Source organism: Ornithorhynchus anatinus, unplaced genomic scaffold, assembly GCF_004115215.2.
Source record: "Ornithorhynchus anatinus isolate Pmale09 unplaced genomic scaffold, mOrnAna1.pri.v4 scaffold_88_arrow_ctg1, whole genome shotgun sequence".
Taxonomy (NCBI): domain Eukaryota; kingdom Metazoa; phylum Chordata; class Mammalia; order Monotremata; family Ornithorhynchidae; genus Ornithorhynchus; species Ornithorhynchus anatinus.
In genome coordinates, this window is record NW_024396941.1 from 21,388 (window position 1) to 90,637 (window position 69,250).

At 58.3% G+C, this 69,250-nt stretch overlaps 1 protein-coding gene across 5 annotated transcripts; it reads left to right on the forward strand.

Annotated features, from left to right (window-relative positions):
* The first annotated feature begins 2,287 nt into the window (after window positions 1–2,287).
* On the forward strand, window positions 2,288–54,795 carry ARHGAP44 (Rho GTPase activating protein 44). Of its 5 annotated transcripts, XM_029057312.2 has the most exons (20): window positions 2,288–2,334; window positions 3,003–3,107; window positions 8,237–8,313; window positions 13,229–13,340; window positions 13,646–13,722; window positions 19,468–19,588; window positions 19,991–20,059; window positions 20,616–20,697; window positions 21,241–21,368; window positions 24,588–24,699; window positions 25,628–25,709; window positions 26,718–26,798; window positions 31,913–32,026; window positions 32,197–32,288; window positions 39,474–39,654; window positions 42,110–42,127; window positions 42,652–42,873; window positions 47,623–47,768; window positions 48,530–48,922; window positions 52,974–54,795. In XM_029057312.2, the coding sequence occupies exons 4-20, from the start codon at window positions 13,233–13,235 to the stop codon at window positions 53,114–53,116; spliced, it is 2,169 nt and encodes a 722-aa protein (XP_028913145.1). In that variant the 5' UTR covers window positions 2,288–2,334; window positions 3,003–3,107; window positions 8,237–8,313; window positions 13,229–13,232; the 3' UTR covers window positions 53,117–54,795. The 5 variants fall into 5 exon arrangements, 4 of the variants coding, with proteins under 4 accessions (XP_028913145.1, XP_028913144.1, XP_028913146.1 ...); XM_029057311.1 differs by lacking the exons at window positions 2,288–2,334; window positions 3,003–3,107 and adding an exon at window positions 49,947–49,998 and having other exon boundaries at window positions 8,241–8,313; window positions 52,974–53,055; XR_003756747.2 differs by lacking the exons at window positions 2,288–2,334; window positions 3,003–3,107; window positions 52,974–54,795 and adding an exon at window positions 48,128–48,304 and having other exon boundaries at window positions 8,241–8,313; window positions 48,530–48,617.
* Window positions 54,796–69,250: the final 14,455 nt, after the last annotated feature.

Sequence of the window (69,250 nt, forward strand, 5' to 3'; positions counted from 1 at the left end):
CCGGCCCACGGGAGGCTCCCGGTCTTCGTCCCCGTCTCCCAGATGAGGTCACCGGGGCCCGGAGAAGCCAAGTGACTCGCCTGCGGTCCCCCAGCTGCCGAGTGGCAGAGCCGGGATTCGAACCCTCGGCCTCCGACTCCCAAGCCCGGGCTCTTGCCGCTGAGCCCCGCTGCTTCTCACGGGGGAGCCCTGGGCGGGGGGGAGGGGCGGTCCTGGGCTTGGGAGTCCGAGGTCCCGGGTTCGAATCCCGGCCACTCGGCAGCTGGGGGACTGTGGGCGAGTCACTTCGCTTCTCTGGGCCTCGGTGACCTCATCTGGAAAAACGGGGAGGAAGCCCGGGAGCCTCCCGGGGGACGACCTGTAGATCTCCCCCGGCGCTTAGAACAGTGCTCTGCGCGTGGGAAGCGCTTAGCGAGTACCAACTTATTACGATTCTAAGCCCCGGGGCAGGTAGCGCTTCATCGGGTCGGTCTTAACCCCCGTTTTACCAACGAGGAAGCCGAAGCCGAGAGAAGCGAGATGTGAGCCTCACGTGGGACACCCCGCTGACGCTGTATCTCCCCCAGCGCTTAGAACAGTGCTCTGCGCGTAGTAAGCGCTTAACGGATATTATTATTAAATGATTGGCCCAAGGTCACGCGGCAAGCAGCCGGAATTCCAACTGGGAGTCCCCGGTTAGTACCGGATCCCCGCTCCCCTGGGCCTGATTTTTCCAGGAGCCTTCGAGCCCGGGGGTGATCCGCGTTCCGGCCCGGCCCCTGATGCGAATCCTGGCCCGGCTCGGGGGCGGATCCGGAGGTCGGCCCGCCGTCCTTCCCGAAGCTAGATTCGGGATTAATCCCGGAGCGCGGCTTAACGGTTCCTCCGGGCTCGGGCTGGGCCTCGGCGTGCCTGCGTAGGGGGGTGGCCTAGGTTTTTCCGGCGGGCTCCTTGCGAGAGCGGGTTTCGGCTCTGGTTTCGCCCTGGGAGACGCTCAGCTCCTCGCCGTCGAGGTCACCGCCGGTTTCTGTGGTTCCCACGTCCCCGGGTTGCCTGAGGCGTGGTCGCCGGGTCCGAAATCCCTTCCCGAATGCCTTCCGATTCCGTTTCCCTCCCCACGACGACTCCTCGGCTCCTCTCCTCCCTCCTGATAGTTAGACTCGTAATCTAATGATGACAACGTTGGTATCTGTTAAGCGCTTACTAGGTGCGGAGCGCTCTTCTGAGGATAGGGGAATCAGGTGGTCCCACGTGGGGCTCGCAGTCTTAATCCCCATTTTCCAGATGAGGTAACTGAGGCCCAGAGAAGTGAAGTGACTCGCCCACGGTCACACAGCCGACAAGTGGCCGAGCTGGGCTTTACCGTGACGTCGGTCTCCCCTTCTGGATTTTAAACTCCGCGTGGCCCCGACTCCCTCCCTCTGCTCTACCCCCTTCCCCTCCGCACAGCCCTTGTCTGTATCTGCGCGTATTTATAATAATAATAATGATGATAATAGAGTTGGTATCTGTCAAGCGCTTGCTATGTGCCGAGGGCCGTTCTAGGCGCCGGGGGAGATACGGGGTCATCAGCTCGTCCCACGTGAGGCTCACGATCTTCACCCACGTTTTACGGACGAGGTACCTGAGGCACCGAGAAGTTAAGTGACTCGCCCAAAGTCACACAGCTGACGGGCGGCGGAGCCGGGGTTAGAACCCATGACCTCTGACTCCTAAGCCCGTGCTCTTTCCACTGAGCCACATCACTCTCTTTATTTTCTTAATGACGTCTCTCCCTCTCCGATCCCCTTCTTCTGTTCCGATGGCATCGACGCCTGGCTGCTCGCCTGGTTTTGTCGTCCGCCTCCCCCCGGACCGCGAGCCCGTCGTCGGGTAGGGATCGTCTCCCTCCGGGGCCGGACGGGACTTTCCGAGCGCCCGGCCCAGTCCTCGGCACGGAGTGAGCGCTCGGTAGCCGCGACCGATTGATCGGGGACCGTGGCCACGCGCTCCGCTGTCCTCAGCGTGGCTTCGTGGAAAGAGCCCGGGCTTGGACGTCAGAGGTCGTGGGTTCTGATCCCCCGCCCGCCGCTCGTCAGTCGCGTGACTTGGGGCGAGTCGCTTGGCTTCTCCGGGCCTCGGTCACCTCGTCTGTCAAATGGGGGTGAAGCCGGCGGGCCCCGCGTGGGCCAGCCCCATCTCCTTGCGTCTCCCCCAGCGCTTAGAAGCGGTGAGCGCTCAACGGATGCCGTCGTTATCGGCACCGGCATCGGTGCGGCGCCCTGGGCCCTCCGTAAATACCATCGATCCATCTCTGTATCTTTTTCTCTTCGTAGGGCCGAGAAGACGGAAGTCCTCAGCGAAGACCTTCTGCAGGTAAGAGGGCCGCTCGCCCCGTCATCCCCGCCCCAGGTCTCCCGCCCCGTTGCCGGTCAGGTGTGACCGGGGGGGGGGGGGGTCTGAAGACCCCTGGGGCCGGGCGTCCTCCGCCCCCGTCGGGACGCCGAAGAACCCCCGTCTTCCTCCCGGGAGATACGCGCCCCCAAGGGCCGCGGAGGTTCCCGGCGGGGTGTTGTCTCAAGAGTCCGGGTGGTGGTCTCGGTGAAGGTCGGGAACCCGGCCCCGGATTCCGGGTCCGGTGGCTCCCGGGGAGCCGGCGACCCCGCCGTCCGTCCTCCCGGGTCGTCCCTCGCCCTTCCGGCGCCTGACCCCCCCCCGGCGGCCCAGTTTTCCTGGTTCCCGCTTAACCCGGGGACCCTCCCTGGGCCCCGACGGAGTCATTTCGGCCTTTCCTGAGCCCACCCCTTGGGCGGGAGCATCCCGGGGGAAGGCCCCGAGCGCCTCCACTCTCCGGACGGAACCGGGGCGGAGCGGGCGGCTTCTGCCGAAGCCCCCCCTAGGAACTTGGGGTCCCCGGTGAGGGAGAAGGGGCGTCCGTGACGGGGGCTGGCCACCTGCCGTGGCCTGGCGGCCCCTCCTGCCACCTCCCCCTTCACCCTCTCTCCCTCCCCGCATCCGCCGCGTCCTCCCCGTCCTCCCCGCAGGTGGAGAAGCGACTGGAGTTGGTGAAGCAGGTGTCTCACAGCACCCACAAGAAGCTGACCGCCTGCCTTCAGGGCCAGCAAGGTGTGGAAGCCGACAAGCGTTCAGTAAGCATCGGGCACCTTGGGTTCGAGCCCCGGGGATAGAGGGGCCCCGACGATCCGAGCGATAACCGGGGCGTCCGTCAGGTGTTGCCCCGGCGCCAAGCGCCGTACCGGGTCCCGGGCCAGATCCGAGATGAGCGGGGCGGCTACGGCCCCCGACGGGCCCACGGTCTGAGGAGGAGGGAGGATCGGCTGTCCGATCCCCCTTTCTTCAGATGAGGGGACCGAGGCCAGAGAAGCGAAACGACTTGGCCCACAGCGGGCAAGTGGCAAGATTAGAACTCGACTCCTCTTCCTCCAGGGCCCGAGCCCTTTCCCCGGGCCCCGCTGACCTCTCCCCATCACCGTCGGTAGACGTTCGCTCTCCAGGGTGGAGGGGGAAGGAGAGTCAAGGAGCTTTTATTTCCTTTCCGCGTGGGGAAACCCTAAACTCTCGTCCCCGAAGCTCTCTGGCCTCGGAGGGGCCCAGAGCTGGAAATTCAGTCATTCATTCGATAGTATCTATCGAGCGCTTACTACGTGCAGAGCGCCGTACCGAGCGCTCGGGACGGACAGGTCGGCAACGGATAGAGACGGTCCCCGCCCCCCGACGGGCTCACGGTCCGATCGGGGGAGACGGACGGACGGGGACGACGGCGATGAATAGAGTCGAGGGGAAGGACGTCTCGTCAAAACAATAGCAGATAAATGGAATCGGGGCGATGTGCATCTCATTAAACAAATTAAATAGGGTGACGAAGATACGTACGGTCGAGCGGACGAGTACGGCGCCGAGGGGACGGGAGAGGGGGAGGAGCGGAGGGGGGGGGGGGAGGAGAGGGTTCAGCGGCGGAGGGGGGGCGGAGAGGGAGCGGAGGGAAAAGGGGGGAGCTCGGTCCGGGAAGGCCTCTCGGAGGAGGTGAGCTTTAGGTAGGGATCCGAAGAGGGGAAGGGAATCGGGCGGAGGCGAGGAGGGAGGGCGTCCCGGGACCGCGGGAGGACGCGGCCCGGGGGCCGACGGCGGGACGGGCGAGACCGGGGGACGGCGAGGAGGCGGGCGGCGGAGGGAGAGAAGGGAGGAGAGGTAGGAGGGGGCGAGGCGACGGACGGCCTCCGGGCCTAGAGTGAGAAGTTTTCGTTTCGTGCGGAGGTCGACGGGCGACCGCCGGAGGTTTTTAAGAAGGGGAGCGACAGGCCCAGAGCGTCTCTGCGGGAAGATGAGCCGGGCGGCGGAGCGAAGAATAGACCGGAGCGGGGCGAGAGAGGAGGGAGGGAGGTCGGAGAGAAGGCTGACACAGTAATCTAGCCGGGATGTTACGAGAGAGAGTGACGGCGGTCGTTATTAAGCGCTTACTACGTGCCAGGCACCGTTCTAAGCGCCGGGGGAGCTACGAGAGAACCCTCCGTCCCACCCGGGGCTCGCTCCGTTCATCCCCGTGGTCCAGCGGAGGGAGCCGAGGCACAGGGAAGCCGAGCGGATTACCCAAGGGCACACAGCAGAGCGGGGATTAGAACCCGTGACCCTGTGCCCCCCGGGCTCCATCCACTAGGCCACGCCGCCTCTCCAGGCTCTTAGTTCCTGGAAAGGAAGGCGTCGGGGTGACGTGGGAAGAGTCCGGGCAGTTATCCGAACACGCCTGTGGATCGACGGGCGCCGGGGCTTCTTTAGGAGATGGGATGGTCTCCGGGGCTCCCCAGGCGGGCAGAGGGCGCCCGGCGGGTGCGCGTGAGCCTGATCCGGTCACGGTGGCCTTTAGGATAACTCGGTCGGGCTCCTCGGGGCTGTGACACTTCCACTTTAACTCCGGGCTCGGCCCCGTCAGCGGCCTCGGGTCCCGGAGGATCAGGCCGGGCGCCCGCTCCTCGCCGGGAAGGACCCGTGCGCGTCCGTCGCCGGGCTTTGGCCTGCCGGGTCACCAGCCCCTCGGGGCCCCCGCCGGCGGGCACGTCTGGCCTCTCCTTGCCGAACGGCGGCTGCCGTTACGTCTCGGCGGGGGAGATACGGGGTCGTCGGGTTGTCCCGCGTGAGGCTCCCGGTCTTCAGATGAGGTCGCTGAGGCACAGGGACGCGAAGCGACTCGCCCACAGTCAGGCAGCCGACAAGTGGCGGGGCCGGGATTCGAACCCAAGACCTCTGACTCCGAAGCCCGAGCTCTTTCCACTGAGCCCCGCTGCTCTCAAATGAGCACGGTGCTGAGGGGAGGGGAAGGGAGAGGGGGAGGAGCAGAGGGAGAAGGGGGGAAGGGGGCTTAGTTAAGCGCTTACTCTGTGCAGAGCACCGTTCTAAGCGCTGGGGGAGATTTACCGGTTGTCCCACGTGAGGCTCCCGGTCTCCCTCCCCATTTTTCCAGACGAGGTCACCGAGGCCCAGAGGAGGGAAGTGACTCGCCCACGATCCCCCGGCTGCCGAGCGGCGGAGCTGGGATTCGAGCCCGTGCCCTCTGCCTCCCAATAATAACAGTGTTGGTATTTGTTAAGCGCTTACTATGTGCAGCGCACTGTTGTAAGCGCTGGAGTAGATACAGGGTCATCAGGTCTTAACCCCCATTTTACGGGTGAGGGAACTGAGGCACAGAGAAGTGAAGTGACTCGCCCACGGTCACCCAGCTGACAAGTGGCAGAGCCGGGATTCGAACCCGTGACCTCTGACTCCCAAGCCCGGGCTCTTGCCGCTGAGCCCCGCCGCTTCTGGCAGAGAGAGATGTCGGGCCGGCGGCGGGGCCCGAGACCGGGAATCGGTCAGTCGGTTGTACTTACTGAGCGCCTCTTCTATGTAGGGCTCCGTACCAGGCGCTCGGCGACGGAGCCGGCCGATATATTCCGGCAGATGTATCTATATTTTTGGGTTAATGAGGCGTCCATCCCCTGGATTCTGTCTATCGTGCTTACGTTGTCTTGTTTCTGTCCGTCCCTGTCCCCCGATCAGACCGCGAGCCCGTCGTGGGGCGGGGCCGGTCCCTATCCGCGGCCGGATCGTCCATTCCGAGCGCCCGGTACGGTGCCCTGCGCGGAGCGGGCGGTCGGTAAATACCGCGGAGTGAATTGAATGTATTCCTAGCCGACGAGGAGCTTCCGGTCTAAAGAGGGAAGGTGAGGAAGGGCACGGTGGCGGAGAGAAGCCCGGGCCTGGGAGTCAGAGGACGTGGATTTTAATCCCGGCTCCGCCACGTGTCAGCCGCGGGACCTCGGGCGAGTCCCTCGACTGCCCCGGCCCTCGGTGACCTCATCTGGAAAGCGGGGCTTAACGATGATCGCCCTGTCGGTACCTGTTAAGCGCTTCCTACGTGCAGAGCACTGTTCTAAGCGCTGGGGGAGATACGGGGTCCTCGGGTTGCCCCCCGTGGGGCTCCCGGTCTTCATCCCCGTTTTCCAGACGGGGTCGCCGAGGCCCAGAGAAGTGAAGGGACTCGCCCCCGGTCGCCCGGCTCCGGGATTCGAACCCGCGACCTCTGACTCCCGGAGCCACGCTGCTGATCGGGAGCCCCCCCCCCCCCCCCGTGGGACAACCCGATGACCTCGCTTCTCCCCCGGCGCTCGGGACGCCTTAACCCCAGATCCCGTTTCCCCGGAGGGAGGGAGGGAAGGAGCGGAGCCGTTCCCGTCCCGCTCCGACCCGCCCACCCCCCTTCCCGCTGTTCAGAAGGCCCTCTGACGGCAGGCGAAGTATTAAAAATGATAACAGTGATGACGATGATGCCGGCCTTTAAGCCCTTACTGCGTGCCAGGCCCTCTTCTGAGCGCTGGGGGAGATTCCGGGTCGTCGGCTCGTCCCCCACGTGGGGATCACGGTCCTCGTCCCCGTTTTCCAGATGAGGCGACCGAGGCGCGGAGAAGTTGAGCCCAAGCTGCCCAAGGTCGCGCAGCCGGGATTAGAACCCGCGACCCCCGGGCCCGGGCTCTTTCTACGCGACGTACGCGGTGTGCCCCGGGGACTCGCCCCCGCTAGACCGGAGGCTCCTCGAGGGCGGGGACCCCCGTCGTGGGGAGGGATCGTCTCTATTCGTTCGTTCGGTAGTATCTATCGAGCGCTTACTACGTGCAGAGCACTGTACTAAGCGCTCGGAACGGACAGATCGGCAGCAGATAGAGACAGTCGCTGAACTGTAACTTCCCGAGCGCTCCGTACCGGGCCCTGCGCTGGATAAGTAGGCCGGAACGAATGAACGAACGCACAGTGCCTGGCACACGCTAGTCGCTTAAATACCGTCGTCGTCGTTATCGTTAGTATCGTCACTCTTCCCAGATCTGTCACCTCCTACTCTCCCGAGGGCTTCGTACGTGGATCCGCACGTAGTAAGTACTCGCGCGACCCGTAGAAGCGGGGCGTTCCAGTGGAACGAGCCCAGGCCTGGGTTCTGATCCCGGATCCCCCACCTGTCCGCCGTGTGACCTTAGGCGAGTCACTTGCCTTTTCTCTGCCTCAGCTACCTCACCCGGAGAACGGGGAATAAGACCGTGGGCTCCGCGCGGGGCGGGGACCGCGTCCGGTCGGATTAACGTGTGCTGCCCCGGGGCTCCGTACCGGGCCCGACGCGTGTTGGCCCCGGCCGGCTAGCGGGCGCTCTCCTGAGCGAGTGGGAAGGACGCAGCGGTCCGAGGAGCTGGCGGCGTAGTAGGTGACGGACGTGAAGAGCAATTACAGGTGGGAGACGGTGCGGGGCGCGATACGGCCGTATTAATCGAGCGCCTGCCGTGGGCCCGGGAAGAGTAAGAGGCGCTCGGGAGGGGACGGCCGGGTGAGCGGAACGAGCTGCCCCTTCCCTCCGGGACCTCACCCTTTAGCCGGGGAGACGGACACCCGGAGAGGTTTCAGGTCGGAGAAGGCGACGCAGTACAAAAGAGAAATGCCTCGACGCCACGGGGGGATGGGAGGGCGACTCAGGCTCCCGGGTGACGCGGAAGTGCCGCCACGGCGACCGGGGCCGGTTCCGGCGGGGAGATCCGGAGCGGACGCGGTCCCGGAAGATGGGGAGAGCTGCCGGAGCCGCGGGGAGAGGGAGCCGCGCGGACGGTCCCGGCCCCGGCGCCGCCCTTCCGGGCGGAGCGGCGTTCCGGCTTGCGAGCCCGCTGCCGGAAGAGCCGGGATCCCGTCGGAGGTGCCGCCGCTCCGGGCCGGAAGTCGCTGGAGCGGGGACCTTCTCCTTCCTTTGTAGAAAAAGCTGCCCCTGACGACGCTGGCCCAGTGCTTGACGGAAGGGTCGGCCATCTTGGGCGATGACACTCTGCTCGGGTAAGTGTCGGGCGCCTGCCGTTCCGAGCCTCCAAACGCGAGGGACGGTCGACCGGGACGATCGCGCCGGCGAAGAGTCGCCGACCGCGGGGCGATAACCGGGTCGGGTGGAGTCGGAACCACACGGGCCTCACGGGTGGGAGAGGGAGGGAGAACGGGCAAGTCATCCCCGTTACACAGGCGGGAAGACCGAGGCCCGGAGAAGCCAAGTGGATCGCCCGAGGCGGTGGAGCCGGGCCTACAACCGATCCCCGCCCCAACGCCGGCCGAGAGTTGCCGAGCCCACCGTGGGGCGGGGAGCGCGGCCACCGGCTCTCCCGGGTGCTCGGCACGATGCTCTGCACGCGGTGAGCGCTCAGCGGGCGCCATCGACCGAGCGATCGACGGACGGGGCGGCCTAGAGCCGCCCCCCCCCCCCCCCCGCCAAAGGGCGGCTCTTTTCGGGCGAAAGCCTCCTGAGGAGCGAGAGACCGGGAAGCGGCGGAGAATCCATCCCGAGAATCGATGGAGCCCTCGCTCCGTGCGGGGATTAGAACCCGTGACCCGGGAGTCAGAAGGCCGGGGCTTCCGATCCCCGTCGCTTGTCCGCTGCGCGACCTTGGGCAGGGCGCTTCCCTTCTCTGGGCCTCCGCGGCCTCATCCGAGACCGTCAGCCCCACGCGGGACGGGGAACTGCGTCCAACCCAGTTGGCCTGTGTCCACCCCGGTGCGTCGTACGGTGCCTGGCGCTTAGCGGCCGCCTCAGAAGTGCCGGAATTATTAGTGGTATCATTATTAATAAATGCTTGGGAGGGCACCCTAGAGACAAAGCATCGAACCCGAAACACCTCAAGGGGTTTCTACGTCGTGGCGGTCGGGGCCGGGCCGTCTTCCCGTTGGTCTTTTCAGCCACACGCTCCCCGGTGGGTCGGCCTCCCCGTCGACGTTCTTTCCTCCGAACGTGAAGGAGGACTGGGTCTCTGATCACGATGATACTAACGTTGGTATTCGGTGAGCGCTTCCTATGTGCGGGGCGCCGCTCTAAGCGCCGGGGCGGCCACAGGGCAATCAGGTGGTCCCACGGGAGGCTCACAGTCTTGATCCCCGTTTTACAGATGAGGGAACCGGGGCACAGAGAAGTGAAGCGACTTGCCCGCAGTCACCCAGGAGGCGGGGCCGGGATTCCAACTCATGACCTCCGCCTCCCGAGCCCGGGCCCTTTCCACTCGGCCGCGCTGCTTCCCTTTAGATAGATTTCCTCCCCCCCCTCCCCCAGAGAGGAGGAAGGGAGAGGGGAGAGGGAGCCTCCCGCCGACAGTTTTCCTCTCGGCGGTTGGGAACCCGTCCTCGCGGAGCCGCAGGCGGCTCCGCTTTTCCTGGGTCGTCTTCCCCACGTCCTCCGGTCTCCCCCGCTCCTCCCCCTCGCCTGGACCTGCAACCCATCCTTCCGCTCCTCGCCCGGAGGTCGCTCCGTCGCCCTGCCTTTCCCGTAGGCCGCCGGCTTCCCCCCGATGTCGAGATCCCTTTCGTCTGAGTCTAAATTTTTAGAAGTGAATGGCTCGCTGGTGAATCCGTAAGCGATACGGAAAAGAAAATCATTAAGCGTGGAAGTTTTCGGCCCGCTGTGTTTGAACGATGGGGTCTAATGCGATTTTCTGTGCGTCCGTTTGGGTTTTTCCGACTCCCAGGAGTAGGCTCGGGTCCAAGGGTACCTTGGATCACCGCGGCGCGTGTCAGTTTTCCGGGGGCCCGGCCCGGCTTGCCCGCAAGGCCCCGGGCACCGACCGCGTGCGGAGCGCCCCGCGAGACGCCCGGGGGACGCGTTCCCTGCCCACGGGGAGCTTACGTCTAGCGGGATTTTCGGGAGACGCGGGGGCCTAGAGGGGAATTCTCTCCCCCCCCCCCCCCCCCCCCCCCGGGAGCCGAACTGGGGGCCGGGCGTCTCCGACCACCGGGTCCGCCCCTCGCCCCCGGGGTCCTTTTAGAGAAGCCCCCAGCGCCGGTCCTGCCGTTGGAGGGGGCCGCCCCCCCCCGGGACCCGGGAGAGATTTTCATTTATTCATCCCGCCGTACTTACCGAGCGCCCGGCCGGTACGGTTCAGCGACGGATCGAGACGCTCCCCGCCCCCGGCGGGCTCCCGGAAAGCCCTCCCTGCCCCGCGGGATCTGAAACCTGGGCGGGTTTTCCGGGACAGCCTCCCTCCGCCATCGAAGGAGGAGGGCGGGGGCGGCCCCGCGGGGGGGGGGGGGCGAGGGGGTGGACCGGCCTTTCAGGGAATCTGGGATTCCGCCGTCGGGGCGGGAGATTGGCCCGTTCTCCGCCTTCTCTTCCCGCCCTTCACGTCGGAGGTGCCCGTGCCCGGGAAGAGGAGCCGGGGACTTCAGCGGCGACGAAGGCCGGAGCTCGGAGCCGCGCCGATCTCGCCGGACACCCGGGAATCGTGAGGGCTGGACCCCTCCGGGGCGGGCACCCCGCCTTCCCGGGGGGCTCCGAGGCCGGCGGGTGGGCGGAGCGTGCGGGGACGGGGAGCGGGCCGGAGAAGCAGCCCGGGCCCGGGAGTCGGAGGACGTGGGTTCTAATCCCGCCTCCGCCCCTTGTCCGCTGCGTGACCCTGGGCAACTCGCTTCACCGCTCTGGGCTTCGGTTATCGCGCGCGGCAGATGGGGATCGAAACGGGGAATCCCAACCTGATTACGTTGTATCGACTCCGGCGCTTCGAAGAGCGATCGGCACGTAGTCAGCGCTTAAAAAATACCATCGTTATTATTATTATTATTTTATCCCTCCCCACCGTCCTTCTCCATCCCCTCCCCAGACGGATGAGCTGGATGGGAAGCAGCGTGGCTCCCGGCGGCAAGAGCCCGGGCTCGGGAGTCAGAGGTCGTGGGTTCGAATGCCGGCTCTGCCGCCCGCCGGCTGCGTGACCTTGGGTAGGTCGCTTCTCCGGGCCTCGGTTCCCTCATCTGTAATAATAATAACGATTATGGTGTTTGTTAAGCGCTAACTGCGTGCCGAGCACCGTCCTAAGCGCTGGGGTGGATGCAGGGTCATCAGGTTGTCCCGCGCGGGGCTCTCGGTTTTCATCCCCATTTTACGGATGGGGGAACCGGGGCACCGAGAAGTTAAGCGACTCGCCCGAGGTCACCCGGCAGACAGGTGACAGAGCCGGGATTAGAACCCGTGTCCTCTGACCCCCCCCCCCCCCCCCCCCCCGCCCCCAAGCCCGGGCTAAATGGGGCCGAAGACCGCGAGCCCCAAGTGGGACGACCCGATCACCTCGTGTCAACCCCGGCGCTTAGAACGGTGCTTGGCGCGTAGTAAATTGTTATTAGTATTATTGTCATTGATTATTATCGTGGATGGGGGCGGCATCCGGGTAGCGTGTGGCCCGCCATTCCTCTCTGGTGCCGTCTAGAACCGGGGCTGGCCCTGATAATATCCACCCCACCCACCCGACCCTCAACGTGGCCCAGATGCATTTCTGTATTTCCCCTCCAGACTGCGGCCTCCCCCGTAAACATGGGGAGCGTGTTTACCAGTTAATAATACTACTACTAATAATAATAATAATAATATTGGTATTGGTTAAGTGCTTACTATGTGCAGAGCGCCGTGCTGAGCGCCGCGGGAGAGACGGGGTGATCGGGTTGTCTCACGTGGGGCTCACGGTTTTAATCCCCATTTTCCAGATGAGGTCACTGAGGCCCCGAGAATAATAATAATAATGTTGGTATTTGTTAAGCGCTTACTATGTGCAGAGCACTGGGGAATCAGGTGGTCCCACGTGGGGCTCACGGTCTTCATCCCCATTTTCCAGATGAGGTCACTGAGGCACAGAGAAGTTAAGTGACTCGCCCACAGTCGCACAGCTGACGAGGGGCGGAGCCGGGATTCGAGAAGTGAAGTGACTCGCCCACAGTCACACAGATGACGAGGGGCGGAGCCGGGATTCGAACCCGTGACCTCCGACTCCCAAGCCGGGGCCCTTCCCACCGAGCCACGCCGCTTCTCTAATCGGGACCCCAGTCGGCGACGCGGTGAGAAGCAGGATGGCTTAGCGGGAAGAGCACGGGTCCTGGGGGGGGGCGGAGGTGGCGGGTTCTAATCCCGGCTCTCCCACTCGTCCGCTGGGTGACTTTGGGCAAGTGGCGTCACCTCTCTGGGCCTCGGTTATCTCGTCCGTAAAAATGGGGATTAATAAGAATAACGATAGCATCTGTTAAGCGCTTACCATGTGCCGAGCACTGTTCGAATAATGACGTCGGTATTTGGTGAGCGCTTACTAGGCGCCGAGCGCCGTTCTAGGCGCTGGGGGGGGGGGACACGGGGTCGTCGGGTCGGCCCACGTGGGGCTCCCGGTCTTGGTCCCCATTTGACGGATGAGGTCGCCGAGGCCCGGAGAAGCGACCCGCCCACCGTCCCCCAGCTGCCGAGCGGCGGAGCCGGGATTCGAACCCGCCGCCTCTGACTCCCGAGCCGCGACCCCTTCCCCCTGAGCCGCTTCGCTTCTCTGTGCCTCAGTGACCTCATCTGGAAAACGGGGATTAACCGTGAGCCCCACGTGGGACGACCCGATTCCCCTGTATCTCCCCCAGCGCTTAGAACGGTGCTCGGCACGTAGTAGGCGCCTAACGGATACCAACGCGATCGTTACTATTCTCTCAAGGCCGGGGTAGATCCAGGGAATCCGGCTGTCCCTCGCGGGGCTCACGGTCTTTTCGGCACAGAGAAAGCGGCGCGACTCGCCGCGGTCAGAACCCGCGACCTCTGACTCCCCAGCCCCGGCCCTTCCCGCTAAACCGCGCCGCTTCTCTACGCCGACCGTCGGCCCCCCGTGCGACCGCCCGATGACCTCGTGGCTACCCCCGGCGCTCAGAACGGCGCCCGGCGCCCCCGTGGGCGCTCGCCGGATGCCGTTCTGCTTCCCCTTTTCAGGAAGATGCTGAAACTGTGCGGCGAGGCCGAGGACAAGCTAGCGCAGGAGCTCATCCATTTCGAGCTGCAAGTGGAGCGGGACGTGATCGAGCCCCTCTTCATGCTGGCCGAGGTACGGAGCCCCGCCACGGGCGGGGTCGGGCCCGGCGGGACCCCCCGGGTGTCAGTCGCCGAAGCTCCCCGCCTCCCCTTCCCCCCCCCCCAAACCCGCCCCTCGCTCCCCCGACGGCTGCCTCCTCTTCCCGGGCCGCGCCTCGGGTCCGATCGCCCGGCAGAGCGGTGTCGAGAGAGCCCCCCCCCCCCCCCCCCCCCGGCCCGGGACAGCCTCGGCCGCCGGGACCCGGGGGCTAGTCGCCGGCCGGGGGCCGCCCGTTTTATCCCTCACCTGCTCCGGGTCTCCGGTTCTGCTGCCTCCAGGTGGAAATCCCAAATATCCAAAAGCAGAGGAAGCACCTCGCCAAGCTTGTGCTGGACATGGATTCTTCCAAGACGAGGTGCGGTAGTCCGCGTTGTCCTCCGCTGCCGTCCCGGGGCGCGGCGGCGGGGAGACGTGGAAGCGCGCGCAGATGGACGCGGGAACGTGCGTGGCGGGGAGGGGCGGAGTGCACGCTATCCCGTCCCACCCTTCCCAACCCGTCAATCCCACCCCCGTCGGGATTTACGGAGCGCTTCCCGGGTGCGGAACTCTGTACCGGGCGCCTCGGGGGGGGGGGGGGGGTGGGGGGGGGGGGGGGGGGGGGGGGGGGGTGAGGGGGGCGGTGGATCCGGGCCGACGGAGGTGGTGGACACGTTCCCTTCCCGTAAGCGGCTTCCGGTCTAAGCGACGCCGCAACTCCCCTCCCTCTATCTGTGGGTCCGGCGTCCGCGTCTCGACTCCGGTGCCGTCCCGATCCCGGGTGCGGCGCTAACGGCCGGAGAGACCGAGCGTCCTCGGACGGACGTGGGAGACGACGGTGGTGATCGGGATGATGATGAGGAGGGTGTTGAGTGCTTCACTATGTAATGATAAGACTAATGTCGGTATTTAAGCGCTTACTACGTGCAGAGCGCTGTTCTGAGCGCTGGGGGAGAGGCAGGGTCATCAGGCTGCCCCGCGGGAGGCTCCCGGCCTTCATCCCCTTTCTCCAGCCGAGGTCGCCGAGGCCCGGAGAGGCGAAGTGACTCGCCCGCGGTCCCCCGGCTGCCGAGGGGTCGGGCCGGGATTCGAACCCGTGACCTCGGACCCGCGAGCCCGGGCCCTCTTCTAAGCCCCGAAAGAGTTGAGGTAGGGTCCGAGAAGAATGATTAGGGGGCCCTGGTCCGGCTGGACCCGTTTTCCCTTCTCCTGATTTTTAGGAGGGGCCGCCCTCCGTGTGGCGGAGCCAGCTGGGGTCGCTCGGCTCTCCCGGGGACGCGGATTCCCGGCGGTGATGATGATGATATTAATGTTGGTATTTGATAAGCGCTTGCTACGTGCAGAGCACCGTTCTGAGCGCCGAGGTAGATAGAGGGGAAGCGGCGCGGCTCAGTGGGAAAGAGCCCGGGCTTGGGAGGTCACGGGTTCGACTCCCGGCTCTGCCACGCGTCGGCTCTGTGACCGTGGGCGGGTCGCTTCGCTTCTCTGGGCCTCAGTTCCCTCATCTGTAAAATGGGGATGAAGACCGTGAGCCCCACGTGGGACGACCCGATTCCCCCGCGTCTACCCCGGCGCTTAGAACGGTGCACCGCACATACTAAGCGCTTAACGGATACCAACGTTATTATTATTATTAAGCTTCCCGTGGGCGGGGAACTCTTCTGTATCGTCCGCCCCCAAGCGTTTCACGCAACGCTCCGCGCACCCTAAGCGCTCAATAGATACCCCCGATCCCCAGTGGCCAAGGGGAGCTCACGCGGACCCCTCGAGGCCGGCCCCGGACGCGGGGACGGTTTGCCGGGCTCCCCCGAGCGGGAAGCCGCGTGGCCGGGCGCTACCCCGGCGCTTGGAACGGTGCTCTGCGCGTAGTAGGCGCTTAACAAATACCGACGTTATCATTATTAGAGAGGGAGATGTTAAAATAAAGCACGGTTGTGGACGGAGACGCGGTGGGGCTGAGGGAAGGTGAACGAAAGGGGCAAATTCAAGGGCGGGTAAGTTTTCCAACGGGAAGCGGCGCGGCTCAGTGGCAAGAGCCCGGGCTTGGGAGTCCGAGGTCACGGGTTCGAATCCCCGCTCGGCAGCTGGGGGACGGTGGGCGAGTCGCTTCGCTTCTCTGGGCCTCAGTGGCCTCATCTGGAAAATGGGGATGAAGACTGGGAGCCTCCCCCGGGACAAGCTGACGACCCCCCCCGGCGCTTAGAACAGTGCTCGGCACGTAGTAAGCGCTTAACGAATGCCGACATTATTATTATCACTTTGAAGAGACGCGTTGGGCGGTGTGAAGCGTAGCGGGTCTAAGATGCCGAGGACCCGGCGGGCCAAGCGGCCCCCCGGGTCAGACTTGTTTAAAAAAAAAAATAATAATAATAATAATAATAAATAAATAATAAAAGTGATCGTGATTTCGGCCCCGTGCTAAGCGCTGGGGCGGACAGACGATCATCGGGGCCCAAATTGGGCTGTCGGCTTAGGTAAGAGGGAGAGCGGGTATTGAATCCCCGTTTTCCCGAGAAGTTAAGCGGCTTGGCCCGGGTCACCCGGCCGGGATTAGATCCCGGGTCCTCCGACGACCGGCCCCGTTCTCCCTCCGCTGGGTCACACTGCTTCCCCTGAGAGTAGTAATAGTATTTATTAAACGCTTAGAGAAGCGGCGTGGCTCGGTGGCAGGAGCCCGGGCTTGGGAGGCAGAGGTCGTGGGTTCTAATCCCGCTTCCGCCGCCCCCCCCGCCGTCAGCTCTGTGACTTGGGGCAAGTCACTCCATTTCTCCGGGCCTCCGTTCCTTCATCTGGAAAATGGGGATGAAGACCGTGAGCCCCAAGTGGGGCAACCTAATAACCTTGTACCTATAATGATGCTAACGTTGGTATCTGTTAAGCGCTTACTACGTGCCGAGCACTGTTCTAAGCGCTGGGGGAGATAGAGGATGGTCAGGTTGTCCCGCGTGAGGCTCACAGCCAATCCCCATTTTATAGATGAGGGGACCGAGGCACCGAGAAGTGAAGCGACTCGCCCACGGTCACGCGGCTGCCGAGCGGCAGAGCCGGGATTCGAACCCGGGACCTCTGACTCCCAAGCCCGGGCTCTTTCCAACGAGCCGCGCTGCTTCTCTATCCCGGCGCTTAGAACAGCGCTTGGCGCGCCGTAAGCGCTCAACGGGTACCGCCGTCATTATGAATGCTAACTGGATACAGAGCACTGGACACGGCCTAGAGCCCGGGCCTGGGCGTCAGCAGGTCGTGGGTCCTGATCCCGGCTCTGCCACTTGTCTGCTGTGTGACCGCGGGCGAGTCAGTTCACTTCTCTGAGCCTCAGTGACCTCATCTGGAAAATGGGGATTAAGACCGTGAGCCCCACGTGGCCCAACCTTGCCCCAGCGCTTAGAACAGTGCCTGGCAGTAAGCGCTTAAGAAATATCGCATTTTTAGCGAAGCGGCGTGGCTCAGTGGAAGGAGCCCGGGCTTGGGAGTCAGAGGACGCGGGTTCTAATCCCGGCTCCACCCCTAACTTCTCTGTGCCTCAGTTACCTCATCTGTAAAATGGGGATTAACTGTGAGCCTCCCGTGGGACCACCTGATGACCCCGTATCTCCCCCAGCGCTTAGAACGGTGCTCCGCACGTAGTAAGCGCTTAACAGATACCAACGTTATTATTATTATTGCCTGCTGTGCGACCTTGGGCCAGCCGCTTAACGTCTCCGCGCCTCAGCGACCACATCTGGAAAATGGGGATGGAGACTCCGACCCCCCCCCCCCCCCCCCCCCCCCCCCTTGGGACCACCCCACTACCTTGTACCTACCCCAGCGCTCAGAACAGTGTCGGGCACATAGTAAGCGCTTAACAAATACCATAACCGTCATTACTAGGAGAATACACCAATGGGGATGAGATAACGGTCACCGTCCCTTCGGGGGCTCACGGTCTAGGCTTTGAAGCGGGGAGAAGGGATCGGAGACGGACGCGTCAGGGCCGGTCAAGAGCTCGGAACGGTCTCGGTGGGGATGGAGAGGTCGGAGCACGGACGGGAACATTCCCGGAGCCGGGACCCTCGGCGGCGGGAGGAGATGAGGTGGCGGCCCCTTTCCTCGGTGGCGTCGGAGGGGATCCGGTGCCCCGTGGAGGAGTTGGCGGGGGGACGGGGAGAGCGGCCCTTTCCTGGCGACTTCGGGACTCCCGGGTGACCCATTTTTTCCATTTTGGAAGTCCAGCCCCCAGGCCGGGTCCAATTTTATCTTCAAGACTGGACCTGGATTGCAGCTGGATCTGGAAGGGCGCTGCGAAGATGGATAAAAATACCGCGCTTCCTGTGGTCTTTCCCTTAAAATAGTGAAACGGAAGGGTTTTCTTCTTCTAAGGGATTCTCAGGCCATTTTGAGCCTGTTCGGGGAGCGAGGAGCCTTGGTCGGCTTCCCCTCCCAGCGAGCCCATCAGAGCCCCCCGGCCATCCAGGGACCTTACGAGCGTCTCTTCTTCCCGCGGAACAACCTCGGTCCGTTGCTCGATGGGCTCTCTGCAGTTACGGCGATTACGGTGTCTCTGAAGTGCTTCCCGTGTTGTCGAGCCCTGTTCTAAGCACTGGGTCAGATACAGGTCGGTCAGGTAGATAAAAGTCCCACCTGAGGCTCACAGTGTAAGTAGGAGGGAAAACGGGGATAGAATCCCCATTATACAGAGGAGGAGACTGAGGCACACGGAAGGCAACAGGCGGGCGCCGGAGCGGAGACCAGGACCCGGATCCTCGGACTCCCAGGCCCCGGCTCTTTCCATCAGGCCACGCGGCTGCCCCCCGGTCCTTCCTCAAGTGCACCGACCCCGCCCGGACCCCCGGACGCAGCCCTCCGATGAAGGAATCGGGCGCAACACGGACAGGGAGGGCGGCTCTGACCGAAAGGACGCGGCGGGCAGAGCGGCCGTCCACCGCGACCGCCAACAAACGGGAGCAAAGCGAGAGAGAGAGATCTGGGTTTGGCGTCAGGAAGAACTTCCCGGCTCTGGGGGGGGGGGGGGTGCCGTCTCGTAACGAGGAGACCGTGGACGTGTTTCCACAGTGGACGGCTCTCGGGCCCCGGTGGGTTTAGTCGTTCGTCCGCGTGAAGGCAGGGGACTGGACTCGATGACCTCCCAGAGTCCTTCCGCCTTCGACAGCTTCCGTCGCCCGCTCGGCCCCGTTCGGAAGCTCCGAAATCGTTTCCGTTCGGCGGCCTCTCCTCTCTCTGGCCCGAGCCCGGGCCCGTCTTGTCCAGTAATGAAGTGAAGACGGTCTTGGAGGTCGACGTAAATCCTTACCCCATCGCCATTTCAACGGCAGGGCTGTTTATCGAGTGCTGACTCTACGCCGAGCGCTCCGCGATCCTTGGGAAAGCAGAGTTGGTAGACGCGCTCCCTCTCGGCGGTAACCGCTCCCAAGTCAGGGGTCCTGGGGCTTCACCCGGGCCTCCTCACGCGGGCAGGAGGCAGCGTGGCCGCCGGGCTCTTCGGATGGGGAAACCGAGACACAGAGCGGGGAGACGGGATCGCATCTGTACGGTCGTCCTAAAGCGGGCTCCAGCGGGAATTCCCGACCTCGGGGACCGAGCTCGGCCGCTCCGCCTGGGCCCGTTGCCCGGGGGCGGGTCAGGGTTGACCACCAGACGCTCTGGGGAGCTCAGCTCTTGCCCTTCCCCTCGGGTGGGGCAACCCCCCCAAATCCCCCTCCCGCCCTCAGCTTCCCACTCGTATACAGCCCCACCCCCGCCCGCCACCCCCCGCGTCCCCTACGGACCACCCGGACGCACCCGGACGTCGTCGCACACGTCCGGGTCTCCGTCCCCACTCAACGCCCCCATCCCGCCGACCCCCTACCCACACATTCACACTCCGACACACATCCCCACTTCACACACCCCGCCCCGTCCCCCCTACAGACACCCAAGCGTGTCGACCCCAACCTCTAAATCCCATTCCACCCCTCATCCGACCCTCTCTACCCCCCTCGCTCACACCTTCCCTGTTCGTCCACCAACCTTCCCACCCCCCCCCAACCCCTTCCATGCCCCCTCGGGTCACCCCACCGCACCCCCACAGTCCCCTACGCTCGCTTCACCCCCTCCCCCCCAGCCTCTCTCTCCCCTTTGACTCTCCAAGCAGGTGGCAACAGGCTTCCAAGACTTCCGGTCTGTCAAGCAACCTGCAGCCTACAGGTGCCAAAGCTGACGCCCTCAGGGAAGAGATGGAGGAGGCCGCCAACAGGGTGGAGATATGCCGGGTACTCTCTCCGCCCGCCGGGCACCGCCCGGGGGGTGACGCGGGACCCTGGCTGTCCTGCCGACCCGCCCTCGGGGCAAGGGTGGGGGCGGGGGGGATCCGGCAAGAGCGAGGCTGGGGTTCCGGGGGACGGTTGGCTTGCCCCAGCCCGCCGAGTCCTGGGAGGATCCGTGTCGGGGCGCCCGGTCTTGGTCTTAGTTTCTAGAGAGAGGAGGAGGGGGTGGAGTCTACCCTCCGTGGGTCTGTGTTCGTGTGTGTGTATCGGGGGCGGGAGGGTGGACGGGGAGGGCTGGGCAAAGCAGAAGCAAGATGGCGGACTGGCTCCCCACCCACCTCCTCGGGCAGCCTCGCCGGCCCGTGTCGGGGGCCGTCGGTAATCGCCTGCCGCTTCTGAACCCCTCAGGACCAACTCTCGGCTGACATGTACGGTTTTGTGGCGAAAGAAATCGACTATGCAAACTACTTTCAGATGGTGAGGGGCGCGGAGGGAGTGGGGGCTCGGGGCTGGAATGCGGGACCGGGCCGGGGGGAGGGCGGTGGGGTCCCACCGAAGAATGGGTCCGTCCCCCCCCACGGGGGCCGGGGGAGCCCTCGGCTCCGAGCGCCACCGTCCGCGCCCCGCCCCGGGCTGGAAGTTTCCTCGCCCTCCTCCCCGTTTTCCTCGTCTTTACTCTCCTCCTCCTCCTCTCGATCTCTCCCCGACGGCTCCGTCTTTCCCCTCCTCCCCATTCTCCCCTCTTCCCCGTCTTCCGCCTCCGCCTCATCTCTCACCTCCTCCCGTCGGTTAGCTTCCTCTCCCTTCCCCCTGGTTCCTGATCCTCCCCGGCTCACACCCGCCCCATCCTGGCCCGGAGAGATCAGGGACTGAGCTGTTGGCGGGCGGGCGGGTGGGCGGGTGGCTTTGACCGTGGCCGTCGATCCGCCGGGACCGAGAGGGGCCCTCCGGCTCCCAGACGCTTGAGCTCGGGGCTGCCGGGCCGCGCTCGGAGGGCCGGTGCTCAGAGCTGGCGTGTCCGCCTTGTCCCCAGTTGATGGAGGTGCAGGCGGAATACCATCGGAAGTCGTTAGTGCTGCTGCAGAACGTGCTGCCCCAGCTCAAAGCACAACAGGGTCGGTGTCCTCTCTTCTTCCCCGTACCGGGACGTGCCGGGAGGGGGGAGGGCAGGAGGGACGGTCCCCCGGGGTGGTGCGGGAGGTTCCTGGCGAAAGGAGGGGAGGGGAGTCGTGTGGAGCCCGGAGCGGCAGAATCCAAGCTCGCCACCGAGCACGGGGTTCAGTTTCGTCTCGCCCGCCCGGTCACAGCAGGGAGGGCCCGCGGCCTCGTATTCCTTCCAGATGGGAAGGTCTCGCCGCTGTAGACGGGGCCTGGGATTCCCCGAGCCCGGGATCTGCCAGTGCGGAGGGGCCCACAGCTGAAGGGGCAGAGGAAAGTGAAGCAGACAGCCTGCACCCCCTCCCTCCCCCAGCTTCCCCCATCTCCCGGCCCCACCCGGCCATCTCGGCGGCTCTAGCTGGGTCTCTCTGGCCCGCCGTGTCCCAGATAGAGCCGGGACGGGGGGACGTCCCCCGTGCGGATGGGGGCCACCCCGGGTGGAGCGAGCGGCAGGCCTCATCGGCCCCCGCCCCGTCCCCTTCTTCCCCGTGACTCGGCAGAGGCCTGGGTGGAGAAGCCGTCGTACGGGAAGCCCCTGGAGGACCACCTGGAGGTCAGCGGGCGGGAGATCGCCTTCCCCATCGAGGCCTGCGTGACCATGCTGCTGGAGTGCGGCATGCAGGAGGAGGTTGGTCTGTCCCGCCCCTCCCACCCCCTTCCACACCCCGTCCGGGCCCGGAGCTCCTTTTTCCCCGGAGGGGAGCCCGCCTGGGCCGTCGTCCGGGTGGGTTGCCGGGCCCGCGTGCGCGTGAGGGGGCGAGAATGGGTCGAGTACGGGGACGTGAACGGGTGTCCGCGTGAGGGTCCGCCTACGGGTACGTGGGAACCTGTCTACGAGCCCGTCAGCGGGCGGGGATCGTCTCTTATCTGTTGCCGACTCGTACGTTCCAAGCGCTGAGTACGATGCTGGGCACGTAGTAAGCGCTCAATAAATACTCTTGAATGAATGAATGAATTCACATGCGGGCGTGTGGGGGGGGGGGGGGCTGCGTACGTGTATCCGTGCGCACCTGGCGCCGAATTCCGTCCGCGTGTGTGGGTGCGTGAATTGGTATAATGGAGGTGTGTGTTCTGTTTTGGGGTCTGTCTCCTCCTTTCAGACCGTGAGCCCGTTGTTGTTGGGCGGGGATCGTCTCCGTCTGTTGCCCTGTTGGACATTCCGAGTGCTTAGTAGGGTGTTCCGCACCCAGTAAGCGCTCAGTCAGTACGATAGAATGAACGATTGAATGTCTCTGCGTGTGTAGGTGTCAGGCTGAATGTGTAGGTGTCTACGTATGTGTGGTGGGGAGAGGGATAGTAATAATAAGAACGACGATGATGAAGATGATCGTGGCGTTCGTTGAGAGCTTACCACGTGCCCAGCACTGTCCTAAATGCTGGGGTAGCTACAAGATCGGGTTCCACCTGGGCCCCCCAGTCCAAAGAGGGGGGAAGACAGGAAAAGTCCCGGCATTCTCCGCACCCTGCTCCTGGCAGCGGAGTCGGGGAGAGTCCAGTTCACCCCACCACACGGATCACCTTCCTACGCGTCGCTCGACCTTCGTCTCTCCTCTCCCCCAAACCCTCCACTGGCTCCCCGCGTCCCTCCTCAGCAAACGGAGAGTCCGAAGTCTGCTTCCGGGCCCACGCTAACCCTCTCTCCTTTCCCTGACTGCTTCCCCTCATCACTCGTCATTCCCCAACTCCCCATCTTTGTTCCTCCCAAGCCACCCTCCCGCCTCCATCCCGTCGCTCGCGTGACTCCCCGAGTTTGGAACCCCTTCCCTCCTCGGACCCACCCCAGTTCCCCCCCCCCCCCCCCCCGACTCAAATCCTTTCCACCGCCTCCGACAAGCCTTCTCCGAATTAATTCTCGGCCCCGTAGTCCGTCTAAACCCGTCCGGGCCACCTCTCGCGCTTAGGAGCTCATTTATACCCACCCTCACCCCTCAGGTATAGACATTTATTCAACTGTCCAATCAGTTCTTTACGCTAGCTGCTTCGCTGGTAAATTTATAAAGACGTGAGCTCCCCGTGGGCAGAGAGCGGGTCACTTTGTGGTTTTGTGCTTCCCGAGGGCCGAGCGTTGCATTCATTGATTCATTCAGTTGGGGTTTATTGAGCGCCTCCCGTGCGCGGGGCCCTGACCTAAACACTTATTCAGTTGAGTAAATCCTGCCACTTCTACTGCCCCGCCCTCAATCACTTATTCGGTCAGTTAATGGTATTTATTGAGTGCCTTCTGTGTGCCGAGCGCTCCATTGAGTGCTTGGCAGAGTCCAAAACAATAAAGGTGTCAATAGTAATACTAGTAATATTAAATGCTTATTGTGTGTAGAGCACCGTACGAGGGCCGGGGCTCAGTACGATAAAGCGGAGTAGGTAGACACGTTCCCGCGGTGCTCCGCACCTAGTAAGCGCCCAATAAATAGGATTGATTGATTGAACGAGGGAGATTACCCCCCCCCTCCCCCCGACCCTCCTCCCCTCTATCGATTTTCTGGAGGCGGCGCTCTCTCCCGGGAAGCCTTGGATGAGGCCCCTCTCGACCGTCAGCTCACTGTGGACGGGGAATTCATTCATTTCTTCATCGTATTCATTGAGCGCTTATCGTCTGCAAAGCCCTGAAACGAGCGCTTGGGAGCGGACAGAGTAACACCAGACAGACACATTCCTGCCCACCGAGAGCTTATGGAGGGGGAGGCGGACGGTGCTCTGAAGAAATAAATCCGTTACAGATGTATACGTGCGTGCTGTGGGGATGGGAGGGAGGATGGACGAAGGAGCAAATAAGAGCGGCGCAGGACGGAGTGGGAGAGGAGGAGGGGAGGGCTTCTTGGAGGAGGTGGGCCTTCAGGAGGCTGCCAAGCGGGGGAGAGCCATTATCTCCGTCTGATAGGAGGAGGGAGGACGTTCCGGGCCAGAGGTCAGCGGCGAGATAGACGCGATGGAAGTACAGGGAGAAGGTTAGCGTTAGAGGGAAGAAGCGTGCGGGCCGGGTTGGAGAAGAGCAGCAAGGTGAGGTAGGAGCGGGCAAGGGTGCTCTAAGGCCAACTGGGAGGAAACGAGCGCGACTGCCTCCTCAGTGGCCCCCAGTCAGCCGATCCAGGGTATTTATTGAGCGCTTACTCCGAGCAGAGCTCTGTACTAAGCGGGTAGGCCCCCAGAACGTCTGCCGAGGTTCAGGTTGGGCCTGGGCGGCTTCGTGGAGGCAGAGCGGGTCAGCCCCTCCCCTTAGCAGCCCCCGGGCCAGACCCGGAGGCTGATGTCACCCCGGTTTGGCTACTAGTCACCCTCCAGGTCAAAGGCCAAACACCCTTCCTTCCCCCAGACACCCCCCCCAATCCCCTCTATCCCCACCCCTCCCGTCCCTTTTCCCCAAACGCTCGCTGGCTTTGCTCGGGTCCGAAGGGGATGACGCTACCGGACTCCTCGACCTTGCGCCGCGCTCTGGCCCGCGCTTCCAGCCCACCCATTTGTGGACCCGTAAATGCAGACGCGATTCCCCCACACAGATGCGGGCCAGCCAGGGTGAGCGGGCCACCGTCCGCGGCCCTGGGGGAACCCGGTCCCGACCACCGCCGCCCCGAGGGCTCAGGTCTCTGGAGCTTTAGGCGACTGGGCACTCAGCTCTCGCTCTCTCCCCGCCCCGTCCACCCCCGCCGATCTCAGCCCTCCATCCAGATGTTAGGAGGCCGCCCTCATCCCGCATTTGGCGATGGTCCATCCTCCCCGCCCGCCCCCTCGGCCGGAACGTACCCCCCGCTTCTCGTCCGGGAGCGTTTCCCCGCCCAGCCCTGCTGATGTTTCGGGCTTTGGAACTTCCCGCCTCCCCCAGCTGACTCTGGTCCTGGTTTTCCCTGGGCAGGGCCTCTTCCGGGTGGCCCCCTCCGCCTCCAAACTGAAGAAGCTGAAAGCGGCCTTAGACTGCTGCGTGCTGGACGTGCAGGAATACTCTGCCGACCCCCACGCCATCGCAGGTACCGGGCCCGGCCCCCCGGGGGGAGGTCCCGGTGGCTCCCGACCCTGCCGCGGCCGGGCGTCCTCTCTGGGCCGGGCCCAGGGGCACCTCCTCTCCCCAGCAGGGTTCGGCGGGGACCCGGGCGTCTCTGGACCGGGCTGGGATTCCCCTCCCAGGGTGGCGAGGGAGGGCAGCCGGGAGGAAAGGATGGCGGAGGCTGGATGAAGTGAGGCCTCCGTCTTGGACTCTGGGTGCGACTGATTCAGCCACCTCGGGATAATAGTAATTATAATAATGCGGTCTTTGTGAAGTGCTTTCTAAGTGCCAAGCGCTGTTCTAAGCCCCGGGCCTGGCCCTCGGGCCACCCACCCTGGTGGCCCCCGAGATTTGGGAGAACTACGGGAGAGCGTTCCCCACCGGGCCCAGCGTCACCAGCTCAGCCGTGGCCTCGGCGTCGAACGCCGCCGGAGGCGAATTTTGTTTTTTAATTTTTATAGGCGTTTGTTAAACGCTTACTGCTTTCCAGACACCGTACTGAGCCCTGGGTAGATCCAAGGTAATCGGGTTGGACGTGGTCCCTGTCCCATGTGGGGCTCGCCGTCTCAATCCCCATCTTAGGGTAACTGAAGCACAGAGACGTGAAGCGACCTGCCCCGGGTCACACAGCAGAGACAAGTGGCGGAGTCGGGGTCAGAACCCGCGCCCTACAGACTCCAGGCTCTATCCGCTAGGCCCCGCCGATTTGCGGGAAGGGGTGGGGTAGTCGGTCTCAGCGGCCTGGCCCCGGCTGTACCCGGGAGCACCGCCCCCCGCCCCGGGACGTACGGACCACCTCCCGGGACCCCGGTCGAGGGTGTCCAGAGCTCCGGTCTCGGATGCCAGTCCCCATCCCAAACCGGGCCCGGCCGGGCCCCGTCACTGACGGCCAACGCTCTGCCCCCGCCCAGGCGCTTTGAAGTCCTATCTCCGAGAGCTGCCGGAGCCCCTCCTGACCTTCGAACTTTACGAAGAATGGATTCAGGCATCCAAGTGAGTCTCCGAGGTTGGCGTCGCCGGGGAGCAGTGGGTGCGGGTGTCGGGGAGGAAGGGGGAGCGGGGGGACGGGATGGTGATGGGCAAAGAGGAAGTGCTGAGATAATAATTACAACAGAAAGAATAACGGCACTTGTGAGGCACTTATTCATTCATTCAGTCGCATTTATTGAGCGCTTACTCTGTGCAGAGCACTGGACTGAGCGCCTGGAAAGTACGACGCAGCAGTAAAGAGAGAGAATCCCTGCCCACGACGGGTTTACAGTCTAGAGGCGGGGGGGGGGGGGGAGGGACTTACGTTCCTTCCGCCGTACTAAGCATTGGGGTCGGACACCGTTCCCGTCCCACGTTCACGGTCTGTGGGGGAAGAGGTAGGGTTTAATCCCCCTTTCCACAGATGAGGAAACTGAGGCACAGAGAAATGAAACGGCTTGCCCGGGGTCACAGAGCAAACGGGCAAAGCCGGGATTAGAACCCAGCTCCTCTGACTTCCAGGCCTGGGTTCGTTCCACTAGGCCGCGGGGAGATGGATCCCCCCCAGCGGCTTCTCGAAGGTGGGGGAAAGGTTTCCCTAGGGCATTTGTCTCCTAGCCTCTCCCTTTCCACCTCCACACACCACCCCGAGTGGCACACGGCCCCCGACTCGTGGAGGGAAGGCTCCGCCTGTGACCCTGCCGGGGAGATGCTGGGCCACTGCACGATGGGACCGCCTTCCGTCCCCTAGATTGCCCCTGGGGTGCAGGAGGAAGTTCGGAGAACGCCCCTTGCTGCCCCGAATTCCAGTGCCGGAGGGAGGCTGGGCAGGACGGGAGAGCAGCCCTCCCGGGGAGGCGCGGGGCTAGATGGGGACGGCCTGATTTCCTGAGATGGCGGGTGTCCGGGGGGGCTGGGACCTACCGTACCCTTTGCACGCTGCCGTCCGGAGCCCGTGCCCTGATCCCTCTCCCACCCCGGCGAGCCGCCAAGACGGCTTCCCAGACAGCGGCCCTCCCCTTTCCGTTCTAGTATTCAGGATCAAGACAAGAGGCTCCAGGCCCTGTGGAACGCCTGTGAAAAGCTACCCAAGGCCAACCACAGCAACATTCGGTAGGTGAATGTCGCCCCCCTCACCGGCCCTGGACCCCACGGCGACCCGGGGGCGGGGGAGGTGGGGGCCGGGGCGGGCGTCTCCCGTTTCCCTTGACCTAGGAGTAAGATGGCTGCCCCCAGAAGGGTAGCTGGGCAGATCTGGGGGCAAGATGGGGTGGAGGGGAGGCCGCCGACGGACAGGGCCGCAGATCGGAGTTTTAAGACGTCGCCAACCCCGTTGTCGAATACCTCGTGGGGCAGGGCCCGAGACCGCGGAGACTTCCGAGTAGATTAGCGGCGGACCTGCCGCTGGAGAAATTTCCGGTGGAAGGCGGGCGGCGAGTCAGCTGCGGGGGAACTCAAGCCTAAACAACGGTCTCTCGATGAAGCCGCCCCTAGCCTGAAAATACCCGTGGACGGCGGCCCGGTCTGCCATTCCTGGATGGAACATGTGGTCCATCCAGGTGGGCGGACGCGGCCCCGCGGACCCACTGTCCACCCGGCACAGGCTTCCACCCCGGACAGCGACAGCAGGATGCCTGTGGGACCGGAGCGTTGGTTATCTCCCTCGTCCTGGTGAGGGGTGGGCCACGGAACACCCTGGCCTCTCCCCCTCCGCGTCCCTCACTCTTCCTCCCACGTCCCACGCTGCGATTCTCTCTCTTGCCGAAGGGCCTAGCGGTGACGTTTGTTGAGTGCCCCGGTGGGGCGGTGCCAAGGAGTAGGACAAAATAAGGAAGCGGGAGTTGAAAATCCATCGGAGGAAGAAAGTAAAAGTCCTCGGCCAGTAGGCTTCTGGGGCTCCCGTCGGCACTGGAGCCGGGATGCAGATGGTGGATTCGCCGCTTGGCGTCTGGACCGACCGTGGATGTTATTTTAAGCTTCCACACCCCACGACCCCTTCCTCCTTGGCAACAGAGGGAGCAAGGGTCGGAACATACCATTCGAGGGTGACCATACTCCGAGTCTCAGAATGCCTTGGGACCTCAAACCGAACGCGGACTGAGCATGCTCCAGTTGGATGGGGGTGTTCATTCATTCATTCAATAGTATTTATTGAGCGCTTACTATGTGCCGGGCACCGACTAAGCGCTTGGAATATACACTTCGGCAACAGATAGAGACAATCCCTGCCCAATGCCGGGCTCACGGTCTAATCGGGGGAGACCAGAGGGAGTCAGGCAGAGGGGATGGTAACAAGCAAGCATTGGGAAGCCACGTGGCCTAGACGAAAGAGCACGGGCCTGGAGTCAGAGGACCTGGGGTCTAGTCCCAGCTAAGCTACTGGTCGGCTGGATGACCTCGGGCAGGTCACCGAACTGCTCTCTGCCTCGGTTACCTCATCTATAAAATGGGGCTTCAGACCTGTTCTTCCCCTTGACGCTGTTTAGTGCCATTGTTCTTGTCTGTCCGTCTCCCCCGATTAGACCGTAAGCCCGTCAAACGGCAGGGACTGTCTCTATCTGTTGCTGACTTGTTCATCCCAAGCGCTTAGTACAGTGCTCTGCACATAGTAAGCGCTCAATAAATGCTATTGAATAAATACTATTGAATACCGTGAGCCCCGTGTGCGACAGGGACTGTGTCCAACCTGATTAGCTTGTGTCTGCCCTAGTGCCCAGTGCGGTCATTCATTCATTCATTCAGTCGTATTTATTGAGCGCTTACTGCGTGCGGAGCACCGTACTGAGCGCCTGGAACGGACAGTTCGGCGGCAGGGAGAGACAATCCCTGCCCACCAGCGGGCTCGCGGTCTAAACAACGGGCTCACGTCTCTGGCAGATAGTAAACATTAACGAATGCCGTTTTCGTTTTAAAAAGAGAAAAGCTGACCAGTTCAGTTCTGTCTTGATGATGATGATGATATAATTGTGCTATTTATTAAGCACTTATTATGGGCCCAGCGCTGTCGTTAAGCCCCTCTTCACCCTACAGACTGCCCTCACAGGTTACCGGTGGCCTCCTCTTTTCCACATTCGTTCATTCAGGCGTATTTACTGAGCGCTTACTGTGTGCAGAGCATTTTACTAAGCGCTTGGGAGGTCCAATTTAACAACATCCAACAGCCTCTTCTCCATCCTCCTCCCCCTTGACCTCTCAGATGCCTTAGATACTTTCGATGGCTCCCTCCCTCTTCATATCCGACAGACGATCGCTCTCCCCCTCCTCAAAGACTTAGCGAAGGCACACCTCTTCCAAGAAGCCTTCCCCGACTACGCCCTCGTTTCCTCTTCTCCCACTTCCTTCTGCCTCATCCTTTCACTTGGATTTGCGCTCCCTTCATCCCTCCCTCCCTCCCTCAGTCTCTCGGCACTTAGGTACATCTCCACAGTGTATTTAGGAATACGAATATCGGTCTCTCCTTCTAGACTCCAAGCTCACTGTAGGCAAGGAACGTGTCCACCAACTCGGTTGTTGTGTGCGCTCCCAAGCGCTTAGGACAATGCTCTGCGCACGTAAGCGCTCGATGAATTCAGTCGATCGAGTGATCCAAGCGCTGGAAACAAAGATTATCAGGTTCCGCGTAGGGCTCCGAGGACAAGTAGGAGGGAGAACGGGTTTTGAGGTCCCGTTTTTGAAGAGGGAACTGAGGCGGCGGAGCAGTTAAGATAATGTGCCCCATCCCCTCTTCATGCGAGGGCCCCATCCGGCTGGATCTTGCTCGGAGCGCACTTGTTTTCGGTCCCATGGCATTTTGGGATTTGTAGTACGCATCCCCTCTGCTTCGCTTCCTCCCGTGTCTTCCCAGGTGACCGTTCCGGTCATGTTGCCTTCCCGATCCCAGATCGGAGAACCCAGAGTCCCCACCCCCTTGAGCTCCTTCCCGTCCTAACTCTGCTCCCGGCCCGGTCTGGCCCCCCGGCCCTCTCATCTGGGCAGCGGACCACCCCGGCGGCGACGCCAACAGCCGTCATCGCCGACTGCGTTTCTGCAGCCGTCTTCCCCACGGCGAGCTCCGGGGCGGGATCCAAAGCGGAACTACCGGCTGGAAGGACGATGAGACCTCGGGGTGAAGGGAGAGCGGGAAAAATCACGCCTGGGTAGGAAAGGCTTCGAGGGGACCTCCCTTCCGATGCGGGAGCGTCAGAGATCTCGGGGCCCGCTGGGGGTTCGGTGGCGTATCCTGTTGGCAGAAGGATGCGGGTGGAAATCCGCCTCCCCGTCGGGATGATGGGGTGCCCCCATGTCTTCTCACGGCGGGGACGTCGTCTTCCCTTAAGAGATTACCGCCCTGCCCCCTCCCCACACTACCCTTGGCAGACATATTGAACCTCGAGAGAGGGAGCCAGACCGGAAGTCGGAGGGACAGCCGGCTCATGACTTGTCTTCGATCCTCCCTGGATCCTTGGGAAATTAAGCCATGAGACCCTAAGATTCTGCTCTTCCCCCATTCGAAGCTCTCCGAAAATGGTATTTCCAACGAGCTTTCCCCAGTTATTTCCCGGTATGCCAAGAAGTACGAGCACGTCAGCTGACTGAAACACCTGTGGACTTATTCAGACACATCCACAGCCCTCTGGAATATGAATGCGAACGCGCCTTCAGTGGGTTTATTTTTGACTACTGCTCCAGGTGTCAGTCTTTTTTGTCCGTCTCCCCCATGAGAGTAGCACCTCGGTGGCAGGGAAGGTGTCATTGCTTTAGTCTGTAGCGCTCCAGCGCCTGGTTTTAGGTTTATTGATTTATTGGGAAGCAACGTGGCCTAGTGGAAAGAGCACAGACCTGGGAATCCGAGGACCTGGATCCTAATCCCGGCTCCACCTCGTGTCTGCTTTGTGACCCTGGGCAACTCACTTTGCTTCTCTGGCCTCAGTTACCTCATCTGCCAAATGGGGATTAGGACTGTGAGCCCCGGGGGGGGGGGGGCGGGGACTGTGTCCAACCTGATTAACTTGGATCTACCCCAGTGCTTAGAACAGTGCTTGGCCCGTAGTTTTGTTTTGCTCTCTGTCTCCCCCTTTTAGACTGTGGGCCCGTTGTCGGGCAGGGATTGGCTCTAGCTGTTGCCGAACTGTACGTTCCAAGCGCTTAGGACAGTGTTCTGCCCGCAGTAAGCGCTCAATAAATACGATTGAACGAACGAATGGTAAGTGCTCGGCAAGCACCGTGAACGTTATCCCCGTCTGTAAAATGGGGATTCAGTACCTAGTCCCCGCCTCACTTAGATCATCAACCCCATGTGGTCCAGGGACCGTGGCCAACCTGATTTCCTGGTGTCTACCATGGCACTTAGAAGAGCGCTTGGTACCTAGGAAGCGCTTACTAAATAACATCATTGAAAATTGAAATCGAGCACCCACTTGGGCATTGCACTGTACTAGATGCCTGGGAGACCCAGAATAAAGGAGCGGCAGTCTCGTAAATGATATTCACTGTGCTATTTATCAAGCACCCTCCTAAGAGCTAACGTAGATACGAATTAATCAGGTCGGACACAATCCCTGTCCCATGTGGGGCTCAGGGTCTAAGTAGAAGGGAGGACAGGGTACTGAATCCTCATTTTACAGAGGAGGTAACTGAGGCACCGAGAAGTTAAGGGTCTTGCCCAAGGTCTCCCACAGAAGGCAAGTGATGGAGTAGGAATTCGAATCCCGTGCTCCTTCCAGTAGGCCGTGCTTCTTTTAACTGGGGAGAGGTAGCTTCAAGTATTTCCCCCGGGAGCAGCCAAATTCTGCTCCTTGGATGGTTTTCTGATGCCGCCCAGCACCCGGTTGGCCTTTCTGACCGCCGCCCTGCACTGGACCAGTGATTTGAAGCAGCAGTCACCAAGGTTACCAGAATCTCACGCTAGAATCATGATAAATAGGTCTGAGCCTGTCCACGGGCAGCCAAAGGGACGGCAGGAGATATCTAATCACGCGGTGGTATTTACCGAGCGCTTACCCCGTGCGGAACACCGTACTGAGCTCTTGCACGAGTTCGATGCATCGGAGTCGGTAGACGGGCTCCCTGCGCCCGACGACCTCACGGTCGAGAGATCTGAAAGGTTGAGGCGACCGTGGGGCGATGCGGGAGAGGCAGCCGACCTCATCCTCAGAGAGCGGAAGGCCGGGTGAGGCGGCCGCCCCGCCCCGGTCGGACCCCGTATCTGAGGGCCCGGCTCAGGCCCGTGCTCCGCGATCGCCTTTCAGATACTTGATCAAATTTCTGGCCAAGCTGTCCGAGTACCAAGATGTAAATAAAATGACCGCCAGCAACATCGCCATCGTGCTGGGCCCCAACCTCCTCTGGCCTCAGGCGGACGGGTGAGTGAGGCCGGAGCCCAGGCGGGGGTGGAGGGAGAGGCTCGGGAGGTCCTGGAGGGCGGGACGAGCCAACAGGAGGGAGGTGGACTGTCCAGCCGGGGGGCTCGGGGAGGGAATTGTTCGCGGACCTCGGCCTGGCGGCCCGCTCAACCCTCCGCCCGCCTCCGCAGGAACATCACGGAGATGATGACCACCGTCTCGCTGCAGATCGTCGGGATCATCGAGCCCATCATCCAGCACGCTGACTGGTTCTTCCCTGGGGGTACGTGGGCCGCGGCGGGGGTGGGCCTCGGCGGGGGTGGGCCCGTGGCCGCCCCGTGAGATGTTGAGGTGGCCCTTGGAGCCCGGCGGCCTCAGGGGTGAGCCTTGGGTCCTCTAGAGTAGAAAATGGTATTAAAAAGGGAACGGAGCCATCCCGCTATGATGCCGACTGACAGCGGTACCCTCAGGGTTCGGTTCTGGGCCCCCTTCTATTCTCCGTCTACACCCACTCCCTTGGAGAACTCATTCAGTCCCGTGGCTTCAACTACCGCTTTTATGCAGTTGATCCCCAAATCCACGTCTCCAGCCCTCATCTCTCTCCCTCTCTGAAGTATCGCATTTCCTCTGCGTCCAAGACATCTCTTCTGGGATGTCCTCCCGCCACCTTAACAAGTCCAAAACGGAACTCATCTTCCCACCCAAACCCTCTCCTCCCTGCGACTTTCCCGTCACTGTAGACGACACCACCGTCCTTCCTGTCTCACAAGCCCGTCGCCTTGGTGTTATCCTTGACTCCTCTCCCTCATTCAACCCACATATCCAATCCATCACTAAATCCCGTCGGTCCGACCTTCACGGCGTCACTAAAATCCGCCCTTTCCTCTCCGTCCAAAGTGCTACCACGTTAATACAATCCCGCGTCCTGTCCCACGCGGATTACTGCATCAGCCTCCTGCTGACTTCCCAGCCTCCTGTCTCTCCCCACTCCAGTCTGTACTTCACTCTGCTGCCCGGGTCATTTTTCTACAAAAACGCTCGGGACACGTCACCCCACTCCTCAGAAAATTACAGTGGGTTGCCCATCCGCGTCCACATCAAACAGAAAGTCCTCACCATTGGCTTTAAAGCAGTCCACCACCTTGCCCCCTCCTACCTCACCCCGTTACTCTCCTTCTACAACCCAGCCCGCGCACTTCGCTCCCCTGATGCCAGTCTTCTCACTGCGCCTCCGTCTCGCTTATCTCACCGCCGACCCCTAGCCCACATCCTGCCTCTGGCCTGGAGCACTCGAATCTGTTAGTCGATTGCTCTCTCCGCCCTTCAGAGCCTTATTGAGGCCCAAGAGGCCTTCCCAGACTAAGCCCCCCCTTTCCTCTTCTCCCACTCCCTTCTGCATCGCCCTGACTTGCTCCCTTTGTTTTTCCCCGCTCCCAGACCCACTGCACTTAGGTACCGATCTGTAATTTACTTATTTTTATCGATGTCCGTCTCCCCAGATCTAGCCCTTGAGCTCATTGTGGGCAGGGAATGTATCTGTTTATTGCTGTATTGTATTCTACCGAGCGGTTATTACAGTGTTCTGTGTCCAGCGGGCGCTCAATAAATACGATTGAATGAATTGAAAGAGTAATTACGGTAGTTGCTCATCAATCTATCAGAGGTAGTTTTTGAGCTTACTATGTGCAGAACACCGTACTAAGTGTTTGGGAGAGTACAGTACAACAGGATCAGCGGATACGTCCCCAGCCCGTAACTAGGTTACAGTCTAAGGGGCGGACAGACGTTAATATCAATAAAATGTAATTTAGAATATAATTTAAAGATATGTGCTTGAGCGCTGCCGAGTTGGGGGAAGGGAGAATATCAAATGACCGAAGGTCCCAGGTCCAAATGTAGATGACGCAGAAGGCAGAGCAAGCCCGAGGAAAAGAGGACTTAGGCAGGGAAGGCCTCTTGGAGAAGATGTGACTTTAATAACACTTCGACGGGGGAGAGAGTGGTGGTCTGGCATATGTGGAGGGGGAGAGAGTTCCTGGCTAGGGGGAGGATGTGGGAAAGAGGTCGTTCGGGAGATAGACGAGTTCGGGGCACAGGGAGTAATCGGGGCAGACTGGTAGGAGATCAGTGAAGTGAGGTAGGGAGGGGTGAGTAAAGAGTTTCTGTGTGACGTGGAGCTGAATGAGCAGAAGTTGAAGGTTCTTGAGGAATGGGGAGACACGGACTGAACATTTTTGTTGAAAAATGATCCGCGCAGCAGAGTGAACTGTGGAATAGAGTGGGGAAAGACAGGAGGTGGGGTAGGATCAGTTCTTGGATCAGCGTGGTAGTTTGGACGGAGTTGAGCAAAGTTGTGAAAGTAGAACCAGTAGGATTTGGTGACAAATTGAATGTGTGGGTGGAGTGAGAGAGACGAGTCGAGGACAACGCCGAGGTTATGGACTTTTTGAGAGGGAGGATAGCGGTACTGTCTAAGGAAAGACGGGGGAAGATCGGGTTTGGGTGGGAGGATGAGTTCAATTTTGGACCAGTTTAGTTTGAGGTGTTGATAAGATGCCCGGGTAGAGATGCCCTGAAGGCAGGAGGAAATGTGAGATTGCAGGGAAGGAGAGAGGTCAAGAAGGGAGAGGGAGATGTGGAAATCATCTGCATAGACGTGGTAATTGAAGTTAAGGAAGCAAATGAGTTCCCCAGGGGAGAGGGTGTAGATGGAGAATAAAAGAACTGAGCCTTGAGGGACCCCCACTGTCAAAGGGAGGGAGGCAGAGGAGGAGCGATCAGAGAGGACATGTCAGTGAAACCAAAGTTGGATAGGGTTTCCTGGAGAAGGGCCGGTCTGCAGTGTCAAAGGCAACCGAGAGCTCTCGAAGAATTCGGACAGAGTAAAGGCCATCGGATTTGGTGAGAAGAAGGTCACTGGTTACCTTAGAGGGAGCTGCTTCTGTGGAGTGAAGGGGGCAGAAGCCAGATTGGAGAGTATTTAGGAGAGAATTGGAGGAGAGGAAGTGGGGACAGCAGGTGTAACCAAGTCTGTCAAGGAATTTGGAGAGAAATGGTAGGAGGGAGATGGGGCGATAACTGGAGGGCTCCATAGGGTCAAGGGAGGGCTTTTTTTTTTTAGGATAGGGATACATAAGGATGTTTGAAAGCAGTGGGGAAGAAGCTGTTGGAAAGTGAACAGTTGAAGAAGGCAATCAGGGAGGGAAGAAGCGGGGCGGGGGGGATGTTTCAAAAAGGTAAGGGATAGGGTCAGAACCACAGATGGAGGGGATAGATTTAGAGAGGAGGCAAGAGATTTCATCCTGAGTTACCGCACGGAGTACGGGGAGAGGTAAAGAGGGTGGAGGACAAGTCGGGGCATTGGAGGAGAACGGGAGATTTTAGGGAGATCCCGTCAGATGGTTTCAATTTTCTTGATTAAGTAGGTGGCCGGGTAATCGGGGAAAAGAGATGACGGGGGTGGGGAGACAGGACGTTTGAGGAGGGAGTTCAGTGTCTGGAACAGCTAGTGGGGGCAGTCGGTGGGGGAGTGAATTAGGAAGAAGTATTGCCATTGGTCAGTGGAGAGGGCCCAGTTGAAGCAGATAAGAATGAATTTGAAGTGGGCAAGGTCAGAGGGAAATCTGAATCTCATCCAACAGCACTCCGGAGCTTGGGCACAGGAGGGAGGAAATGTACTCTGGAGGCGATCCAGGGTTGCGGGTTAGTGGTACGGTCCTGGCAGAGTGACAGGGGAGCGAGGGAGTTGAGTGGAGAGAGTGATTTGTGCATCAGGAGAAAATAATTCGGGTATAGAGACCAAGAGGGGTAGGATGGCCGGAAAATACTGGAGTGTGGTCAAAGGTTTGGAGGTCTCTGTTGGGGAAAAGGAAAGATTTGCGGGAAGCGAGAAAGATCTGTGAGGCAGGAAGGGTGGTGGTGCTCTCTATGAGAAAGAGAGCAGGTGAGGTTGTGGTCTGATAGAAGAATTGCAGAATCGTGAGGGAAAGACTATACAGTTACGAGCGATTATAAGATCAAGTGAGTCCCCAGGTTGGTTAGTGTTGGATGTGGGCTGGAGCAGGCGGTCGCTGGAGTAGAGGAGTGAGAGGAGGTGGACGGTGGAAGGATCATCCCGTACATCCACATGGATATTGAAGTCCCTCAGGATCAACGTAAGGATGGGGAATGAGAGACGGAGTGTGAGAAAGGGATCAAAACTGGAGGTGGGACCTGGGGGCGGTAATAATAATAATAATAATGTCGGTATTTTGTTAAGCGCTTACTATGTGCGGAGCACTGTTCTAAGTGCTGGAGTAGATACATGGTCATCGGGTTGTCCCACGTGAGGCTCACAGTTAATCCCCATTTTACAGATGAGGTCACTGAGGCCCAGAGAAGTGAAGTGACTTGCCCACAGTCACCCAGCTGCCAAGTGGCAGAGCCGGGATTCGAACCCACGACCTCTGACTCCCAAGCCCTGGCTCTTGCCACTGAGCCACGCTGCTTCTCCGTGACTGGTACTTGGAGAGGGCGGTAAATGTGGACGATACGGACTTCAAAGGAAGGGACGAGAGGGTTTGAGACTAGCAGCCGTGATCTCCCTAAAATCTCCGCTGCCCCTCCCAAATCCCTCCCTCCTCCTGCCCCTTCTTCAACTCTCCCAACTCTCCCTTCAACTCCCAGCGGTATCTGAAGAGGAGATCTCCCGCCATCTTTGCAAACCCACCCCCTCCACCTCCGCATTCGACCTCATCCCTTCGCATCTTATCAAAACACTTGCCCTCTCCCTTCTTCCCTCCCTTACCGCCGTCTTCGACTGTTCAATCTCCAGTGGTTCCTTCCCCGCCGCTTTCTAACGGGCCATTTCTCCCCTACCCTAAAAAAAGCCCACCCTTGACCCCCGCAGGGTCCTTCGGTTATCGCCCCATCTCCTTCCTACCATTCCTCTCCAGATTCCTTGAGCGAGCTCTCTACACCCACCACCTCAAGTTCCTCTCCTCCAATTCTCTCCTTGACCCCCTCCAACCTGGCTTCCGTCCCCTTCGCTCCACAGAAACCTGCCCCCTCAGAGGTCAGCAGTGATCTTCCTCTTGCCAAAATCCAGCGGCCCCTACTCCATCCTAATCTCCATCGACCTCTTAGCTGCCTTCGAAGCTGCGGACCGCCTCCTTCTCCCGCGAACCTTATCCAATCTTGGCTTCAGTGACTCTGTCCTGTCCTCGTTCGCCTCCTCTCTCTCTGGCTGCTCATTCTTAGTCTCTTTCCCGGGCTCCTCCTCAGCCTCCCGCCCCTTAACTGTGGGTGTACCTCAATGTTCAGTTCTGGGTCCCCTTTTATTTTCCATCTACACCCATTCCCTTGGAAAACTCAGGTACTCACATGGCTTCAACTATCACCTCTACGCAGATCTGTATCTCCAGCCCTTATCTCTCTCCGTCTCTGCAGTCTCGCATCTCCCTCCTCCTGCCTTCCAGACATCTCCACTTGGATGTCCTGCTGTCACCTCAAACCGAAGAAATCCAAAACAGAACTCGTCTTCCCCCCGAACTCTGTCCTTCCCCCGACTCTCCCATCACTGTAGAGAACACCACAGTCCTTCCTGTCTCACAAGCCCATAACCGTGGCAATATCCTTGACTCCCCTCTCTCATTCAACCCACGGATTCAATCTAACGCTAAATCCCGTCGGTTCAACCTTCGCAACGCTGCTAAAATCCACCCTCTCCCCTCCCTCCAAACTGCTACCGTGCCAAGCCAGGCACTTAACCTCTACCGCCTTGATTACTGTTTCGGCCTCCTTGCTGGCCTCCCTGCCTCCTGTCTCTTCCTACTCCATTCCGTGCTTCACTCTGCTGCCCGGATCATTTTTTTTTTTTTTACAAAAACGTTCGGTCCACGTTTCTTCGCTCCTTAAGAACCTCCAGTGGTTGCCCGTCCACCCCCACATCAAACAGGAACGCCTCGCCATTTGCTTTAAAGCACTCAATCACCTCGTCCCCTCCTACCTCACCTCGTTACTCTCTCACTGCAACCCAGCCCACACACTTCGCTCCTCTAATGCCAGCCTGTTCACTAGCTCGCTCTCGTCCGTCTCGCCGCCGGCCTCTTGACCTCGTCCTGCCTCTGTCCTGGAGTGCCCTCCCTCTTCGTATCCTAGAGGCAATTACTCTCCTCCGATTCAAAAGCTTATTGAAGGCAAATGTCCTCCAAGAGGCCTCGAGTGGGTCGGCGATAGGTCGATAATGAAGGGAAGCTTCCTCACGATGGAGGTGGTATTCCTCAGGCTACACTTTGCTGAGGCTGTGGGGAGGGTACGTGGGGTGGGGATGGTGTGAGTCATAGGACGGGGTTGTATGCGTGAGCTGGTGGGAGCTAGTGCGGCGGGAGGGGCATGAAGATAAGCAGCACGGCCTAGTGGAAAGTCTAGTGGCTTGGGAGTCAGAGCACCTGGGTTCTAATTCCGGCTCTGCCAACTGCTTGCCGTGTGACCTGGGCATGCCATTTAACTTCTCTGTGCCTTAGTTCTCCTGCTTTTCCTCCTACTTAAACCTTGAACCCCATGCGGGACAGGGACTCTGTCCCATCTAATTAACTTGTACCTACCCAAGGGCCTAAAACAGAACTGGAAAGATAGTAAGCGCTTAACAAATAGCATTAAAAAATAACGGTGCTGGGGCAGGTTGACAGAGATGGGGTGGGGGAGGAGGTTGTGGGGGGGTGCAAGGGGTGGGCCGGGCTCGGATGGGGGTGAGCTGAGGAAGACCATCCTGTGGGGAGGGGGATGAGTAGGGGTGCTGGGCTCAGGGGGCAGGGGTGGGGGGGATCAAGCACTGTACTAAATGCTGGGGTTAGATACAAGATCATCGGGTTGGACACAGTACCTGCCCCACTTGGGGTTCATTCATTCAATCATATTTATTGAGCACTTACTGTGCTAAGCGTCGGGAGAGTACAGTACAGCAGTAAAGAGAGACGATCCCTGCCCACAACAGTTCAAGGTCTAAGTAGCAGAGAGTCGGATTTAATCCCATTTTACTTTGACGAAAGGAGCAAATTTCTGCTTCTCCCCAGCTTCGGGGGCACAGGGTAATGGTGGGCTGGGGAGGGCGTACGGAGGAGTTTGTGCTTTCCTTTCTCTCTCTCCCTTAATACCTCGTCCACCTTGCACGCAGGAGACCCTTCATTGGAGGGAGGCAGGGAGAGAGAACCCCAGCCCCTCTCCCCGGGCCAGCTGAGCCCCAGGACTCCTGGCCCACCGGGAAGCCCAGATGCCTGTCCACTGTTTAGCCCGATGGTCTCTCACCAGCTGGCCAAGCAGTCTGCCGGGGAGGGGATCTTAGTAAAAGAGAGGGTGGGGGGGGGGGGACCTCCATGGAGTGCCCTGGACCTTGGGGTAGGGAAGGAGAAGCCACGGGGACCGGCCACCCACTGCCGGGGCATCCCAGGTGGCAGGACCAGGCATCCGAGCACTCTCTCCTCCTTGGCAGACATCGAGTTCAATGTGACCGGAAGCTACGGGAGTCCGGTGCACACCAACCACAATGCCAACTACAGCTCGATGCCCTCACCGGACACGGACCCGCCGGACCGGCCGCCGGGGGAGCAGGCCCGCCGGCCGCTCAGTGTGGCCACCGACAACATGATGCTGGAATTTTACAAAAAAGACGGGTACGACCAGACGTCTCTCCCCGCGGGGCCGGGCGGGCGGGGCTCCGGGTCCTTCCAGAGGAGGGCGCGGCGGGTGAGTTGGGGCCTCTGCCCAGCCTGAGCAACGAGGAATGTGTTCAGGTTTGACCCCCAAGTCCTGTGGGGTGCGTCCCTGAGAGTGGGGAGGAGTCCCATAACACGTTCTGCGCTGTGCTCCACACTCTGGTGACCCTTAATACATGCCATTGATTGACTGGAAGATGATTCTCCCCAAAGAAGGAGATTTTCCCAATGGAAACAGCATCTCCCCTGGAGCTCCTTCCTCTCTGAGGGCCCCAGAATGGGCAACCGAAGGCGACCTGGCCCTTCCCCGTGGCCAAGCGCGGAGACGGAGGAGGTGGAAGTGCTTGAGGACTCTGTGGCGGGGAGCATGGTGACCCCTAACCAAGCCCTTCCCCTCCCCCCGCATCCCCGCCAAGTCCTCTCAGCACCCCTCTGTTGCCTTAGAGTTGGACCGGACACTGAGTCTGCTCTGTGTGTGGTCAGAGGGACAGGGAGCCTCCGAGGACGAGCAGGGAGCTTCGAGTCGAACGGGTGCCCGGCTCTGCCTTTCCCACCCATCGGGGCCGAGGGTAGAGGCCAAAGACGAACCGGTTGGAAGAAATCTTGCCGCCGCTGAGCCGAGGCCTGGCCCTCACCGCCTCTCACCGCTCCGCCCACAAACTAAACCACTGAGCCTCAAGGCTTTGGGCTTGGAGTCGTCCCCTGCCGGGACTTTCTGTTTGTGAAATCTTTTATCTGGGGGAGGTGGGGCGTGACCTAATGGAAAGAGCATGGACCCTGCAGCCGGGAGACCCGAAGTGGAATCTCAGTGCTGCCGTTGGCCAGCTTGGTGACCTTGGGTGGGTCACTTGGTCTCTTTAGATCTCAGTTTCCTCATTCATAAAATGGGGATATCCGTGCCCGCGCTCTCTCTCTTTCTCTGTCTTCCTCCCCACCCCATCTCTTAGATTATGATCCCCACGTGTGTCCCCGTGACCGATCCCATGATCTTGTATTTCTGTTATCATTTTTATGGTATTTTAAGCACTTATTACGTGTCCAACACTGTTCTGAGTACAGAGGTAGATACAAGGTAATCAGGTTGGACTCACTCCCTGTCCCAATATGAGGCTCACAGTCTAAGTAGGAAGGAGAACAGGCATCGAATCCCCATTTTATAGGTAAGGGAACTAAGGTACGGAGAAGATAAGTGACTTGCCCAAGGTCACACAGCAGGCAACTGGCAGAGAATGGGAATCCAGGGCCTCTGACTCCCAGTCCCGAGCTCTTTCTTCTAGGCCACGCTGCTCCTCGGTGCTCAGCACAGTGCTTTGCCACTAGCTAGCACTTAATGAATATCATCATTATTATTCATTCATTCACTCACTTATATTTACTGAGCGCTTACTCTACTAAGCGCTTGGAAAGTACAATTGGGCAACAAACAGAGACAATCCCTACCCAACAACGGGCTCAGTGCACTAAATAATAATGATAACGACGGCATTTGCTAAGCGCGTATTATGTGCCGAGCGCTGTTCTAAGCACCGGGGGAGATACGAGGTCATCAGGTTGTCCCACGTGGGGCTCACAATCTTAATCCCCATTTAACAGATGAGGTCACTGAGGCCCAGAGACGTTAAGTGACTTGCCCAAAGTCCCCCAGCCGACAGGTGGCGGAGCCGGGATTAGAACCCATGGCCTCTGACTCCCAAGCCCGGGCTCTTTCCACTGAGCCCCGCTGCTGCCGTGCCGGAGTCGGTACAAGATCGTCAGTTGGACAGAGTCCCTGGCCCACAGTGGGTTCACGATCTAAGTAGAAGGGAGTTGGATTTTAATGCGCTATTGGATTTCAATTCGCTACCACCATCGGCGGTATTAATTGTGCACCTGCGGAGTGAGCAGGGTACTAATAACTAGCTACTTACTGGGGGCCGGGCACATTTGGGAGTACAGTAAATGCAGAAGAGCTCCTCACTACCCTCGAGGAGCTTCGAGTCTGCCAGAGGAGAGAGGAGCAGACACGGACGGAATCCAAACAGCGGCAACGATTCTCTGCCGGGGAAAGCCCAGCCCGCCTCAACCCTCCCCACCGCCTGGCTGGGGGCCCGCGGGAGGAAAATGGCCCCTTTCCGTTTAAATCTCCTCAAAGCCAGCCAACGGCCCCTCTCTCTCGCCCAACCCCCACTCAGCTCAGAGGCCCGTTGAACTCTCGGAAGGGCGCCCGGCAGGGTCCTCGGCACGGGGTCCCGACCTGGTTGTGGAGAGCCCGGGCCGGCGGCATAGACGGGCGAGCCAGCCGTGGGGCCGCGGGCGTTCAGAAACGGCTCGGAATAAAGCCAGCTGCGAGGCTTTGGGTCTCGCAGCAGGCGTTGAGCCCGCAGGTGGCCCCGGTCCCCTTGACGTTAATATCTGTATGTTTCCATCCATGCAGCCTTAGGAAAATCCAAAGGTACAGTACCCCTGGGCTGCTGCTGGCTGGCCTCTAGCTTTCCCTGTCCTGAGCCTGACCCATCCCAGCGAGCTGGCGAGAGAGGGGCCACTGGGTTTACTTGAAGCCAATGGTCTATTCATGTTGGGCGGTGGGGGGAGGCGGGGCTCCTCAGCGGAGGACCCAAGTGGGGAAAGAAATCCCTCGTCCGCCAGCCCACCTGGTCCACGGGCAGGGCCCGCCCAGGGTGTTGAGTCCCGTGGGATCCGGGAAAATGCTTCCTTCCCGTCTCTCGGGTCGGGGACGTCCCTGGACAAAGCGGAGCTTGGGGTCCCCGGGGCGGGGGCGGCACCTGGGAAATCTCCTTGCTCTCCCCTTTGCTTGAGGCCAGGCCGGGCTGCTAAAACAGGGGCAGGTCCCCGCATCTGGAAAGCTGGGATCGCATCTGAAAACTTGCGCTGTGCGGGCTGGGGAGGGCCCGGGGGGTTGGGGGGAGTGAGGGTCCGGCCTCGAGGACTGGACTGACTCGGCTCCCCCCCCGCTAGCATGGGCGTGCGGGTCATGGACACGTCGTGGGTCGCTCGCCGCGGCTCCTCGGTCGCCCGGAAGTCGGCCTGTGCCCCGCCTGCCGTCCAGCCGCCCGCCCCGCCCTCCGAGACCGCCGCTCCCCCACAGTCGCCCGGGCCGGAGCAGCCCCCAGAGACCCCAGCGAGCCCGTCCCCGACACCCACCGGCTTCGGTTTCCAGCCGGGCCCGGAGCGGACAAGGTGAGCCCGCGACTTTCGCTCCCCAAGCCTCTGGGGCTGCCTCGCCGGCTGGGGATCCACCTGGCAGGCTGGGGAGGAGAGAAAGAGAGAGACCGAGAGAGAGAGCCTCCGTGTGTGTTTGTGCGACTGCCTGCCTTTCAGAGTGAATCCAGGGAGAGAGCATTTCTCCCAGAAAGAGACAGAGTGGCCCAATGTCTTGTAGCCAGCGAGGTGTTTGCCACCCCAGCTGGGGTGGTTATCCTCTGAGAAGGGGCTGGAGGGGGCTCTCTCTCCACCCTTGGGGAGCTGCCCTGCGTCAGAGTCGAAGATTCGGGGCAGGAGAGAGAGGAGCAGCACAGCCTAGTGGAAAGAACCCCGGGCCTGGGAGTCAGAGGACGTGGGTTCTAATCCTGCTCTGCCCCTTACCTTAACGTGGACACGGCACTTCATCTCCTCGGGCCTCAGTTTCCTCATCTCTAAAAGCGAGGTGGTGGGGTGGGGGGAATTTGATAGCTGTTGCCCCTCCTACTTAGATTGTGAAGCCCATATGGGACAGGGACTGTGTCCAGCCTGATGAACTTCTATTCATTCAATAGTATTTATTGAGCGCTTACTATGTGCAGAGCACTGTACTAAGCTCTTGGAATGTACAAGTCGGCAACAGATAGAGACGGTCCCTGCCCTTTGACGGGCTTACGGTCTAATCGGGGGAGACGGGCAGACGAGAACGATGGCAATAAATAGAGTCAAGGGGAAGAGCATCTCGTAAAAACAATGGCAACTAAATAGAAGCGGGGTGATGTACATCTCATTAAACAAAATAAACGAAATAAATAGGGTGATAAAGATATATACGGTCGACCGGACGAGTACGGTGCCGAGGGGGTGGGACGGGAGAGGGGGGAGGAGAGGGTTTAGCTGCGGAGAGGTGAAGGAGGGGTGGAGGGAGCAGAGGGAAAAAGGGGGGAGCTCAGTCCGGGAAGGCCTCTCGGAGGAGGTGAGTTTTAAGTAGGGATTTGAAGAGGGGAAGAGAATTAGATTGTCTGAGGCGAGGAGGGAGGGCGTCCCGAGACCGCGGGAGGACGCGGCCCGGGGGTCGACGGCGGGACGGGCGAGACCGAGGGACGGCGAGGAGGCGGGCGGCGGAGGAGCGGAGCGTGCGGGGCGGGCGGTGGAAAGAGAGAAGGGAGGAGAGGTAGGAAGGGGCGAGGCGACGGAGAGCCTCGAAGCCTAGAGTGAGGAGTTTTTGTTTGGAGCGGAGGTCGATAGGCAACCACTGGAGGTGTTTAAGAAGGGGAGCGACAGGCCCAGATCGTCTCTGCAGGAAGATGAGCCGGGGAGCGGAGTGAAGAATAGACCGGAGCAGGGCGAGAGAGGAGGAAGGGAGATCGGAGAGAAGGCTGACACAGTAGTCTAGCCGGGATATAACGAGAGCCCGTAGCAGTAAGGTAGCCGTTTGGGTGGAGAGGAAAGGGCGGATCTTGGCGATATCATAAAGGTGAAACCGGCAGGTCTCGGTAACGGATAGGATGCGTGGGATGAACGAGAGAGACGAGTCAAAGATGACACCGAGATTGCGGGCCCGAGAGACGGGAAGGACGGTCGTGCCATCCACGGTGATAGGGAAGTCTGGGAGAGGACCGGGTTTGGGAGGGAAGATGAGGAGCTCAGTCTCGCTCACGTTGAGTTTTAGGCGGCGGGCCGACATCCAGGTGGAGACGTCCCGGAGGCAGGAGGAGATGCGAGCCTGAAGGGAAGGGGAGAGGACAGGGGCAGAGATGTAGATCTGCGTGTCATCCGCGTAGAGATGGTAGTCAAAGCCGTGAGAGCGGATGAGTTCACCGAGGGAGTGAGTGTAAATGGAGAACAGAAGAGGGCCAAGAACTGACCCTTGAGGAACTCCAACAGTTAAAGGATGGGACAGGGAGGAGGTGCCTGCGAAGGAGACCGAGAATGACCGGCCAGAGAGATAAGAGGAGAACCGGGAGAGGACGGAGTCCGTGAAGCCAAGGTGAGATAAGGTGTGGAGGAGGAGGGGATGGTCGACAGTGTCAAAGGCAGCTGAGAGGTCGAGGAGGATTAGAATGGAGTAGGAGCCATTGGATTTGGCAAGAAGGAGGTCATGGGTGACCTTAGAGAGAGCAGTCTCGGTAGAGTGGAGGGGACGGAAGCCAGATCGGAGGGGGTCCAGGAGAGAATGGGAGTTAAGGAATTCTAAGCAGCGAGTGTAGATGACTCGTTCTAGGAGCTTGGAAAGGAAGGGTAGTAGGGAGATGGGGCGATAACTGGAAGGGGAAGTGGGGTCGAGAGAGGGTTTTTTAAGGATGGGGGAGACATGGGCATGTTTGAAGGCAGAGGGGAAGAAGCCATTGGAGAGTGAGCGGTTAAAGATAGAAGCTAAGGAGGGGAGGAGGGCAGGGGCGATGGTTTTTATAAGGTGAGCGGGAATGGGGTCCGAGGCGCAGGTGGAGGGGGTGGCACTTGCAAGGAGGGAGGAGATCTCCTCTGAGGATACTGCAGGGAAGGATGGGAAAGTAGGGGAGAGGGTTGGTGGGGGGGAGGGGAGGGGTGACTTTGGGGAGCTCAGACCTGATTGTGTTGATTTTTGTGATGAAGTAGGTGGCCAGATCATTGGGGGTGAGAGATGGGGGAGGGGGAGGAACAGGGGGCCTAAGGAGAGAGTTAAAGGTCCGGAACAATCGGCGGGGGTGACGGGTATGGGTGTCGATGAGGGAGGAGAAGAAGTTTTGCCTGGCGGAGGAGAGGGCAGAGTTAAGGCAGGAAAGGATAAATTTGATATGTGTGAGGTCGGCTCGGTGCTTGGACTTTTGCCAGCGGCGCTCGGCACCTCGAGCGTAGGAGTGTAGGAGGCGAACAGAGGAGGTGATCCAGGGCTGTGGGTTAGTGGAGCGAGAGCGGCGGAAGGAAAGGGGAGCGAGAGAGTAGAGATGAGTAGAGAGGGTGGAGTTGAGAGCGGAGACCTGATCATCGAGAGTGGGAAGAGAGGACAGGGCGGCAAGGTGAGGAGAGATGCTTTTGGAAAGACGGATGGGATCTAGAGAGCGGAGGTCTCTGTGGCGGAGTAGTAAAGATTTGCAAGGGGGGGGGAGTGTGAGAGATGAGGCAGGTGAGAAGGTTATGGTCAGAGAGAGGGATTTCAGAGTCGGCGAGGGAGGAGATAGTGCAGCGGTAGGAGATGACGAGATCGAGGGTGTGACCGAGTCGGTGAGTGGGCGCGGTATGGTGGAGCAGGAGGTCGGCAGAGTCGAGGAGGGATAGCAGGCGGGCGGCAGAGGAGTCGTCGGGTACATCCATATGGATGTTGAAGTCTCCGAGGATCAGAGTGGGCAGAGAGGAGAGAAGGAAGGTGAGAAAGGGGTCTCGGTGGTTGAAGAAGTCGGAGGTGGGACCGGGAGGGCGGTAGATGACAGCGACAAGTATCTGGAGGGGGTGGTAGAGGCGAATGATATGGGCTTCGAAGGAAGGGAAGGGATAGTGCGGAAGCGGTAACGGGGTGAGAGGAGGAAGCCGACGCCTCCTCCCTTTCCGGTGAGTCTGGGGGAGTGGGAGAAGGAGAGGCCTCCGCCGGAGAGAGCGGCGGCGGAGACCGTGTCTTCGGGACTCAGCCACGTTTCTGAAAGGGCGAGGAGGAGGAGAGAACGGGAAAGGAAAAGGTCATGGATGAAAGGTAGTTTGTCTGTAATGGTACCTATCTACCCCAATGCTCAGTGTAGTCTTTGCCCCATAGCGATAAAACAAATAATTCGAATCATTTCTATAATTACTGCTGCTATCATTATTAGGAGGCGCCAGTGGCAGGGAGATGGGTGAAAGGGAAGGAAAGCGAGAGCCGTTGTCTGGAAGAGCCAGGGAAGGGCCAGCTAAAGCAGGTGAAAAACCGGGTGATTCTGAGGGGGCCGTTTGTCCAGCGGCCCGACTGACCCACAAGCAACTTCGGGGATCCCGGCACCCGATCCCAAGAGAGAAGGCTCAGGACTGTTGCCGAGGAGAGAGAGAGAGAGAGAGAGAGTACGTGTGCGTATGTCTGTATGTGTTTGACCAGGCGTCCTGGATCGAGCCTGTGGCTTCCCTAGGTTTTGCCTTGGTTGGCTTGCAGTCTGTGACCGTACCGGGCCGCTTAGTGTGAGGAGAAGGGAAGACCCACGGCAGTCAGACGGAAAAGAGGGTTGACTCATAGCGTTACCAAATCGGGAGAGTGGGACCTCCAGGAGCTGGGAGGAGAGGCCTTCCCTGGCTGGGAGACCCAGGCCGGGTCGCCAAGACCCGCCCTCCTGTCCGTCTCTGCTGCTTGTCTTGCCTGGTCTTCCTCCGTGCCATCTTGGCCAGCCCCGGCCAGAGGGCACTGAGGGGCCGTGGCTCGGTCTGGGTACCCCGAGGCCGGGCCGACGACTGTGCTAGCCACCTGGGGCTGGGCGGAGGGGGCAGCCTGAGGGTGTTTGGAGTTTCATCCGTCGGGCACCACTGAGACCTCCCAGCCCCCTCCCCAGCGTGAACGGCAGGCCCGCATCTCCCTGCTCTCCACCCCGCCTCGCGCCCGGAGGGGCCCCGAGAAGGAGGGCCCCGGAGCCATCGGGAATCCCGACGGGTCCTGCGGGAAAGACAGGGTCTCTGCCGGCCTGAGGGCTATCCCTGGGTGGCTGCTCCTGGAGGAGCCTGACCCATCCTAAGGCCTCGAGGGGACGGGAGTCCCGACCCGGGGCAGACACGCGTTCAGTGGCTGCCTCCCGCCTCATGTGTTTGCCATTTTAGCACTTTAAAGAGCAAGGAGCTTTCCCCGGGGGCCGGCCACGCGGGAAGTCCAGGATCCAGCCACGCGGCCCCCAGTGCGGTGTCCCAGCCGGCCGCCGGCCCCAGCCAGCCGCCCCCGGACCAGAGCCCGCACGCCCTCCGGAAAGGTATCCCTCTGCCTGCGTGCCCTGGGGCCGGGAACGCAGCCCTGTCCCTGGGCGGACGGGGCTGCGGCCGAGCGTCCTCGCCCAGCGCTTCACCACCTGGGTTCCGAGCAGGCCCAGGGCTCCTCCTTCCTCCCTCCCTCGCCTTCTGGTCCGGACGGTGGGCCTAGCGGCAACCCTGGCTCTTGCCTCGTCTGCAGGGTGGATGAGCCGAAGGCCGGGGGGGGTGTGGGTGGGGGAAAGGGGCGGAGGGACGTGGAGGCCGGGGAGTAGCCGCAGCTCCCCGCAGTGTCATCCGGTGGTAGGACAGGGAGCTCTAGGTGGCTCCGAACCCCCACCTGACAGACATCTCCACCCTGCAGAGAAGGGGGAAAGACAGCTGGATGGACGAAACCTCCAAGGCATTTCCCTTCCTGGCTTTCTGGGAGGGATCCACAAGATTTGGGGACGAGGAGAGTGCCTTTGACATCCGAACCCTGCGCTCGGGGGCGTCTAGCCCGAGGGAGTCGGTCCCCTGGCTTCCCAGGGGCCTGGAAACGGTATCTTCCTCCAGACTTTGTTTCATTCGGTCAGGGCCTGGGTGCTCTTTCTAGATTTCAGAGGTCAAATATCTTCCCCCAGCCTGTGCTTGGCTTCTCAGCCTCATTTTCTCTCTCTTTCTTTCTCTTTCCCTCTCGCTCTCTCTTTCTCACTGTCTCTCTGTCTCTGTCTCGCTCTCTCTCTCTCTCTCTGTCTCTGTTTCTCTCTCTCTGTGTCTTTTTCAGTTTCCAAGAAGCTGGCACCAGTCCCACCCAAAGCCCCTTTGGGCCAGCCAACGAGCATGACTGACCAGTCCATTGTCCAACCCTCCCCCGTCAGCCTGTCCCCCACCCCTCCCAGCACCCCTTCTCCCTATGGATTTAGCTACCCCGCAGGTTACTCCCTGCTCCCCTCGGGCCAACTCTCCCCAGCCTCGGCCCCGCCCCCACCCCCGCCGGCAGCGTCTCCCACTTCTTCGAGCACTTTAGCCAAATCGAGGCCCACGCCCAAGCCACGCCAGAGGCCCCCACTGCCACCTCCGCCCCAGCCTCCCACGGCAAGCCTCTCCGGCTCTAGTCCGCAGTCCATCGACCACCCCGTGCTCGACGGCCTGTCTCCCGGGGAGAGCGTGTCCACAGGTAACAGAGCCGGAGGCCGCGCGGGGGGAGGCCCGCCCTGATCTGAAGCAGGGCACGAGTCCCTCTCCCAACCTGCAGGAAGGAGCTGCCCCACCCCCGTATCCATCCGTCCGAGGAGGCAGGGGTCTCGAACGCGCCAAGTTCACCGACGGGGCCTTCCTGGGCCAATGCCTCAGTGGAAAGAGGCCACGGCACGAGGGAGCGGGGGGCTAATCGGGGCACCGCGGCCCTGCTGAGCGTGTGGTTCGGCTCTGCATGGATTCTCTCCCTGCCCGCCCAGGGGGGCTGGGCCTCTCCGTCCCACAGAGGTGCCACTCGGAGAGCAGTGGGAAAGGTGGAAGGTGAGGCGGAGAGGTTGGCCAGCGGGCATCATGCTGACCTCTAAGCGTCAGGGCCCCTGGGGCTTTCGGTCGACATTGAAGATCCTGGGATCTGAAGCACAAAAAAAGCCTTGGAGGTGGGAGGAACGGGACGGTGGAGATGCCGGGGCCGGTGGGAGGAACGGAGTCAGAGGTGGCGAACGTGGGCCCTGGGCGTCGGGGAGTTGAGTCGGAGAATGGCGTCGCCTCGGACGAGGCTGCCAGAGAAAGGGGAGGAAGCTGGGATGGATTCAACGTGGAGGACCCGGGGCAGCGGCACTGGAGTCTTCCAAGGAGGAACCAAACAGGTCAGACAGTTTCTGGACGAAGGTGGTTTGCGACCGGAAGACTAGAGATCAATTAGAATGCACCTCTCTCTCAGCACACCCCCTGTTCTTCGTCCAGAAGTCCCGTTTTGTTGACCAGAAAGGGCGGGATCAATCGATCGGTGCTGGAGAGCCAGATCTGTGCCGAGCACTCTGCTGCCCTTGGGAGAGTACGGTAGAACGAGAAGACGCAATTTCAATCCTCCAGAGGTTTACCGTCTAGCAGCGTAACACTCTGCTCTCTGCCTCTCCCGTGTGACGTGCCTTAGCGTCTTTATCGTGTTCTTGTTTCCTTGTTTTTTCTGCCTTTCTCCCTCTGCTATCGTTGTGTCCTTGCAGCTGTTTGACATGAGTGGCGCAGTAGTGGATAAGTGTGAGAGGGATTTGCAGGGTAAGCTGTTCCCACAGCCTCCGCCTCCCTCCTATCCCGCCTGGCCCTTCAGGCCAGCCCCGGGGCCCCGGGCCGAGCTGCTGCTCCTGCCGGCTCCTCCCCTCTGGCCTTTGCATGTGGCTGAATCCCAGGCGCATGGCTGCCCAACCTTGGCCATCTTCCCCGCACAAGTTCCCCCATCACGACTTCTCGGTGAACTTGTTGGCTTTGCAGATAGTGCGGGCCTCTCCTTGGTTCCCTGCCGTCCCTTCCGGTGAAAAATCGGTAACTCTTTTGCCCCCTTAGTTCTTCCCCTCCCAAACCCGGAGCTGAGGAGATCCAGGGCCCCCTCTCCCCTTCCTGCCATGGCTCAACTGGCATGAAGAATGCCTTCCCCACTCCATTTCATAGATTGTTCCCCGGGGATGTCATGATATCGACGGTGTCCATTGAAGGTGTCGTGGATTCTGGGATTGCCTGGTGACCTTTGGCCTAGGGCAGGGCCTCCCCTGGGGCTCTTGAAACAGACTCTTCAGACCGGAGAGGATTCTGAGCTATTGGGAAGGGGAGGGTACTCACCTGGCGGGTTGAGAAAAGGGAGTTTGGCAAGCGAGTAAACTAGTTCTCGGGGAGTGGATGATTCTCCTTGGCCTTCTTCTGTGCCTCCGTCTTGGTGGTGTGTGGGGAGGCCCCCGAGCACTGATGGAATGGGATTTCAGGCTGGATCGGAAGCGGGGAGGAAGCCAGGAGCCCCGGGGGTAAGTCTCGGAGAGAGGAAAGGGCGACGGAACATTGGCTGAAGGGTAACGGGCGCCCCGGGATGTTGTGCGTGTGGAAGGAGGAGTCAGGGCTCCATCCCTTCACTGATCCTGCTCCCCCTCGGCTTTCCCCCTCTGTCCTGGAGGGACTCCTCAGTGGACGCGCTGTGGGGGCACCGAGTCCCACGGCCCCATCCCTGGTGCATTCTAGGAGCAGCTCACAGTCCCCCAGCTCTGTCCCCGGTGCGCTCTGGGAGGAGCTCACCGTCCCACGGCCCTGTTCACGGTGCACCCTGCTCCTTGTGAGCTGTCTCTGGACAAGAGATAGGCAGTCCTGACCCCACTCCGCTCCTACCCCAGCCCGGGGCAGGCTGCTTTGCCAGCCGTGAGGCAGCCAGGGGCGAGGATCAGAAGACTCCGACCAAGCTGGGGGCACAGCAAGGGAGTTTTGGCCTCGACCGATGTGCGGGTGGCCAGATCCCGCAGATCAAATGATCTCCCGGGGCCGGTTTTGGGGGGGACTGCAGCCTCAGGTCAGTGATCGTACCCCACGGGACGGGACCTTGGGGCGCAGTGATGGTGGCCTCCGAAATCCAGGGCCGGGATGGTGTGGGGACTTGACCTCTGCCACGGGGTAAGGTCAACTGGACACCACACAGAACAAGGCGGCAGGTAACAGCGCTTTCTCCAGCCTTGGAAATGTCAGCACTTCTCCCTCCTCTGCTTCCAAACTGAGCATCGAGGCAAGATATCCCGGCAGCCACCAGGCCACTGTAATGTTCAGATTCCCACTGTAATGTTCAGATTCCGGGTCCTTATATCTCTCTCTGTGTGTGTGTGTGTGTGTGTGTGTGTGTGTGTGTATCTACATTTGGCCTCCTCTGCAGCAGGATCTGGATCTGCCTTTATGCGGACCGTAGGCCACAGCTGTTGGCTGTGGTCACAAATCTGTTTTATCTGGGGGCAAATGGCTCTTCATCCTTAGCCACAGCTGGGCCAGGGAGACTTGATGCCAGCCTCCCGAGCTCTCTCCCGGGTGGCCGAAGGTCTGCCCCAGCTCAGCCCAGAGCACGTCCCGCTGTAAGGCTTCGTAGCCTCTCCCGGTGCACATGGGTTTGTGTCTTTCAAATGTCCCGATTCTCTCCCGGGAAGGACTGTTCCGCTCTGTGGGCAGCACGGTCCCACGACCGTAGTCCGTCCCGGTCCCCCAGAGACCACCCTAGTCCATCTCAGCTCCCAGGTAGAGTGGCAGAGGGGGCCAGCCTCCACATCGCACAGCCAGGCGCTGCTCCCCCGTACTGGGGGAATGCCAGAAAGACCAGCAGCCTGAAGGGACTGGAGAAGGGGGAGGAAGCCTCCTGGGAGATCGCTTTCTTTCTGCACTAAAGATCGCGGGATGGGAACGGTCTTCTTCTCGGTTCCCAGTGACGGTCCACCCACCGGCCCGTTACAGAGCTGTTTTGAGTGCCTCCAGGGTCGGAGCCAAGAGGGTTTGGGGTGGGAGACTCCCAGCCCAGAGCCCTCCGAGGGCTAGCCGCTCCCGGCAACCCAAGAACGTTGCAACTGACCGAAGGCTTCCTTAGTGCCGCTCTGGGCAGGCGGCCAACTTTTACGGAGGCTGGTGTGGGGGGAATCCATTGGTAGACTTTTCTGTCCCTGGGTCGGCACCGGGGGGCGGCTGGGCTCTGCCCCGACAGCCCCCCGCCGGGCTCTTGAGCGGGGAGGGCTCGGTGCATGCACGTTGTTTGTCGTGGAGGCCCAGAAGCCCGCGGAGGCTCCTCCCTTTCTCCTCCTCTGCCCACTCCCGCCCTGAGTCCTGCAAGCTGAGGGCAGCCCGCTGGCACCCGGTACTGATCCAGGCACCTCATCCCCCTTCTGATGGCATCTGTCCTCCTTTCCGCATCCCGGAAACCTCCCTCCGATCTTGGCTCCATCTGGCTCCCACTGGAGCTTCAGGAGGAGGTCCTCAAGATGGAGCCAGGGGCAGAAGAAGTGACCCTCCCCTAGAGGTGAGGAAGGTGGAGTCAATGATATCCATCTCTGGGACATTGAATAGGAGGCATATGATGACATCCCTCTGGCTCGTCATGACCTACACGGCAACTCTCTCCCTGCCCACCCACCCCGTGCAGAAACAAGATCCCCTCCCCCACTTATCTCCCCCCACCCCCCGTGCTTATATTGCTTGCAGGCCCCAGAGTCTCCCTTCCAACCACCTCTCTCCGTCCCCATTTCCAGATCTGGGCCACTTTGAGATCCCTTCTATCCACATAGAGCTCGGTTCAGGCCTCCACCAGGGTCCGCTGGAGCAAATGCAGAGACACTCGGTGGCGAGGAAAAGAGACTTAGCGGAAGAAGATTCTGAAAGCACCGCCCTATGACATGGCAACCCACCCCCATCTGACCAGCGTGTACATAGCGGAACCCTCCGAGAAGGCTGTCCATCCAATCATCCGGCCGAGTCTCCTCCTCCAGGTCTCTTCGTGCTCTAGGACCGTCCAGAAAATTCCAGTCTGTCCCCGTGGCAGATGCCAAGGGGGCAAGTAATTTGATTTTGTCGATTTGTCGGGGGAGGTCAGTGAGTTTGGCCAGTTCCAAAGTTTGCCTTTTGACTTGGTGCCTAATTCTAGCTCCCATCCACCCTCAGCCCCGCCCCGGGTAAGGACCAGTGCCTGTCTTCACGGACCAATGCAGCTGCAAGCCCAATCCATCCGTGGGGTAGGGGGCAGGAAAGGGAGTCTGGGGCGGTAGGGCAGTCCTCTTCGGCCCCCTGACTTCCATTATTTAGCTGTGGCCACGGGTTCGGAGAAGGCCTGCCGGTGACCTTCGCTCTGCCTCTTTGCCCCGCCCATGCCCTAGGCTCCCTTTTAGGGGCCTTCCCTCCCACTTCCCGTGTCCCCGTCGTCCCCCTCCCGCCATCTTCCCCCACCCGACGCTACAGTTCTACAATCCAGCCCCACTGTACGTCAGCTGAGAAACCCCTCTGAGCGGACCCATCAGGGGACCCGGTTTGCCTGATGGACAGGGTTTAGCTCGCCCGGGCCGTTTTCTTCCACACGGCCCCTGGGACTCACCTTGGCCCCGTCGGCCCAGTGTCGTTATGGGGGACCGGGTCTCACCGACAAAGCCCAACAGAAATCTTTGGTTGTTTTTCTCCCTCCCTCTGGGTCTGTAAGTTAGCGCGACACCCCTTTGCTGTATTCTTCTGACAGATGGAAACTTGAATTGTTTATAGAAAGAGCTATTTTGAGGGTGACCGAACCTGAAGATGACTATTTTTTTCAAATGATCTTGGAACCCTGACCGGTGGTCATTACACCCCCGACCCGCTGCGTGTAGTGCATCTCAAGAAGTGAATCCCATCCAGCCTTCTAGCCTTCCCTCTGCCCGCACCCACGGTGGGGACCTCATCAGCAGGTAACCACTGAAGACCAATGATTCAAGCAGTCCTGAAGCATGCTGTGAAGAGAGAAGGAATCAGCCCCCAAGGAAGGGTCAGCAGACGCGGCCCTCCTCCGTCATCAGTATTGATATGGCACCCCTCCCCTCCCACCCCCTCCACTAAGCCGCGTAGCCGAGCATCCGCGAGAGGAGATGGGAAAACAGGTAGATGGTTTGGATCCTATTTCTACTGTGAATTTAAAAGAGACAAACTAGGGGGAGGAGCGAATTTGGTCATGCATGCAAAGTTCACCTTCAAAATGTTATCTTTTTATTCTACATATATATCTGGGCCTAGATATATATATTATATATAATATAGATCTCATATTTCTATATAGGGCATCTCTATTCGTTTTATTTGATCCATTCCATCGAAATGTATGTACAGATCTGCAGTGGAAAGCGAAAAGCTTCATTTTCCCCCAGTATCATGTGTGTGTAAAGTGACTCTCTTCTCTGGCAGCAGTATTTGCAGATTAAGATGTTCTTGCTTTGTACACTTTATGGCATTTCCCAGGCTGCAGTGGAGCAAGGGTGGGTGGGGGGAATCACTCGGAAATTCATGTGCAAATAGTCGTTGAAAGTAATGTTATTAAAATAGATTTATTATCCTTGAGGCTGGTCCGTTTCCTTTCCGGTGCGGTGGAGAAGGCCGCAGGGGTGGGTCACGGAGGTGACGTTGTCTAGAGATCAGATTGCTCTTTGGGGGTTCCCCTCTGGGCCTTCTCCTCTGCTCTTCCCATCCCCAGCCTTCTACAATCTCCCCCTAAATAATAATAATGATGGTACTTGTTAAGCGCTTACTATTTGCTAAGCGCTGGGGTAGATACAGGGTCATCGGGTTGTCCCGTGTGGGGCTCACAGTCTTCATCCCCATTTTCCAGATGAGGGAACTGAGGCACAGAGAAGTGAAGTGACTTGCCCAAAGCCACACGGCCGACTGGTGGCGGAGCCGGGATCCGAACCCACGACCTCTGACTCCCAAGCCCGGGCTCTTACCACTGAGCCACGCTGCTTCTCAGCGGCACCAACTGGCACAGCCTGGAATTCCCTTCTCGTCACCCTCCAACCCCATTGCAGATGGAATTTTCTGTGGCTTTCCGGTCATCTGCGAGTTAGCCATCTGGGTCTACGCAGCGGGACCCGGGCCGAGGAACTGGGAGTCGGAAGACCTGGGTTCTAATCTCGGCTCCACTGCTTTCCTTTTGTGTGACCTAGAGCAAGTCACTTTTTCCTCACCTGTAAAATGAGTTCACTACCTGTGTCCTTAAGCTGCGAGGCCCGTGTGGGACGGGGACTCTATCATATCTGATCGCGTCAATCCCAGTGCTTTTAAACCGAGCTTTACCCATAGTATGTGCTTAACAATTCCTCTCAAATTCGACCCACCCCACCGTGCTTTTGACCCCATCCCTTCTCACCTTAAAACAATTGCCCTCCAGCCCCCCATTCTCCCCTCCCTGACTACCATTTTCAACCACTTATTTTCCGTGGCTCCTTCCCCTCTGTTTTCAAGCGTGACCCTTCATCTCCTATCCTAAAACCACCGTCCCTTAACGCCGCAATGATCTCCCCATCTCCCTCCCACCATTCCTCTCCAAACTCCTTGGGCGCTTATCGAACACTTATTCTGGCGCAGAGCACTGTACCGAGCACTTGCGGGTACGATTTAACAGAGTTGGCCAACACATTCCCTGCCCACAACGAGCTCACGGTCTGGGGTCGTCTACCCTCGCTGCCCCCACTTCCTCTCCTTCAACTCTCGGCTTGACGCCCCCGCCATCTGGCTTCCGCCCTCTTCACTCCGTGGGAACCACCCTATCTGAGATCACCAGTGACCTCCGTCTTCCCGAATCCGAAATCCTCTACTCCATCCTGATTCTCCTCGACCTTTCTGCTGCTGATGACGCTGTCGGTCTCCCCCTTCTCCTGGAAATATCCAAGCTTGGCTTCATAGACACTATCCTCTCCTGGGTCTCCTGTCTCTCTGGGGGCTCCTTTAAGTCTCTCTTGCTGGCTCCTGCTCTAACTCTGGGGGTCTCTAAGGGCTCAGTTCTGGGTCCCCTTCCGTTCTCCATCTTCACCCGCTCCCTTTGAGGATTGATTTGGTCCCATGGCTTCAACTACCATCTCTGTGTGGATGATTCCCAAATCTACATCTCCAGCCCTGACCCCTCTCCTGGCATTTCCTCCTGCGGTCATTCATTCATCCAATAGTGTTTATTGAGCGCTTACTATGTGTGGAGCACTGTGCTAAGAGCTTCGAATGTACAATTCGGCAACAGAGACGATTCCCTGGTCAGGATATCACTACTGTCAAACTTAACATGTCCAAAACAGAACTCCTCGTCTTCCCTACGAATCGCAGTCCTCCCCGTGATTTTCCTATCACTGTAATCCAAAGCCCATAACCTCCCCGTCTCAAAAGCCCATAACCTTGGCGTTATCCTCGACTCATCAATCAATCCATCAATTAGGGGAAGTGCAGAGCACTCTACTAAACCCTGAGTACAACAAGTTGGTAGAGACATTCCCTGCCCACAGGGAGTTTACGGTCTAGAGGGGGAGGTCCTTCTCATTCAACCCACACATTCAATCGCTCATAAAATCCTATGGGTTCCGCCTTCACCACACCTTCAGAATCCATCCCTTTCTTTCCCTCCAAATCGCTACCGATCTGACCCAAGACAGTTGTGATATTTCCTGTCTTGACTACCGAATCAGCCTCCTTACTGACCTCCCTTCATCCCGTCTCTCCCCACTCCGGGCCTTACTTCACTCCACTGCCTGAATCATTTCTTTCTACAAAACCATTCTGTCCACATCTCCCCACTCCTCAAACACCTCCAAAGGGTGCCCATGCACCTCTGTATCAACAGAAGCAGCGTGGCTCAGTGGAAAGAGCACGGGCTTGGGAGTCAGAGGTCATGAGTTCGAATCCCGGATCTGCCACTCGTCAGCTGTGTGACTGTGGGCAAGTCACTTCACTTCTCTGTGCCTCAGTTACCTCATCTGTAAAATGGGGATTAACTGTGAGCCTCGCGTGGGACAACCTGAGTACCTTGTATCTCCCCCAGCCCTTAGAACAGTGCTCTGCACGTAGTAAGCGCTTAACAAATGCCAACATTAATTAACAGAAACTCCTTACTTTCTCTATTCCTCTTCCTCTCTATTTCTTTTCCTCTCTACTCTTCTTCCTTTCTCTATTCCTATTCCTATTTATTTCTCTTTCTCTATTTGAATGACTTTAAGACACTCAATCAGCTCGGCCCCTCCTACCTTACCTCGCCGACGATCTACCGCAACCCAGCCCTGGCACTCCACTTTTCTACCACCAACCTGCTCTGTCTACCTCTAGCTCCTTCATCTCGCCACTGACCGCTTACCCAACTTCTCCCTTGTTTCTGGAACTTTCCAGACATTCCATCGTCCTCCCCACCTTCACAAAACTCCTAAAACCACCTCTCCTCTGAGCGGCCCCCTCTGACTAAACCCTTATTTATACTCTCCACCCTCCCCTCTGCTTCGACTACATTCTTGGCTGTGTACCCCTCAAGCACTTCGATATGTCCACAGTACTTATGTCCATATCCCTATGCTCTATTACTTCCCCTATCCATAATCTATAATAATAATGATGGTATTTGTTAATCAATACAACAAATCTTTCTATTTTAATGTCTCTCTGTAATAATAATAATAATAATGGTATTTGCCAAGCACTGTTCTAAGCTCTGGGGTAGATACAAGGTCATCAGGTTGTCCCACGTGGGGGCTCACAATCTTAATCTCCATTTTACAGATGAGGGAACTGAGGCACAGGGACGTTAAGTGACTTGCCCAAAGTCACACAGCTGACAAGTGGTGGAGCCGGCATTCGAACCCGCGACCTCTGACTCCCCAGCCCGGGCTCTTTCCACTAAGCCCCGCTCCTTCTTAGGAGGACAGGGATCGGTTCTGCCAACTCTGTTGTATTGTACTTTCCCGACCTCTTAGTACAGGACTCTGTATATGTTTATAAAGTGCTCAATAAGTACTATTGATTAACAAATACCCTCATTTTTTACCACCTGTGGTAACTGGCAACTGGAGTAGAACTCTTTTAGGGCACCATGGGGGTCCCCAGGTTTGCTGCTCCTGTCACCTGACTCTTAGATTCGAAATCCCCAGAAACCATATATTAGATAATGGTAGTCTTTATTAAGTGCTCACCATTTGCAGAATACTGCATTAAGTGCTGGGAAAGTGTACCCCTGTGGGTATTAAACATGGTCTCTGCCTCAGGAGCAACACGGTCTAGGGGTCGAAGTGGGGAGAAGGGACAGGCAAGTCGGCAATAATAATAATAATAATGAGACGTTAAAACACGTCACAGACGAAATCAAAACAAAATCAGTAGGGTGCTGTGGCTAGAGCACGGGGTGAGCGCTCCGTAAATTATATTACCACGTCTACTACTAGAGGAGCAGGATTTCCGGCTCCTCGTGACTCCTTGTGAATCAAGGCCGATCTGCAGCCCCAGCTGCTAGAGCAGCCACCAGACTTCCCGAGATTTTGTGGAGGCCTAATTTTGTGGATGTTTTTCTCTCTGCCATGGAGAGAGGGAGGGATGCCCCTTGATGGTGCTGGAGAGTTGGAGTCGGTGGCGGGGAGGCAGCACGGGAGCCACGGCGGCGGCTTTCACCCATGGTGCAGTGCACAGGGCGTGCTAGGAGAGAAGACGGGAGTTACCCCGAATGCCTACCCTGGCTGTAGTGGAGGTGGGGAAAAGTGAGAGAAGAGAGCATAATGATACTAACTGTGGTAAGTGCTTACTGTGTACCTACTAAACTCTGGTGTGGATACAAGCAAATCGGTTCGGACGCAGGCTCTGTCCCACCTCGGGCTCAAAGTCTTAATCCCCGTTTTACAGAGGAGGTAACTGAGGCACAGAGAAGTGACGTGACTTACCCAAGGCCACACAACCGACAGGTGGCGGAGCCAGGATTAGAACCCTCGACCTTCGGTCTCCTTCTGTGCTTCATCCACTACGCTATGCTGCTTCCAGCAGATGGGCAGATGGTGGTGACCCTCCTCGTTGATGCACAGGGTCGGAAAGTGAGCCCCACCCTGGTGCTTCTTCACGGCCGACACCATCTCGGACTTGTCTACCCGGCAGCTCCGAGGAGTTGGGGGTGTGGCCGGAGTCCAGAGATTAGTTGGGGTTCGGGACACGGATTCTCACTACATCACTCAGATCCGACTCGGCTGCCTGTCCCTACCTTCCCATCCCCCCTACACGGTCGGAGCAGGGAGCTGGTACTTTTGAACAGCACCGCGGCCATCCTCCCCATCATGTCCAGTGTTATTGGCGTGTGGTTTGCGCCCTTCAGCCCAGGCTGGGGCCAACCGCGGCTCGTCTCTGAGGATTGGGACAGAGACCGCCTGGCTTGGCTTCCCCAGGGTTGATGATCACAGAAATAATAATAACGATAATGATAATAACAGTCATCTAGACGCCAAGCTCGTTGTGGGCGGGGAACGTGTCTGTTTATTGTTACACTCTACTCTCCCAAGCTCCTAGTACAGTGAACTGCACACAGTAAGTGCTCAATAAATATGATTGAATGAACGAATTAATAATAATATGCATAGGGGCACTTATTTAGCATTTTCTATATGCCAAGTACTTTACTAAGGGCTGGGGTAGATTCAAGATAATTGGGTTGAACACAGTTCTTGTCTCCATGGGGCTCACAGTTTAAGTAGGATTGAATCCACACTTTACAGATGAAGAAAATGAGACACAGAGTCGTTAAGCCACTTGTCCGAGGTCACACAGCAGGGATGTAGCCGAGAGGTGGTAGAGTCTGATCCCTCCTTGTGGTCCTTGGGCTGACAGATGTGCTTCTTCTCTGGCTCAGGCCCTTGGCCTGGTTTCTCCTCTCTTCCCCTGGGGGAGTGATGGGAAATTCAGTGGGAGGACAGGCTTTGGGTGGAAAAACATGGAGCTCTGTTTTGGTCATGTTAAACCTGAGGTACAGATGACTTGAAGGCAGGAGGAAATGCGAGAGGGTGAAAGATCAGGGCCGGAGATGTAGATTTGGGTATCGTCTGCGTAGAAGTCCCTGAAGCCATGGGAGCGAATGAGTTCTCCGAGGGAATGGGTGTAGGTGGAAAATAGAAGGGGACACAGAACTGAACCTTGAGGGACCCCCGCAGTTGGGGGCAGGAGACAGAAGAGGAGCCCACAATGAAGACAGAGAATGAACAGCCAGAGGTAAGAGGAGGACCAGGAGAGGACAGTGTCAGTGAAGCCAAGGTTGGATAATGATCTCAGGAGAAAGGGGTGGTCGACAATGAGAGGGAGCTAAGAGGTCGAGGAGGTTTAGGATGGAGTATAGGAGATCTTCAGTGACCTGTGAGAGAGTGGTTTCTTTGGAGTGAAGGGGACGGAAGCCAGATTGGAGGGGGTCGAGGAGAGAAGTGGAGAAGAGGAATTTGAGACAGCGGGTGTGGACAACTCGCTGGAGAAGTTTGGAGAGGAACGGTAGGAAGGAGATGGGGCGATAACTGGAGGGATCCGTGGGGTCAAGGGAGGGGTTTTTTTTTAGGATAAGGGAGACATGGACATGTTTGAAAGCAGTGGGGAAGAAGAGTTGAAGATGGCTGTTAAGACGGGAAGAATGGAGGGACAAGTATTTTGATAAGGTGTCAAGTAATGGGGTCAGATGCGCAAGTGGAGGGGGTGGCTTTTGAGAGGAGGCAGGTGATCTCTTCTAGAGATACTCCTGGGAAGGATGGGAGAGTTGAAGAGGGGCCAGTAAGAGGGATAGACTGAAGAGGGACAGTGGAGATTTGGGGGCGCTCCCCACCTGATGGTGTCAATTTTCTTAATAAAGTAGGAGGCCAGGTCACTGGGGGCAAGGGAAGGGGGAGGTGGGCAGGGGGCCTGAGGAGGGAGTTCAATTTCTTGAACAACTGGAACGATGACAAAAATTGCCTCCACCACCTAATTTTCTTCCGCCATCCTCAATTTCTGAGGAGGAAATCAAAGATTATTTTTGTGATCAGTCACCGCAGTATGGGCTGGGATAGGAAGAGGAGATGGGATAGAACACTCTAAAGGCTGGAGCTGGAGGAGGGAGTTCTTCACTGAGGCGTGTGAACTCGGCGATAAGAGGCGTCCCCCAAATTGAAGCCCCAGTAGTAAAATTCTAACCCTTATATAGTCCCCACACATTTATCTCTGTAGTAAACTTATGAAGTTCAGTTTGGCCTTATTCAATCTATCATATTTATACCAGCTGGATGTAAAGATGTTAGTCTATTCCAAACTTGCTTGTATAACTCCTTTATCAATTTAGCAAGTCTGCACGAAGTGCAGTACAAATCCTGATAACTGAAATGAAGAGCGTTTAAATTGCTAATTCGCCTCTCCCGGTTACTTGCTTTGCATTCTCACACTTCACCAATTGGAAGTAGTTTTCCAATGAAGTCTTTGGTTAACTGTAAAACAACTATACCATTCACTTGGGAGATGAGTCTTCCTTCAAACAAATTTCCTCTTTATTCTTCTAACCTGATAGCTCCAGCCCCTTAAGTTCATCCTTTTTTTTTTTTCCCTATTCCCAGTAAGGCCCTCATGAAAACAGAAGATTGGTTCCATTACCTGTCTCCACACCCCACTTAGAGATTCCCTGTAACTAACCAGATTTACTGAGAAAAGGGATATCGATCAATAAATGGTATTTATTGAGTGCTTACTCTGTGCTGAGCATTCTACTAAGTGCTTGGGAGAGTACAACAGAATAGGTGGACGATTTCCCTGCCTATAAGTTTTCAGTTTAGATCGGGAGATGGCCACTAATGCACATACATCATTTATAATATATAATTTATAGATATGTAGAAGTGCTGTGGAGCTGAAGGTAAGGTGAATATCAAATGCCCAAACGCCACACCTCCAAATCCATAGATGATACAGAAGGGAGAGGAAAAAGAGGGCTTAGTCGGGGAAGGCCTCTTGGGGATCCACCCTTTCCTCTCCATCCAAACCGCTACAACGGCCAATTTGAGGAGGGAGGACATTCCAGGCCAATCACACTTCCCCCCTTCAATGCCCCCCGTCAAAGCTCCGGGAGGCCATCCCAGACTAATCCCCCTTTTCCCCTGCTCCCCTTCCCTTTCCCATCACCACGATTCACTCCCTTTGCTTTACCCTCCTCCCCGCGACAGAACTTGTGTATCTACGTACATATTTATAATTCTATTTGTTGGTATTAATGATGTGCGTTAATCATTATGATACACCTACAGATACAGTTACATTAGGACACCTGATGTGTATCTATAATTCTAATTATTTATACTGATGCTATTGATGCCTGTTTATTGGTTTTGATGCCTGTCCCACCCCCCCCACTTCTAGACTGTGGGCCCGTTGTGGGCAGGGATTGTCTCTATCCGTTGCCGAATTGTACATTTCAAGCGCTTAGTACAGTGCTCTGCACACAGTAAGCACTCAATAAATATGATCGAATGAATGAATGCGACCTTAACATATTCAGTAGAGGCTTCGAATCTAACAATCACTCTTCCCACCTTCAAAGGCTTATTGAAGACACTCGTCCTTCAAGAACACAGGGACTGTGAATAATTCCCAAATGTGTATTCTTTCACAGTATTTAATACAGTGCTCTGCATGCGATAAGCACTCAATAAAAACTATTACTATTCCTGAATCATCTGATTCCCAGGTCCAGGCTCTGTCCGTTACTCAGCACTGCCTTAATCTGGGAAGAATGCCTTCTCTATAAGCCTCCTGCCTGCTCTTCTCATTTCTCGGCCTGGGCTTTGGATGCTTTCTCTAGATGAAGCACCTAAAATCCCTACTCTATTCCCAATGGGCAGCTCCACCAGAATCTTGGATTTTCAGGGATTTTTAATTTACACTACCACCTAGTAGCTGGAAAATGAATTTCCCACACGGCTACCATTTATTTTTATTGATGAGGTCTATATATCTATAATTCCTTTTCTTTATAATGTTGCTACTGATGCCTGTTTACTTGTTTTGATGTCTGTCTCCCCCCTTCTAGACTGTGAACCCGATGTGGGCAGGGATTGTCTCTATATTGTACTGCTTAGTACAGTGCTCTGCACACAGTAAGCGCTCCATAAATACTATTGAATGAATGAATGAACATTTGTTGCTGAACTGTGCTTCCCAAGCGCTTAGTACAGATGCTTTGCACACAGCACTCAGTATGTATGATTGAATGAATTGAATGAATAGTAGGGTTTGTCTGGAGAGACATTAACAACGATACTGTGATGATAATAATAATTAACAGTAATAATGAATAATAATGCAACAACCCCTGGCTCCACAATTTTAAACTGCCTCGGGTCACGTGAATGGCAAAAACTTTGAAAACCGGTTATGTTTCTCTGAACCCTGGACAAGTGGACTGTCATCTTACCTTTTTTTACAGATAGGCGGTGCCTATCTGTGCCTATCAGAAAAGTCATTCAATAATAATAATAATAACGGTATTTGTGAAGCCCTTACTATGTATGAAGCACTGTTCTAAGCGCTGGGGTTGATACAAGGTCATCAGGTTGTCCCACGTGGGGCTCACAGTCTTCATCCCCATTTGACAGAGGAGGTAACTGAGGCACAGAGAAGCGAAGCGACTTGCCCAAAGTCACACAGCTGATAAGTGGCGGAGCCAGGATTAGAATCCATGCCCGAGCTCTTTCCACTCAGCCACGCTGCTTCTCTGGGTCTCGGCAAGAACGACACCTAAAGGCAGTCACTGGGTGGGATTAAGAGCTTGCCCCATTTCCTGAAGGAGATTGAGATTGTCGGCCTCACTCGGGACAGAGACTGTGTCCACCCCGATTTGCTTCTGTCTACCCCAGCGCCTAGTAGAGTGCCTCGCACGTAGTAAAGGCTTATCAAATCCCATATTAGAGAAGCAGTGTGGTCTAGCTGATAGAGCACGGGCCTGGGAATCAGAAGGATCTGGGTTCTAATCGCAGCTCTGCCACCTGTCTGCTTTGTAACCTCGGGCAAGTCATTTAACTTCTCTATGCCTCGGTTACCTCATCTGTAAAAAAAGACTGTAAGCCCCCATGTGGGACAGGGATTGGGTTCAACCTGATTTGTTTGTATCCACCCCAGTGCTTAGAACAGTGCTTGGCACACAGTAAGCACTTAACAAATGCCACAGTTATTATTATTATTGCTAGTGGAAAGAGCCCAGGCATGGGAATCAAGAGGACCTGGGTTCTAATCCTAACTCCGTCACGTGTCTGCTGTGTGACCTTGAGCAAGTCACTTCACTTCTCTGGGCCTCAATTACCTTAGCTGTAAAATGGGGAATAAGACTGTGAGCCCCACTGTGGGACATGGACTGCATCCAACCTGATTAGGTTGTATCTACCCCAGCGTTTAGTACAGTTCTTGGCACATAGTAAACACTTAACAAATACCATTAAAAAAATAGAACGAGCAGAGACTCCCGAGAACAAAACAAATCCACTTATGTCCTAGGACTCCATATGTTCAGATCTCTCCTCTACTCCCAACCCCAGCTGCTCGCTCCAGACTCCTACTGAGGCAGAACCCGAAAAGCCCGGCTGCGCTCTGGAGGTGAGAGAATTGGACAGTTTCAAGGCTTTGTTTTCAGGGGGTAAGAAGGTAATTTTGAGAAAACAGGAAATCTCCTCAATATTGATTATGCCTATCAAATTTAAGTTTCTCTTATGGTTTTCAGAATGTGAACTATTAGGTAGAATTTGTTTACCACACAAGATTGTCACTTTGGATTTCTTTCCTTCATTCGATCGGATTTATTGAGTGTTTTGCTCTCGCAGAGCGTTTGGAAGAGTATAAGAAAACAACAAACAGACACACTCCCTGCCACGACGTATGTACAAACGCCTTAGTTGACGGGTGTAGCGGCCCCTCACGTACTTTTTAATATACTTTTCCGGCATTTGCTTAGTGATTACTTTTGGCAAGGAGTATACTAAGCACTGGAGGAGATACAAGCTAATCAGGTTGGACAGAGTATGTTCTACATGGGGCTCACAGTCAGAATCCTCATTTTCAGATAAGGTAACTGAGGGGATGATAAGTGACTTGTCCAAGGTCACACAGTAGATGGGGGGAGGAGCCGGGAATAGAAACCCGATCCTCCGACTCCCAGGCCCGTGCCGTTTCCCGCTAGGCCGTGCTGCTTGCCAAATCCGGAAAAGCAGCAGCTGCGACTTCGTTTCATAACCCTCAAGCCACCCTGACTGGAAGTTCAGATCTGTGTCCTACTGCGGAGCTGTTCTTCCTGGGCCAGGTCGGGGGGTGAGAAAGAAGTGGGATGGGGGACTTGGGCCAACCGATCCCCGACACGGGGGTCCTATCCCGTGGGCAGAGGTGAGGGCAGATGGGGAAAGAACTGTGGTCGTACTGGGAGGTCAGAAGGGTGTGGGTTGGCAGAGGGGAGCTGGGTCAAGTTCAGCAGCGCCCGGGCCTCGGACCCCGAAAATGGGGCAGTGCCAGGCATGGGAGGGAGCGGAACTGGGGCCAAGAATAAGTTGAGATTCTGCCACTCGGGGAAGTGGGCTCTCTAAGAAAGATTTTCCGACGCCTTTGTTTGAAGCATCTTATACCTCCAGATTTGAGAGCCACCCACACTGCCCAATCCCCTCTAAAATAGTAATAATAATCGTGATGGTATCTGTTAAGGGCTTACTATGTGTCAAGCTCTGGGGTAGATTCAAGGTGATCAGGTTGTCCCACGTGAGGCTCACAGCCTTAATCCCCATTTTACAGATGAGGGCACAGAGAAGGGAAGTGAATTGCCCAAGGTCACACAGCAGACTAGGTCCTCCTGGGGCCTCCCTTCCTGACCTGCCTTGCTCCATCTTGGCAGGGAAGACAAGCAGCAGCCACATACGACTGGGCCTACCAAGCCGGGAGGTGGAGGCAGGGGGCCACTCATAGCTGGATAGCTGATAACCTGCTCTTCTCTGTACTGCCCCGCTCCCCCCGCGTCGTCCTGGGGCCTCCCTCCCGACCTTTCCTGGCTTCTTCTTGATAGGAGAAACATGCCACCCCCCAAAATCTAGTACAGTGGGAAGGCCAAAGCTGGGGCCGTTTCTGTGGCTAAGATTGTTGGCCTGGGATTCGGGAGAGGCCTGGAATGCTGCTCTTTTGGCTTCAGTACTCTAAAACCTTCATTTAACTCTAGTTTACCTTCATCCCTCCCCTCAACTTTTATGTTTATTAAAAAAAAAAATTCTAATGTCTCACTGCAGGCTACGGACCCTATAATAATAATAACTGTGGTATTTGTTGAGCGCTTACTAGGTGCCAGGCACTTTACTCAGCACTGGGTTAGATACAAGCAAATCTGATTGGACACAGTTCCTGTCTCACATGGGACTTGGTGGCTCAATCCTCATTTTCCAGATGAGGGAAATGAGGCCCAGAGAAGTGAAGTGACTTGCCCAGAGTCACCCAGGAGACAAGTGGTGGAGATGGGATTAGAACCCATGACCTTCTGACTCCCAGGCCCGTGCTCTGTCCACTAGGCTATGTTACTTCTCCACTAGGCCACCCTATCTAATACTCACCTGGGTGTTCTTTCCCAGTGCATAAATACAGTGCTTTGCGCCCAGTGGAGCTTAATAAATATTATCAGTATTCAAACTGATTGATTAAGTCAACACTGGTCCCCATTTTCTCAGGAGTCGCGGGAGAGGAAGAAGGCAGGGTCCCCTTGGGAGAGAGGAACCGGGGAGCCTGGGTCATTTGCAGAGCCAGGTTTCAGAGGCAGTGAGGAGGAGTGACAACTGGGATAGGAAGAGATGGAGGATTCATTCGTCACGGGGGGTTTGCCCATGAGCAGAAATTATGGGGAAGGATTGGGGAGGAGATGGAATGAGGGGCAAGCGCTTAGTACAGTGATTTGCACACAGTAAGTGCTCAGTAAATCCAATTGAATGAATGAATGGGCATGAAGCAGTGTGGGCTGGTGGAAAGAGCATGAGCCTGGGTGTCAGAGGACATGTGCTACTTCCTGTGTGACCCTGGGCAAGTCATTTAAGTTCTCTGTGCCTCTCTTCCCTCATCTGCAAGATAGGGATTTAATACCTTTTCTCCCTCCAGTTCAGACTGAGTCCTAAATGGGACCTGATTATCTTGAATCTACCCCGGCACTTCCCCCATCAGGGTCGCACCTGGAGAGTTTCCGGTCCTCTACCAGTCTCGGCTACAGGAGGGAGGGTCAAACAGAGGCCTGTCCGTTCCATTCCTAGTTTGGGCAGTGGCTAGCGAGTGGCAGGACATCGGCTACAAGGCGAAACTCGCCCGTGCTGGTCAGCAGGGGCAGGGGAGAGCATCGAGGGCGGAGACTCGAGTTTACTGCGCGGAAGACGGCGATGGTAAACCCCGTCCGTATTTTTACCAATAAAACTCGATGGGTACACTACTAAAACGATTTCAGATGCCATGCTGCTGTTTGGCCGAGTAGATCGAGCACGGGCCTGGGAGTCAGAAGGTCATGGGTTCTCATCCTGGCTAATATTCGTTATGTGCTTATTCTCTGTCAAGCACTGTTCTAAGTGCTGGGATAGAGACAAATTAATCCGGTCAGACACAGTCCCCGTCCCATCCAGGGAGTGCAGGCTTTGACTCTGCATTTTGTAAAGGAGGAAACCGAGGCACAGAGCAATTAAGTGACTCGCCCAAGGTATGCATCGGGCACGTGGCGGAGCTCAGATAAGAACCCAGGTCCTCTGACTCCCAGGCCCAAGCCATTTCCAACAGGCTATGCTGTTCCTCAAATTTACCACAGTCTTGCTCTGTAATTTCTTCTCTTCCCCTCCCCACCACAGGTGAGGTCTATCTGTGACATAGCCTTAGTGATGAAGGTCCTGATATCTTAAAATTTTGGTCCCCTAAGGACCAGGACTTATTTGGGGTCATGCAATCAAACTCTTCGTTACTGTGACCGTAAACAAGAAGAACAAAGCTGCCCCCAGGTAAGGATTGCCAATCAGGCCCACCTCTTGCGAGAGGGTCTGGGTGGGAAGCTAAGGTTTTAGCCCAAGGAACCTCTTTGCCCCCCATTTTCATTTCTCCCACTCCCCATTTTCTCTCCTTCACCTGCTCTTCACTAGTTTCTCTTACCCCAACAGGGATTGCAGGCTCCGAAGTGAAGAACTTTTTCCTGTCTGCTCTTACAGGGGCTCTGCAGCACGGGAATCTTCACGCAGACTGGGGCTTTTCTGGGACCTTGACTTTTTTTTTTTTTAATGGCATCTGTTACTTACTTACTATGCGCCAGGCACTGTACTAAGTAGTGGGGAAAGATACAAGATCGTCAGTTCAGACGATCCCACGTGGAGCTCCTGGTCTTAATCCCCATTTTGCAGATGAGGTAACTGAGACACAGAGAGTGACCTGCTCAAGATCACCCAGCAGACAAGTGGCGGAGCCGGAATTAGAACCCAGGTGCCCTGGCTCGACTGGAAACAGGCATTTGGGCATCTTTCTTCTCTAGTCCCAGCTACCTTGCAGACATATCCCGAGCATCTGGAGAACATGCTGCAGTCAGAGATGGAGAGTGTGGGGCAGGTCAGGGGTTTGGGGAGGGAGAAGGGATGGAGAGGGAAAGAAAAACTGCTGTCTCCCGCCCTGGCAGATGTTAACTTCCTTTCTCTCAGCCTCAGGCAGAGGCCCAGAGCCATAAGAGATGCAGTCTTCCCTTTCCCTACTCTGGTCCCAGACCCTAGCTACCAGGTCGGTGGTGGCCGGGACAGCCACCGAGAGTTTGAAGCTTCTACTCCCATCCCTTCCAGTGGACCCTGAGAGCAGGGCTTATAAGGCCCCCGATCTGATCCTGCTTGGATTACTGCATCAGCCTCCTTGCTGACCTCCCACCTCCTGTCTCTCCAGACTCCAGTCCATACCTCACTCTGCTGACCGGATCATTTTTCTACAAAACCGTTCAGGGCACGTCACCCTGCTCCTCAAAAAATTCCCGTGGTTGCCCATTCACCTCCGCATCAATCGAAAACTC

Excerpts from the sequence above, each read along its gene's own strand:
- ARHGAP44 (XM_029057312.2), top strand. The coding sequence starts at position 13,233 with ATGCTGAAACTGTGCGGCGAGGCCGAGGACAAGCTAGCGCAGGAGCTC. Across the intron at positions 20,060-20,615 it reads ATGCAAACTACTTTCAGATG|TTGATGGAGGTGCAGGCGGA; the intron begins GTGAGGGGCGCG and ends CCTTGTCCCCAG. Across the intron at positions 48,923-52,973 it reads CGGGGAGAGCGTGTCCACAG|ATCTGGGCCACTTTGAGATC; the intron begins GTAACAGAGCCG and ends CCCCATTTCCAG.